At 38.9% G+C, this 62635-nt stretch overlaps 5 protein-coding genes and 1 long non-coding RNA gene across 9 annotated transcripts; 4 read left to right on the top strand and 2 right to left on the bottom strand.

Moving 5' to 3' along the window:
- Positions 1-8219: 8219 nt before the first annotated feature.
- Positions 8220-9393, bottom strand: LOC121762621 (the record flags this gene model as incomplete). Its single annotated transcript, XM_042158576.1, has 1 exon — positions 8220-9393. A coding segment is annotated over exon 1 (1143 nt), but the record flags the coding sequence as incomplete, so codon positions are not given.
- Positions 9394-12680: 3287 nt separating this feature from the next.
- LOC121760767 (transcription initiation factor TFIID subunit 8-like) lies at positions 12681-13469 on the top strand. The gene has a single exon (XM_042156393.1). It carries the CDS (start codon positions 12681-12683, stop codon positions 13467-13469), a length of 789 nt encoding a protein of 262 aa, XP_042012327.1.
- Positions 13470-16446: 2977 nt separating this feature from the next.
- LOC121762654 lies at positions 16447-17611 on the top strand. Its single transcript, XR_006042268.1, has 2 exons — positions 16447-16803; positions 17287-17611. It is a non-coding gene; the product is annotated as an uncharacterized LOC121762654 (long non-coding RNA).
- A 583-nt stretch (positions 17612-18194) lies between these two features.
- LOC121762646 (membrane magnesium transporter-like) lies at positions 18195-27998 on the bottom strand. The gene is made up of 4 exons (XM_042158605.1): positions 27810-27998; positions 27677-27729; positions 27480-27580; positions 18195-18595 (listed from the first exon to the last, which is right to left on the bottom strand). Exons 1-4 carry the CDS (start codon positions 27880-27882, stop codon positions 18505-18507), a joined length of 318 nt encoding a protein of 105 aa, XP_042014539.1. The 5' UTR covers positions 27883-27998; the 3' UTR covers positions 18195-18504.
- Positions 27999-33362: 5364 nt separating this feature from the next.
- LOC121762597 (TSL-kinase interacting protein 1-like) lies at positions 33363-38712 on the top strand. 4 transcript variants are annotated; one of them, XM_042158537.1, is made up of 14 exons: positions 33363-33447; positions 34166-34387; positions 34469-34551; positions 34643-34690; positions 34770-34879; positions 35299-35383; positions 35486-35762; positions 36118-36249; positions 36344-36495; positions 36609-36853; positions 37013-37322; positions 37477-37872; positions 37972-38100; positions 38278-38712. In XM_042158537.1, the coding sequence occupies exons 2-14, from the start codon at positions 34267-34269 to the stop codon at positions 38503-38505; spliced, it is 2316 nt and encodes a 771-aa protein (XP_042014471.1). In that variant the 5' UTR covers positions 33363-33447; positions 34166-34266; the 3' UTR covers positions 38506-38712. The 4 variants fall into 4 exon arrangements, with proteins under 4 accessions (XP_042014471.1, XP_042014470.1, XP_042014469.1 ...); XM_042158536.1 differs by lacking the exon at positions 33363-33447 and adding an exon at positions 33454-33658; XM_042158535.1 differs by lacking the exon at positions 33363-33447 and having other exon boundaries at positions 33454-34387.
- A 12916-nt stretch (positions 38713-51628) lies between these two features.
- LOC121762642 (kirola-like) lies at positions 51629-52650 on the top strand. Its single transcript, XM_042158601.1, has 2 exons — positions 51629-51886; positions 52157-52650. The coding sequence occupies exons 1-2, from the start codon at positions 51700-51702 to the stop codon at positions 52426-52428; spliced, it is 459 nt and encodes a 152-aa protein (XP_042014535.1). The 5' UTR covers positions 51629-51699; the 3' UTR covers positions 52429-52650.
- The last annotated feature ends 9985 nt before the right edge of the window (positions 52651-62635 follow it).

Here is a 62635-nt window from a genome sequence, read left to right as displayed (position 1 = left end):
GCGTTTCGTCCCCAAAAGTAAAACGGCTACGTCTCTATTGATGCAGCACCGCAATCAGTAGAGCTCCGGCGAACTGGATGGAGGAGAGGGCAGAGCTTCGACAGAAAGACAATGCAGAGAGAGGGAGAGAGCTTATGATGATGCAGAAGGCTTGTAATAGTGTGTCCTAATGCAGTGGTATGGCTAGCCTATTTATAGGCCAAGCCACCATGCAGGGTCAACCGAGCCATGAAGGCTCATCATGGCAGATTCGTAACCGACGTCGGTTACGAGCGTGTGGCAGGCGTGTGCCTTTCGCATGTGGAGCGTGTGGATTTCTCACGTGGCAGCCGTGACTGTGCCTCGCTTGACGACGTGTCAAGCCACTTGGATTGCTGACTCGGCGGTGGTCCAAAAAGAATAGTTTGGGCCAAGCCCCAAGCCCCAAGCCCAAGATCCAAGATCCAAGTCCAAGTCCAAGTCCAAGTCCAAGATCGTGCCCGGGCCCATCTTGTGGGCTTTTTCACCCATCTTGATCCACTATAATTATTAAGTAACATAAAGTCACTTAATTTAAACACATTAAAGATGTATTAATCTTCCAATGTGGGATAATTAACACTAGTTAATTATTCCCTAAGCACATGCTCCAAGCTTTAATTAAAAGCTAATTATGCCCAACTTTAATCCACTATTTCTCACTCACCGGAAATCGGATTTGAGAAAGTGAATATACTACATTTATCTACGTAAAATGTAGATCGACACTATATCATTTAATTTCACAAAATTAAATGTCTCGTCACATTTATTCTTTGGTCAAAACCATTGACCGGACATATTTAATCCATGATTTTTACACAATCTTCATCCAATATTTGATTGATGATTTATAGAGTTGTTGTCTTCTGCTCTGTGAATCGAGCTGCAGTGTAGTACTAGTAATCAAGAGACACTTCTTGTGAAGTGATGTGTAGTGCCTCATATCATGTTGCAAAACGAATCAACAAAATTGTTATGAAATGATCCCATGTGAGCTTGGGGTTACGTAGCATAAGAATAGATAAAAACAAAAGAAAGAAAGAATATAGGAGGAGAACGGAAGAGATGAAAAATAAATAAATAAAAGATAACACTCCTAATACGAAGAGGTCACTCCTTCAATAAATGCTACAACAATAAAACTGATATCTAATTGATAAATATAAACAAAAGAATGTAAAACCTTATTTATAAGAATTAATAAAGCAGACTCCTTACTAACTAGTGGAGTAGTATAATAATAATCTAAAGGATAAACAAGAAAGATAACTTCAGAAATTTACAAATTAGATTATGGATGTTTTCTATTAGTGGATGTACAATATTCAAACGTCCTACATCAATGAATTCCTCAACTGACATTGTAGTGGCTAACTTCTTGTGATGAGTTGTTGCCCATGGTAGCAAGTTTTTGCATGATTTGGATAACCTGGAATTGGAGTATGTTAAGCTTTGATATGGAGTACACACAAATAATCACAAAAATAACCACAACAAAATAAAAGGGAAACAAGAATGAAAATTATAACTCAAAAGAGACAACTTCTCTTTGAGTTATAGTACTACAAATCTAGTAGATGGGCTGGCATGACATGAATCATGTCAAACTTCATTAGTATTATTCAAAAAAAAATCAAATAAGAGCCTTGCGGTCTACCAACTGAGCTAGACGGGCTGTTTTATTAAGTTTGCAATACATCACTCAATATAACATTATTCCATTTATAAACAGTAATTCTTGAGAAAACAAAATTACTACTGCCGTCCCATTCATATCAGTAAAGGACAAAAGAGAGCGTTTAGTTCAAGTAAAAACTTTATGTAATAGTATAAATATATTACTATATAGTACTCTATAATAACTTAGGTTTTTTTTGGTTTCTCTTTGTTCAAATTGAACCAAGAAACCAAATATTACTAAATATAACCGAATCAAAATTCAAGAAAAAAATGTGTTACCTTATACTCTATTGAACTCGAATAACCACAAGTCATGGAACCCTACACTTTGGTAAAAAAATTAAAGTGATCACAAAAACATAACAAATCATTGCTACACGTGTGATAAAATGTTGTGTCGGTCCCTTATAAAATTAGGACATTATATATTATTGTGTGTTGTGTCCGGTATAAAATTAGGTATTAAAAAAGAGGATAAATAGAGAAGTAAAGAGAAATAATATCATACTTACAACATACTCCATATCTTTACTTCTTCATAAGAATTTATTCTCCAATGAGAAGAATATTTGAGAAGGTATTATACCTTCTTTATTTTAAAAATATATCTTTACTTCTTTATCATACAACATAGTAAACGGTTAATTATTTTATTTGTTTTTTAAAATTTAACTTATTCTGGAGATGCTCTTAGGGCGTGTTCACTTTCCAAGAATTGGGCAATTCGTGGCACAATTGGGGGAATTATGGTTGTTCACTTTCCAATAATTAATTGGAGGAAGCCTTAGAATTGGGCAGAGGCCTGCCCTGTTCATACGAAATGGGTAAGAATTGAAATCTTAGACAATAGGTAAGATTAGTTTGTGCATTGGGTTCTTCACCAAAAAATGGACTTGATTTTACACATTTGCCCCATATTTCAACCTCATTTCCTTCTCTCTCACTCATCCATCGACTAAAATTAGGGCAAAATCACTTCCGTCTGGGAAGGTCGACAAGGAGACGATTCCAAAAATTAAGCCACCGGCGTAGTTTGACAAAGGCTTCACAACTTCGATCAACGCTTTAGTGGTGCGAAATCGACATTCCCCTCTAAATAGATATCAAATTTTTGATTTTTTTTTATTTAACCCTTGCCTCTGTGTTGCGAAATAGTGCCACGCAATTTCGTTGTAGCTGAAAGGAGCGGTTTAGGTATATGTACATGCAGAATCGTTGTCGATTATTGCATTTCAATCATTTGAATCTGTCATCTGATTTATTCTTCTGTCTGGCATTTTTTTTGTTTGTATGTGTATTTCAATGAACTATGTTACCCAAATTCCGCGGGCAATTGACGTTGTTTTGCGTTCAAGGAGAACCTCAAACCTTTTCAACCAAATTTTTACCTTTTTGCTCCACATCAGATGACAGATCCTTCTTTAAATTACTGTCGGAAGTATATGTTTCTTGAAGACATACTCCACATATATCGCACATAGACAACCATACTTGTTCATAGGTACATGAGCACTCGTTGTTGCTGTTCACGACGTACGCTTCTTGAATGAGCACAAAACTATAGTGTTTTTGGTAGGGCACTAATGCAATTGGAACACATTGATCGGCTCTCCTTCACTTCAGTGATGCATATTGCATTGCTAATTTGCGAATAGACTGTAATACTTTCGGGTGCCTATGCTTTAAAAGAGAGGAGTGTGTTGCCTGTGGGTAAATTCCTTGAAGTCGAGGAACATGTTGCTATAGAACAAAGGGAATAACATATAGTAACATACTTCAACATAGTACTTTATATTTTAACATTCACATATTTCAATATTATTCCTTCTTATGTTATGAATGATTAGACAAAAGAGAATAGAAAATAGTAATACATGACACTAATCCACAATTAATTAGGAATTAGGATAAAAAAACTTATTTAGTTATTGTGAAAAAGTGATATTTGTTCTTTTTTCCGAAAAAAATATGATAATTATCTTTCAAAAAGTGACAATTACATTAAGTCATTAAGAAATGTGACATATTCAAATTGTCTGGTCAGCTATATGGAATTTTAGTATAAAACTATGTGGTTATTACATACAATTATTCAGTTGTTTATCATGAATTTGTTCTTCATTCTTTGAGTTGAAGATCTCTACGAGGCATAAATATAAAAAAATATAAAAATTATTTTTAATATTAAACCTAGCTTAAGTAAAACACAAGATTAAACAAGATTGATGGAAGATGGAATCATGGAAGAGAATTATTGCATTTAAAAAGGAATTAAATATTTTCTGAAGAGAATGTGATAAATCATGCAATAAATTATTTTTATCAATATACTGGAATAAAAGGACATGTAAATATTAAGAGGATCCACAATGGCGCACGTCCGGCCGGCGTGTCGGAGTTCCGCGTGGGACGTCCGCTTCGGACACTGGAGTTCCGCGGCGTTCAATGGCGGACGTCCTGATTATTTTATATTTTTTTATTATTGTGGGAAGATCGTCAGGATGTCCTTGGGGATGTCCGCCGCTGTGCAGTGGAAGTCTTTATGACGTGGCAGTGCAGTGGGAAGTCCTTATGACATGATAGGAGGTGTTTTTGGATGTCCGTGGGGATGTCCGCCGGGGGACATCCGCACCATTGTGGATGCTCTAAATTCTTGTATTAACGGAAACTCAACAATCGTCGGAGGAGCGTGGCCTCCGCCTATAAATACATCCCTCCTGAATCTATTTCTTGGCTTTCTCTCTCCTCTTGATCCCAATTTCCATTTTCAGATTCACAGTAGGGTTTATCACTCCAAATCAAATTCAATTTCCCCCCAAAACTGTCAGCTTCAAAGCTAAAATCCTAGAGTGATGATTCTTTCTCTCTCTCTATCTAGTGTTTTATCTTGAATTCAATCCCGCTCTAAAAAATATTCAAATTTGCACAATTCGAAGACGGCCCTGAAAGTATTATCAATTGTAAGTGCTCGTAACTCAGTTGCACGCTAATGCGTTGATTTAAGCTCACGTATAGATAGATATAGCCACATTCTGGTTTCCTCCTTCTTCAATGTTATCCCACCTTGTGTCTAGGGTTTTTCTTGATTTCTTTTTCCTGGAAACGAGTTCCTGAATTTCTCGTTATTGGTGCGTTGGAGTATCTAAGTTCCGAGTGTTTTGAGGTTTTTGAAGATTAAGAACCCCCTAAATGATTCTTGAATCTGAACATGAGCGATGGAGGTGAAGCTGAAGGCAAGCGAGACGAAAACAATGATTCAAATATGCGATTTGGTGCTGGTGGATATAGTCGAGCAATAGCAAGGGTTGCGATGGCTCGGATATGCGAGGGCATTGGGTTCGAGGGAGTCAACGAGTCTGCTCTTGATTCGCTTGCTGACATTGCGTTTAGGTACGTCTGTGAATTAGGTAAAACGTTGATGATAAAGGTTCCTTGTGAGGGAAACCTTCCATGTGCCCAAGAAATACCCCAAGCGGTGTTTGATTTCAATTTTTTTGTGTTTTTCAAAGATAAAGTAAAGATAAGTTGAGCTAGCCACAAAAACTAAACTCAAAATGGTTTTGGATGGAGAGAAAGAAGGTGAGAAGAAAGTGTAAAGAAGGAGGAATCCTCTTTGAGGACCTATGACCTCCCACAAAGAGATGTGGGCAACCCTAGGCTACTTTCACCCAAAGCAAACACTCCATTGGCTCCACATTCATGACTACACAACCATAAATGCATACCTATACTTGATTTAGCCAAATGAACATAAAACAAGCAACCTACAATGTAGGAATTTGGATAGAAATCTCACATGGGAGATGCTCTCAAAGGAGTCTTCATAATAACATTCATCAAAGTCTGCCCTTAAAGTCTTACAAAAAGGATATTTATAGTTAGGGTTGGAAACCCAAGAAAAGGGCTAAAAACACAAGGAAAATCGGATGTAAAAGTTGAATCGCCCGGCCGGGCGTTTTGGGAAAGTGAAATCGCCCGGTCGGGCGAACTTTCTGGATTCGGCGCTGCTTCTTCAAACGCCCGGTCGGGCGTTCTGGGATGGTGAAATCGCCCGGTCGGGCAAACTTTCTGGACTGTGGACGATGCTCAGCGCACAAACGCCCGGTCGGGCGTTCTGGGATGGTGAAATCGCCCGGTCGGGCGAACTTTCTGGACTGTGGACGATGCTCAGCGCACAAACGCCCGGTCGGGCGTTTTGGAGGTGTGGATTCGCCCGACCGGGCATTCCATCTGCCTCCTCCATTCCCCTCCTAATGAAGTTTGAAACGCCTTCCCGAAGCCTTTGTCTCATTGATCTCGTGACGGGCCTTCCGGGCAGCTTAAGGGGAGTCGTGGTCGGGTCAGCCCGGGCCTTGGACTTCCCGTTTATATCATCCTCTCCCTCTTGAGAAGGATTTGTCCTCAAATCTGGGTCGTCCCCGGGAAGATCAATGATGTAGGCATTGTCGTTCACACGCTCTAGGACCATAAATGGGCCATCCCCTCGCGGGGCAAGCTTGGATTTTGCTTTGTCGGGAAAACGTATTTTCCGAAAGTGTACCCAAACCCAATCTCCGGGGTTGAACAACATTTTCTTTCGCCCTTTGTTCACCCTTTGAGCTACTTGTTCCCCCATCTTGCGGATTCGTTCTTGCACTCGAGTGTGCAAGTCTTGTACAAACTTGGCCTTCTTCATCCCACCTACATCAACCATATAAGACAAAGGCAAATCGGCCGTGGACAAGTCCAACGGGGTGAGTGGATTGAAACCATAGACAACCTCAAAAGGAGATTGTTGGGTGGTGGAATGTATGGTCCTATTATAAGCAAATTCGGCTATAGGCAAACATTCTTCCCAAGAAGTTTTATTTTCAAAAACCAAGGCACGGAGAAGAGTTCCCAATGAGCGGTTTACGACTTCCGTTTGACCATCCGTTTGGGGATGTGCGGTGGTAGAGAAAAGAAGTTTGGTGCCCATCCTACCCCAAAGCGTTTTCCAAAAGAAACTCAAAAATTTGACGTCTCTATCACTTACAATAGTTCTCGGGACCCCATGGATTCTTACAACCTCCTTGAAAAATAAACTAGCAATGAATTTGGCATCACTTGTCTTCCGACATGGAATGAAGTGAGCCATTTTGGAAAACCTATCCACCACCACAAAGATGCTATCATTTTTCCGAGGAGACATTGGGAGACCTAGAACAAAGTCCATGGACAAGTCTACCCAAGGATGTGTAGGAGTAGGCAAAGGGGTGTAAAGACCATAATTGTTAGATTTAGACTTGGCTTGCCTACACTCTAAGCAACTACTACAAAACTTTTCAACATGCTTCTTCATGCAAGGCCAAAAGAAATGCTCACTTAGTATGTCAAAAGTTTTAAGCAACCCAAAATGACCCATTAGGCCCCCTAGGTGAGCCTCCTTAATCAACAAGTTTCTCAAAGAGCATGAAGGTATGCACAACCTATTCTCTCTAAAAAGATAGCCATCCAACTTATAGTATTTATCAAAAGCACCTTTTTCACAAGCTCCGTAAATAGAAGAAAAGTCATGATCATGCTCATAAAGGTCTTTAATAAACTCAAATCCAACATATTTGGAGGCACACATAGTAAGCACACGCTTTCTCAAACACACGGTATCACTCACAAGTAAAGTGCCATCATGCAAGGTCTCAAAAGGCTTCCTAGAAAGAGCATCGGCAACCACATTGTCCTTTCCCTTCTTGTACCTAATGACATAGGGAAAAGTCTCTAGGAAAACACTCCATTTAGCATGCCTTTTATCAAGTTTATGTTGACCTCCTAAGAACTTAATAGACTCATGATCCGTGTGTATCACAAACTCCTTGTGCATCAAGTAGTGTTGCCAATTCTCAAGGCAACGGACTATAGCATACAACTCCTTGTCGTATGTGGGGTAGTTCAATTGGGCTTGATTTAGTTTTTTCCGAGAAGTAAGCTATGGGCTTACCCTCTTGCATGAGAACTCCCCCGATCCCCACACCACTTGCATCACACTCAAGTTCAAAAGTTTTATCAAAATTGGGGAGTGCTAGTAAGGGAGCATGCGTGAGGTCATTTTTCAAAGTACTAAACGCTCTCTCTTGCTCCTCCCCCCACTTAAACTCAACATTTTTTTTGACAAGGTGGTTCAAGGGTGAAGCTTTTGTGGAAAAATCCCTAACAAACCTCCTATAGAAGCTAGCAAGGCCATGAAAGGACCTAACCTCACTCACATTCCTAGGTGTTGGCCATTCCCTAATGGCTTTCACCTTTTCCTCATCTACCCGCACTCCTTCCTTTCCCACAACAAAACCAAGAAACACAACTTCCTCAACACAAAAAGTGCATTTAGGCAACTTGGCATATAAAGTATGCATTCTCAACACTTCAAGCACATTCCTAAGATGACTAGCATGCTCTTCAACACTACGACTATAAATCAAGATATCATCAAAATATACCACCACAAATTTCCCAATAAAAGGACGAAGTACATGATTCATCAAACGCATGAATGTAGAAGGGGCATTAGTCAAACCAAAAGGCATCACAAGCCATTCATATAAGCCAAATTTGGTTTTGAAAGCGGTTTTCCATTCATCTCCCTCTTTCATGCGAATTTGGTGATATCCACTAGCCAAATCAATTTTAGAAAAACATATAGAGCCACAAAGATCCTCTAACATGTCGTCTAACCTAGGTATAGGGTGTCTATATTTGATGGTGATTTTGTTAATTGTCCTACAATCTACACACATCCTCCAACTTCCGTCCTTCTTAGGTACAAGAATGACGGGTACGGCACAAGGAGATAGAGATTCACGAATTAGACCTTTGGCAAGGAGTTCCTCGACTTGCCTTTGTAGCTCTTGTGTCTCCTTGGGGTTCGCCTTGTATGCGGCCCGGTTTGGGAGTGATGATCCCGGCAAAAGGTCAATTTGATGCTCGATCCCCCTCATGGGAGGGAGTTCACTCGGGAGTTCTTCCGGGAATACATCTTCAAATTCCTGCAACACACTTTGGACAATCAAAGGATACGGGTCAAGGTTAGTAGCTAAGCACAAATCCTTACGGACCACGAGGAGAACGGAGGGGTGATTGTTTAGTGCCCACCCAAGGTCGGTTTTACTAGCTATCAAACATTCCTTTCCCCCTCTTGTTTGTGGGTGCTCTCCTTTGGGCGCTTTTATTTTTCTCTCACCACCCCCACTCTCACTTGGCTTTTTTAGCTCACATTCTTCTACTAGCCTTTTTTCCCTATCTCTCTCTCTTTCCTTTTGTAGATGTTGGCTAGCCTCAAACACGGCACTAGGTAGCAATGGCTTCAAACGAACCTTCAACCCGTTGAGCATGTAGAAATACTCATTCGTGAAGCCATTTTTGTAGGCCCTTCTATCAAACTCCCATGGCCTCCCTAGCAAAACATGACATGCCGTCATAGGAATGATATCACATAGGATGTCTTCCTCAACTTCTCCAATCTTCAATGGAACTTTGCATTGAGCCTTCACCCTCAACTCTCCGGAGTCCCCTAACCATTGCAATTTGTAGGGGTTTGGGTGTTTAAGTACCTTCAATCCCAACTTGGCCACCAACCGGTCACACACCACATTTGTACAACTCCCTCCATCTATGATGACCAAGCACGTCTTGGACTTCACCTTACACTTCATATGAAAGATGTTGCACCTTTGCTCCTTATGCTCCTCAAGGTTGGGTTGTACATTGAGCATTTGGAGTACAACCATAGCCCTTAAGGGTGTATCTTCTTCTTCGCCACTAGAAAAAGCTATGTCGGTGTCCGGGCTCACTTCTTTAGTGCCCACACCCTCCCCATCTTCTTCATCTTCCTCACTATACACGCTACCATCTTGCCCGATAACCATTACCCGTTGGTTTGGGCACTCGCGTGCATAATGGCCATACCCCTTGCACTTGAAACATTGAACCTTCTTGTCTTCCATAGGGGCTATAGCTTTAATAGGTTGAGTACCCGGTAGAGCCTTCGCGATCGGCCTCCCTTGGGTGTTTGGATTGGCCATGCTTTCCACCTTCTTGCCGGGAGCACTCCACTTGCTAGTCCCCGTCCCTCCGGTTTGGCTAGACGCCCATTTAGCCCGGCTAGAAACCAACTCCTTACTTTGCCTCTCAAAAGTGTCGGCAAACCCAATCACCTCGTCCAAGGAAATTCCCCTCAATGCCTCCACTTGCACCTTGTGCTTCAAGTTGATGTTAAGGCCATGGATAAATCGATCTTGAGTCGCCTCTTCTCGCTCCTCCACCCCTACCTTGCTCATCAATGATAGGAGTTCATAGTAGTACTCCATTACGCTCTTCGTCCCTTGCTTCAAATCTTGAAACTCCCCTCGAAGTCGGAGGAAATAGGACTTTGGTACAAAGGTAGTCCTCATGAGCTCACACAACTCCGCCCACGAACCCACTTCCCCTCCCCTAACCATCCTTCTCCTCCTCATCGTATCATTCCACCATGTATCCGCATTGCCACGAAACTCGGCTATTGCCACCTTCACCTTATCACCTTCCAAAAAGTTATGGAGTGAGAAAATTTTGCTCATTTGTGACTCCCATTCCAAGTAGGCCTCGGGATCAAACTTGCCGTGGAACTCGGGAAATGTGTGCTTGATAGACTTGGTGGGATCATCATACCGCGGCTCCATCTCCTCCTCATAGTTTCTATATCTTCCATGCCTACCATTCCACCCATGGTGCCCCATGTTTCCATTTCCTCTTCCGCCCATCATGTTCCCGAACCTACCATTCCTATTCCCATTCCGTCCTCCTCCTTGTCCCCCGCGCCCCCCATGATCGTACCAACCATATGGCTCTTCCTCTCCATTACTCCCCTCGGAGGCATCATGATGTGTGTGATTGCTCCTAGGGGTGTTTGACCTTGATAGTCGCACGGCCTTCAAAGCGTTGAGCTCGTCGTGGAGAAAAGTTTGGTTTTCATGGATGGATGCTTGGTTCACCTTGAGTTCCTTCAAATCCCCGAACATAGCATCTTGAGTGACATGCATTGTGGTTTGGCCTTCTTTTAGATCCCTCAAATCCGTCATAATTTTTTCCATCAAGTTTTTCAACTCATCCCCCGCCACACTAAGACTCGTGCTCGCACCCGGTTGCGGATCCCCCATCGTGGTGGATCTAGTACGAGGTGGCATTCACAATGGTACCTACAATAAGAAATAAAAAAAAACTAGGATCTAGTCCTAAGGGTTAGTAAAATCCACACTCACACACACAAGAAGGGGAGATTTTAGTAAGAACTCACTTCCCAATTGGTAATCCCACCCCCAATTCACTCACCAATGTCACTCGGAAAAAGGCTTAGAATATAGTGAGGGCTAGGTTCACTCACTCTCAATATCCAACTTCCAAAATGCAAGCGCTAAGACAAATCAATCAAGGTATACACATAGGCAATATAACCAAGCAAGTAAGGCCAATCAAGCATGTGAAAGTAAGGTTCAATGCCTAAGGAAGCTAACAAACAAACTTAGTTGAGCTGAAAATTTATGTAACTCTTGGCTGATCTTTAGGAAATTTTTTGATATGGCTACCCAACCCCAAAATTGATGAAACTTGGTAGATAACAAGATTAAAGGGTTTAGAAAGAGGGAAAAATATCCCCAATATAGCAGGTTTTCGAGAAGACCCTCGATTTTACGTTTTCCCCAAATCTGTCAAACTAGGGCACAAAACAGGGCAGCAACTTCACACATTAATTTGACCTATCAAATGATAGAATTTTTGGCTAAGATTTTTCAGGACAATAGTTCATATATCAAGGTTCATGCACACCAAAAATCAGCTCAATCCTACAACAATTGACCAATAAACAAGCAAAGGCTAAAACAAAAGAAATAAGGAAAAACAAGGAAAATGAAATTTCATAGAGGTTTAAAATCAAACACTTGGTAGGCACCTAGGCTCTAGATACCAAATGATAAAGGTTCCTTGTGAGGGAAACCTTCCATGTGCCCAAGAAATACCCCAAGCGGTGTTTGATTTCAATTTTTTTGTGTTTTCAAAGATAAAGTAAAGATAAGTTGAGCTAGCCACAAAAACTAAACTCAAAATGGTTTTGGATGGAGAGAAAGAAGGTGAGAAGAAAGTGTAAAGAAGGAGGAATCCTCTTTGAGGACCTATGACCTCCCACAAAGAGATGTGGGCAACCCTAGGCTACTTTCACCCAAAGCAAACACTCCATTGGCTCCACATTCATGACTACACAACCATAAATGCATACCTATACTTGATTTAGCCAAATGAACATAAAACAAGCAACCTACAATGTAGGAATTTGGATAGAAATCTCACATGGGAGATGCTCTCAAAGGAGTCTTCATAATAACATTCATCAAAGTCTGCCCTTAAAGTCTTACAAAAAGGATATTTATAGTTAGGGTTGGAAACCCAAGAAAAGGGCTAAAAACACAAGGAAAATCGGATGTAAAAGTTGAATCGCCCGGCCGGGCGTTTTGGGAAAGTGAAATCGCCCGGTCGGGCGAACTTTCTGGATTCGGCGCTGCTTCTTCAAACGCCCGGTCGGGCGTTCTGGGATGGTGAAATCGCCCGGTCGGGCAAACTTTCTGGACTGTGGACGATGCTCAGCGCACAAACGCCCGGTCGGGCGTTCTGGGATGGTGAAATCGCCCGGTCGGGCGAACTTTCTGGACTGTGGACGATGCTCAGCGCACAAACGCCCGGTCGGGCGTTTTGGAGGTGTGGATTCGCCCGACCGGGCATTCCATCTGCCTCCTCCATTCCCCTCCTAATGAAGTTTGAAACGCCTTCCCGAAGCCTTTGTCTCATTGATCTCGTGACGGGCCTTCCGGGCAGCTTAAGGGGAGTCGTGGTCGGGTCAGCCCGGGCCTTGGACTTCCCGTTTATATCAGTTGAGATTGTATGCGAATTTAGCTGGTAGGACGGGTTGCAACATCTTTGATATCGTTCAAGGGTTGGACGACATGGGCACACGCCAAGGATTTACTGGTGCTTCAGAGCTTCACTCTGAGTGTGTAGCGAGTTCAGGTGCTATTAGAGAGATTAAAGAGTATTTAGAGACGGCTGATGAGGTACCATTTGGTCAACCAGTGCCACATTTTCCTGTGATCAGTGAACGGAGAATGATACCTAGTTTCTTGCAAATGGGGGAGACTCCAGCTTTTAAGTGTGTGCCACCATGGTTGCCAGCATTTCCTGATCCCCACACGTATGTACAGACACCTGTGTGGAATGAGAGGCAATCTGACGCCCGTACTGATAAGATTGAGCTAGCTAGGCAGCATAGGAAGGCAGAAAGGTCTTTGTTAAGCCTACAGCAGCAGCTTATATGTAATGGATCATCAGTGGCTACAACATCTGATGAACCATATAATGAAGAAAATAGGTCAGAAGTTAATAACAATGGGAACCCGATTTCTGAGAATCCTTTGGATGCTGGGGAAATAGTCATGTCAGAGATTAGCATTCCCCCAAAACTTTCTAGTCAAGCTCACACAGAAAAAAAAGTTTCTTTGTTGGAGACATTTGCTCCGGCCATTGAGGCAATGAAGGATGGGCTTGATTCTGGAAGTGATGGTGAGAATACAATTCAAGAAAAGATGGCTCCTGTATTTTTAGAGCTCAAGGGGGAAAAGAAATTATTCGGTGAGCCATTGGATTTGAGGATTCGGAACAAGGCTGTGGGAAGAGCAGCTTTGTGGTTTGGTCATAATGGCGAAAAGGGTGACAAAAAGAGGAGGGTTGAGTTTTGATGCGAATCAAATTGTACATTTTATTCCCATAACTTTAAATGATTTATATAGTTTGATGCTTGCAAAAGTATGTTTTATGGTGTAGGAAGAGGAATGAATGGTGAAACAGAACAAGGAATGAAGCCAGGATGGTGAAAAAGGTTGACAGAATGCGCAGAAGGCTCTAGAAATTATGCACCCGGCCGGGTGTATTTTATGCCTAATAATTCCACCCGGCCGGGTGAAATATATAATGCATGCGGAGTCCAGAACGTTTCACCCGGCCGGGTGATTTTGTGGAGTTAATATTCCACCCGGCCGGGTGATTTTCAGTTTCAAAATCCACCCGGCTGGGTCTGTTCGATTCTAACTGCAAGAGCAGTTTTGTGACGGTTTTTGGACGGGAATGAGAAAAGAAAACAGAATTGGGAACGTTGTGCACGGTGGTGGCATAGAAAAATCAAAGGGGGGAAATGAAAGAAGAAGAAGAAGAAGAAGAAGAAGAAGAAGAAGAAGAAGAAGAAGAAGAAGAAGAAGAAGAAGAAGAAGAAGAAGAAGAAGAAGAAGAAGGGAGGAGGACCCCGGAATCCAACCTTCATCATCTCGGAGACGGACTACCATCGACTACCGGAGAACACCATTTATCTTTCGGTTTTTTCTTCCTTAGCATGAGTGGCTAGTTTGTCTTCATTGCTCCTAACACTAGTAGAATGAATTGATTGTAGAGATTCTATATTTAATCATTCGCTTTGGTTTTCGTCTATGGTTCGGATTTTATTTATGCTATGTTTTGATGCATCAAATGTAGTATATTAATTGCCTCTTTCTAATGTCTCTTTAACTTGGAAATTGGATGAAAACTTAGATGAAAAACTTGTTAATTTTATCTTGTTCAGAGATAAATGTACAAGTGAATATTGATGTAAAAAAAAGTCTTCAAAGTTGAATTAATACTTACTACACATCCGTAGGAGTTTAGTTTGATGGGAAGATGTTTATGTGTTAGTGTTCAGCTAACCATAATATTTGTTAGTCTTGAGAAGTTAGTCTAGTATTTACCGCGCTTCCGCAGGAATATTAGTCTAATGAGTATGTACTTTTGGCTATGTGTTCAGCTAGTACTAGTACTATAATTCTTTAAGTATATTCAGTACTTTTAGAGTGTAAAATTGATACATCGTTCTCAATAGCATATGGACTTGAATATAGAATCAATACAATAGTGATTCATCGAATGTTGTTAGGAGCAATGTTCTTTCTCTCTTGTGTTTCTCTATTTTCGTACTTTAGTTTTTAAATTGTTTATAAATCTTGTCAATTCTTGTTAAATAACCAAACGTCTCCCTGTGGTTCGACACTCGAAGTACTACACACGAAGCTGTAATCTTGCAGTGAAGTGGTAATATTTGGGTAAATTAATTGAACTTGAGTGCAAAACTATCTTGTTTTAATAGACCTAAAATAACACATCAAGTTTATACTGCAGCAATCCTTGGAAAACCAGCAGGAGCTTCCTCAGTAGTAAATGTGTAGTTTCTTGAATGACAATGATTGGCTAATGTTCAAGAAAATAGCAGTTGATTAGGTTTGTCAAACTCAAACATACAGTAGTTTGTGATTTTCTATTTGGTGGTAATCCATTTAGGAACGGAACCCAGATTAAGACATATTCGAGATATTTCAGGTCCCTTCCAAATTTCTCGTCATTGACATTATTTTTTCATGAATTTGATTGTATCATTTTATTCATTCTCTGTGTCTCCATTTATCTCTCTCTGTGCACACACACATCTACATATGCATATACATTTACAGTTACATTGTATTTGGTAGCACATTTACATCTCCATTTATCTCTCTCCAAAACATTAGTTAGTGCTATAGATTTACTCAAAGGCTAAGTGCTGAGAGCTTGGATTGTATGGAGTTTTGCCTTTTTGTTGCGTAGAATACCTGTATTTGTTTCTTCTGGTAAGGCATACAATGAACTACTAATATTTAAACTCTACATTTGAGTACTCTAAACAATAAATATTACTACTACATCCGTCTTTGAAATATAGAAACTTTTGAAACGGCATGAGTTTTAATACACAATTGGTAAAATAAGAAATAAGCATTGGTGAAGTAAGAGAGAGGGGGAGAAAAATGAGTAAGTAAGAGAGATGAAGAGAAAAGGTAGTGAAAATAGAGTTAGTGGATTGTGAGGTCCACTTCCTAAAATAGAAAATTTAGAATTTTCTATTTTAAGGGGCGGTTCAAAATGGAAATAGTTTATATTTTTAAGAGACGAGGTAGTGTTTGATAACATTCATTTCAAGTTTCAACAAGCAACACATGGCAACTTAAAAAGCATATTTTGTCATGATATGGACATTCTATTTAACTGAGTAGGTACCAGGTACATTACCAATTTTACGTAACTCCTACAGTAGGATTATTACCATGTGAATGGTGCTTTTCAGTGCAATCATATCATGATTTGTTTGGAACTTTGAGTTAGATGTCATTCTGTTGTGCCATATCTGTAAACTTCTATGGCACTCTTAGATGACGTTTCCCCATTCTCTATATGTAAGATGATATGGTCATCTGGGCAGGCTAGATTTATTTTGTTTATTTCCATTTGAAATATTTATGCTTTCTGGTCTCCCTCTGTTTTGCATTCTGTTTCTTCGATTTGGCGCTTGTGAGGATTAATATGTGGTCTGTTCTCCTTTTGGGAGTTTGGTGGCCTTGTTCTTGAGGATTACACTCGAAGCTGCTTTTGGAATTTCACAACATTGAGTTTGTTGATAAAAAAACGCTAATATTGTGAACTCCGAGAGTTAAAAGCTATAGTAAATTTTCTCAAGACAACAACTGATTGATTATCAAGTCCTGGAATTATGTACTTTGTTTAATCAGGCAACAACACTGCTAATCCAGTAACCCATATGTTTGTTCTTATTTGTGAACTTCAGGTTTCTCATTGGTTTCTCATTTCTTTGTTAGTCAATGTAACTGTATATTACGTATGCTGGATGCTTTAAAGCAAATGAATTGTGGTGATAAAGTGTGTCTAAGTTACAGTACACGATAAATATGCAATTGCATGATCATGATATTATCTTCAGACATGAGATAACATTTGTAGCAGCTCACTTGCTTCACAAGGTAAAGTTAATACACCCTTTTGTTCAAATCCAAATTCTCTTTCTGCCGCTTCCAGCAACCTGACAAAAGGAGGATATGAAAGCAAGTGCAACCCCACCAGGAACTTCTTCGACTCACCATTGCCACAAGTCACGACTGAGAAATGACCGCTCTTGGTGCCACAACTAGTCATCCAAGACCTTATGTCCCTACTGATGAGGTAACAACTCAAATACTTGGGCACTTTCTTTATGAAATATTTGACCCTCGCAATTAAGATATTATTTCTGCACCCGAGCCTCGAATATTTTCCCTTCTCATTCTTGCTCCTCTGCATTCTTGGCTTTTTACTAGTTGATAGGCTGACTGTTTGGTTTCAAACCCTTGCATGATTTATCAAAGGAACTTTGGTAGGAAATATATACTTGGAAGTTGAGTAGGTATGGATGTATGGGTACCAGCAACTCTTAATATTATTATTATTATCATTGTTTCCTTTAAAGAGGTTGCTAGAACCAAGCTCGTGCTTTTGAAAGAAACAAGATGGGTATGTATGTTGCCAGTGGAAGAGACATGTTTGTGTTGATCAAGTTTTGGTTTCACATCAACAGAAATTCCTTATCTATTTAATTGCCCAAATATCAGGAGCAGCTCTACTGTTCTAACATTGACAGGATTCACTTATGCTCTTTTTCTTCTTCAGCATGCATTCAGCTGCAGACGTATTTAAAAAATGATTGGTGAGAGATAAAACAATCACGAGGGCCCTATTGGCGGGGGCTGAAAGGAACGGGGCGAGGAGGAGGAGGAGACAGCCATGTCGATGTGGTGCTCTCGAGAGAATGTTCGTGGACTTCCTTCGACATGAAGCATTTAAGAAGTGAAGGAACACTGACTTTGAACTACAAGCCAAAAGGGTGCATGAATGTAGCATGAGTGATGTCGCAATTGCGTTTATGGCAATGGCTAACTGCCAACCTGGCCCTCTTTATGACGAGTTATGGCAACTGTTTGCAATCTCCTTTCCATTTTTTATTTTAATTTTAATTTTAATTTTAATTTTTGCTTTTTCTCCTTTGAGTCTGATTTGTTAATCGGTATTTAGGCTAATTTCAGAATGCGTTTTTAGGTGGTTGGCATCTTGTAATTGGTTGCACAAGGCACAAATGTACTGATTAGTGCAAGGTTAAGTTGAGCAACTTAATTTGTGATGTGAAATTGACTAATCGAGACAAATTAGAAATAAAACTTAAATACTTAATAAAAATGAAGATGGATTAATTTTGATGGATGAACTATACTGACAAAAGTGAACTATTTTTCAGACGGATGAAGTATCATACATTAAAATGACTTAATTATGGTAAAAAAACACCTATAAATAGAAAAATAACTCAATTATGATGGAATACTTGTCCCACCTGTAATACACAAATTCCCATAGTACATTGCTGTTGATAATATCATTTAAACAAATTCCCGATGACTAAAATAACCTTGTTATATTTCAATAAAGTACAGAGTATTAGTAAACATACAATAAATCAGTAGTGAGTAAATACTTTTTCATCAAAGAGTTTTTAGATTTTGGCATCGATAATGCAATCTATGTAATGTAACCAAAAAATTACTTTATTCATCTTCTGTGAAGAAAATTTCTGTAAGATAGAATCTGCTCAAGGCTCAAGCTATCTATAAAACATAAGACAAACAAATGCCATAAAAGAATGAGACCAGCACACGCCCCTAAAAAAGATTCTAACTTTGCACTTGACTACTACTAGCAAACAAACATCCTTGTTTCATCTCACCAAGATGAAACCAATACCTTCTTGTTTCAATAAAAGTAACATCTGTTTTTGGTTATTTTTGATCCCTAGATCTCACTAATGAACCAAATGCAATGGTGCCTCTAATATGATTACTTTATCTTCATATCGATACCCAAAGAAAAAGCTTTTCCACGATGATTGAAGATCATGAAATCCAGATTGAAAGGCAAGGCAACTACCCTGCTTGGACAGGGAAAGAAGTCAAAGAACGGTGTGTTAGTAGGCTCAAGCATGTTCAGATTCAAAAAGGGAAGTTTCCTGTAATAAAATCTCATGAAGGACTAGTTAATGCATGAAAGATAAAGCTTTTCATCTTTCATAACTCAAGTAAATAAAAAGAAAATTAATGGAATGATATTCGTTGACATACTCTTACCCTGTTATGCATATGTTCCTTCTAATTACCATTTGGACATATAAAGGTCAAAAGATAGCAAAGCTATGGGACAGTTTCCTCCATAAAGCACATCCAACCTTCAATTCTATCACTTTCTATCTCCAGCCCACAGGCAAAATGTAGGTTTTCTAAATGGGTGCATTACACACTTCCCATGCATTAAGCCTCTTTTGGTGTATACTACTAACATCTTAGTGGAGAGCACATAGATGGGGAATGAAATACTTTGATTGGACATGACGTCTTCATCTATATTTATGTTCATTCACAGAGTCAGACATGATATGCTTACATGAAGAGTCTGAAATACTATTCTTAAGGAGCTATATCCTACCAATCTCCATCAATACATCTCTAGTCTTGTGACAAACTATCAGTGACAAATGCTGGGGAAAATCGGGTTTATGGGGGAGTTCACACTAAAGATTACGTAAATGTACCCATTTTGTTATCTATTCCATAAATGGGAAAAACGCCAACCACATTGGCGTTTCTATTTATAAATACGCCAACACCATTGGCGTTTTATTATCGCGTCGTATTTTAGGTGTATTTTCACAAAATACAGCCATTTAAAAACGCCAACTTAATTGGCGTGTTTTAGGATAAAACGCCAATATAGCTGGCGTGTTTACTTATTAAAACGCCATTGAAGTTGGCGTATTTACTATAGAAACGCCAATAAGGATGGCGTGTTAAACTTAAAAACGCCATTTCGGTCGGCGTGTTTCTGTTGAGCCATATACTTATCAGATCTCCCCCAACATCGCGACCCTAAACACTTTCCCTCCCCAAAACGTGAAAACCCTTCCCAAGGCAGAAAAACCTTTCTCTCGGGTCGACCCGGTGGTGGATTTAAGCGTGGATATTTTGAATTTGGCTAATTCTTCCAAACATTAGTCCTTCTAATCGGTTAGTATATCAAATTTTAGACTCATTCTTCTAAACATTAGTCTTCCAATATTTGATTGATTGTTGTGATAATATATATTGTAGTGTAATTAATATAATAGTTTGACCAATTGTTATGGGCACACTAATATTTTGATGGATTATTATGATAGTATATATTTTAATAGAAATATTTTGATGGATTGTTGTGACCTAATTTTGTTACCAATATTTAATGGATTGTTATGATAATATATATTGTAGTGTATTTAATAGAATTATTTTGTCAAGTGTTTGGCTGACTCTACATAATGATGAATGTAAAAATAATACATATTTATTTGTGTTTTACATTATTGCAGATAGTATGACGTGGTGTGTCAATTTATATTGGGGTGGAAAGATAATTCCCGGAGCAGTTATTTCGTATGATCCTCCTTTTGCTAAAGGATTCATTATGTTGGATGAAACAATTTCGTACGATGAGCTTGTGGAAAAAATTTGTGAAAGGATGGGGATAAGCATATATGAAAACAATATTCAAATAATATGGAAACGTACTATATGCTTTGGATCCGGAGTCACGTTTATAGGTGTTCAACTAGAAGAAGTATGCATGCAACTAATGTTTAGTGAGAATATGGTTATTGGAGGTGTAATTGAATTATATGTTGAGTATTCGGCAATTACTCAACATCATAGTCATCATGTCATAAGTTATGATGCTGGTACATCTACGAGAGCCCAAGAACCATATTTTGCTGCAACACAAGATTTTGATGTTGGTACGTCTACGAGAGCCCAAGAACCATATTTTGCTGCAACACAAGATTTTGATGTTGGTACGTCTACAAGAGCCCAAGAACCATATTTAGCTGCAACACAAGATTTTGAAGCTGGAGGCGTGCATTTAGGGGAACGTGACAATTGTGATGTGGTTGAGGACATAATAGGTCCTGATAAAGCCGACTTTCTTGATCCACAATCACCTTATTATTCTGAAGATTCCGACACGGTTAGTACAGACTCAGATGGTGATCCGTCGGATGATGAACAATTTGTTGCTTCAAGACCATCCATTCCACTTGGAGAAACAGCAGTTGGAGAAACATCAGTTGGTGGAAGGGCAGTTGGAGGAAGAGTAGTTCCACAGTTCCCACAGCCTGGAATCAACTACTTTCGCACCTTACCAGGTCCATATGATAGTTTTGATCCCAAAAACTTTGAGCGTGATGATCCCAGTGTGCATTATTGGAGTGAAAAAGATCCTACCAATGTCGGTTTGCATACTAAATTTAGAACGAAGTTGGAATTGAAGGCAGCTGTGACTCATTGGCATTTGGAAAAAATCCGACAATATACAGTTGTTGAAAGTAAAGGAAAGAGATGGCATGCAGTTTGTAAGTGGCCACAAGGAAATCCGAAAGATACGTCCTTACCTAAATGTTTGTGGGAGTGCCGAGCAACACTGAGGAAGCATGATGAACACTGGCAAATTAGAGTGTTCAGCACTGCTCATACTTGCATGGGGGATTGTAACTATAATGGCCACGCTAATCTTTCGTCGGGTATGATAGCGTTGAGTGTTCGCCATTAGATAGAAAACGATCCTTGCTACAAGGTAAAAGCAATTGTGGCGGATATTGAAAATAGATTTCATGTCAAAGTTAGTTACAAGAAAGCATGGTATGCTCGGAGGACAGCGATTGAGCTTGTATACGGTGGATGGGAGTGGTCGTTCAAAGTTTTACCAGCTTATTTGAATGAAGTGCAAAGACAAAATCCTGGCACAATTGTGGAATGGATGCACGATGACATATTAAGCAATGGTATGAACAAGGTATTCAAGTACGTATTCTGGGCTTTTGGACCAGCTGTGGAGGCTTTTCAACTATGCAAACCAGTTTTAACGGTTGATGGAACTCATCTACGTGGACAATGTCGAGGTAAAATTCTTATTGCCGTTGGATTTGATGCTAATAAGAAATGTTTGCCTGTTGCATATGCCATTGTTGATGAGGAAACCAAAGAAAGTTGGAATTGGTTTATGGAACGCATTAGACTTCATGTAGCAAAGCATGAAATATGTGTCATATCTGATAGGCATGTGGGAATCATAGATGCAATGAATTCTCTCATATGGAAAGAAGAACCCAATGTGGGTCATCACAGATTTTGCTTGGTACATGTTAGAAAGAATGTTTTGCAGAATCACAAAGGTATCATGGTCAAAAGACTTGTTTGGAAAATTGGTATTGCTACCAAGAAGCGCAAGTTTAAGATCAGACGTCGTTTACTTCGAAACGTCAACAACGAGGCTTTGCAGTACCTTGATGCCGTGGAGTTAGAAAAATGGAATCTGGCGTATGACAAACACAAAAGATGGGGTGAGGTTTCCACTAATATGGTGGAATCTTACAACAATGTGTTGAGAGGCGCAAGACAACTCCCAATTAAAGCTTGCATTGATATGATATTCTGGAGGACAATAGAATGGTTCAATGACCGGTCAATTGCATCAACACAGTGTGCCACACCACTTACCCCGTGGGCGCATGAAAAGGTGTGCAAAAATGATGCAAAAGGTCAATTACATAATGTGAGAGCACCGAACACAATTGCAGGGCATTATGTGGTTCGAACAAAGCGTCGAATTGGTGGAAAGGGCGCTAATAAGTGGAAGGTAAAGTACTTGGAGTCGCACTGCAAATGTCAAAAGTGGCAGATGTGGAGACTTCCATGTTCACATGCAGCGGCAGTTGCTCGTTTTAGAAATGACAACATGCTGTCGCTTGTTGATCCCGTATACCGCACAAGTGTTTGGGTACACCAATATTCTACGGTGTTCAATCCACCCAGACACCAAGATTATTGGGTCGTGCCTGAATGGACTTTGCAATGTTCACGAGCTCAGTTAATGCCTAAAAGTCGCGGTCGATACCGTACTACTAGGATTCCTAATCAGATGGATGTCCGTGAAGCTGATCAGCCACGAGCCCGACGCCGATGTAAACATTGCCGTCAACCAGGTCACGACAGGCGCAACTGCCCGAATGCTGATAATCAGTTGGTAGATGATGCCGCTGACGATTTTATGCCTCCACCTCCACCAAGGATGGATACTCAGTTGATAGATGATGCCGCTGACGATTCTTTGTCTCCACCTCCACCAAGATATGCAGTTCGAGGTCGTCATTCTGTCAGTCACACTGATGATGTCGATCACGATTTTATGCCTCCACCTCCACCAAGATCTGCAGTTCGAGGTCGTCATTCTGTCAGCCACACTGATGATGTCGATCACGATTTTATGCCTCCACCTCCACCAAGATCTGCAGTTCGAGGTCGTCATTCTGTCAGCCACACTGGTGGTACAGGCGAACACATCGGTCTCAGTGATGTCCCACATTCTCCACCTCGGTCTTCTGTGCGAGACGAATATTTTGGGGTTGATTTAGAGAATGTCGTTGTGCGAGAGACTCCTCCGTCTAGACTCTCAACCGCCAGAATCGGGAAGGGGATCCGTAGCTTTTTTACGCGGAAAAGGCGAGACAATTGAACGTATGCATTGTGTAATATTGGATTTCTGTATTTAGCAAGATTTGGACTAATGTATAGGGTAATATTTGTATGTACTTATATATTGAATAATGATGAAATGATTAAAAACGCTAACAGCGGCAGCGTTTTTTATAGAAAACGCCGATGTGAGTGGCGTGTTTAAAGAGACGCCAACTTAATTGGCGTCTTTTCACTTTAAAACGCCAACGGGAATGGCGTGTTATTGCTGAAACACGCCAAAGGGACTGGCGTGTTTGTTCAGAATGTCCGCTTTCGGCGTAGAAAAAACGAGCAAAATAAAAACTATCTTAAAAACGCCAATGTCATTGGCGTTTTTAAATAACACGCCAACCTGAATGGCGTGTTTATTAAAAACGCCAACGGGAATGGCGTGTTTGTTCAGAATGTCCGCATTCGTTGTAGAAAAAACGGGCAAAATAAAAACTAACTTAAAAACGCCATTCCTGTTGGCGTTTTTAATGAACACGCCAACTGGATTGGCGTGTTCGTTCAGAACCGTCGTGAAAAAAAACTAGCAAAATTTCTTCTAACTTATAAACGCCAATAACATTGGCGTTTTTCACAAAGACTTACATTACCAAATTTTCACAAAACGCCAATATCTCTTTATTTGCCTGTTTTCATTTTCATTTCTACTAGGAAATAATAATTCAGACATCCAAAGACTTAATCATAAAGACTTAAAATCAATGAGTTCAAATCAAATGAAAAAACATCAATATCAAATTACACTAATATCAAGAGTTCAAATTAGTTCAATCGTCACGACTTTTCCGCATAAACAGACGTCGTATCCCCTTCCCAATATTGGATGTAGATCTAGGGATCCTTGAGGGAGGAGTATCTTGAACAACAGCGTTCTCAAGATCCTCCTGCACAGACGACCGCGGTGGAGAAGCGGGGACATCACTGAGGCCAATATCTTCTCCGGTACCACCGGTATGGCTAATAGAATGACGGCCTCGAAGTGCAGAGCTCGGTGGAGGTGGTTCCTCAAAATCGTCATCGGAGTTGTGTACGAACTGAGATGACGACTCTCCGCGGACGGTTTTCTGCTTGGTTCGTCGTTTTGCCTTTTGCCTTATGGGTACGTCCACGTCCATTGCAGAGCGCTGCGAATGAGGGTAGTCCATCAGCTGAGGCTCCCCGGATATCTGCAGTCCTTCTTCAACCATCCTCGAAATGGTTTCCATATCCGGACAGAAATGTCCTGTCGCACCTCGGCCACTTAGAAAGTGGCGTATTTTGTGAAGCGTCTCCACCTACAATTTTTCAAAGTTAAGTACATATCATAATATGAATTTAAATAAGTAATCAGGGTTTAGTTAAGTATAAATAATGTACCGTAAAGTTATGAGAAGATGCCGTTTCGTGGAATCCCTCTTCAGCATGCACGCCGGGTTTGGTTAAATACACCACAGTGATCTGGCGAAACCAATTCATATATTCTTCCGTTGCAACAGGTTTAGTACTGTCCTCCAGATCAGTCCATATCGTAAAGTGCCTGTTGTCCCACTCCTGTATATAATTGGCGTGCCATTGAACCCAATTTCGACCAGATTTTCCACGGCGATCCTGTTTCAAAAAATCAGAACCGTGGAACCGGGGGAGATCCGGGATATACGGTTGGACAATCCCGAATTGGCGCAACACTCGGTGTGGCAGGTGTGGCTCAGCCAGATTCCAACAAATAAGCGTTGTTATTGACATCCATATAGGACGACCGGCATCACAACTTTCCGGCAACTCCCGGTGGAGATAAGGCCTCCAAATAAACTACATGTGATACAAATTTTTCAAAATAATTTCCATAAAAACAAAAAACAAAAAACCAAAAACATTTTATAAATATATGAAGTACCTGATTAGGATGCATCATGGAGAACTGATCTCGGAAATTTTCAATACAATGTCCGGGTGCTTTTACATATGACGCCGGGCCATTCCATCTAAAAAATTTAAATTATGAGCGAAGAACACAAAAATTGATGAACATTAAGTTTCAAAAATGAATAAATGAACAACTTACGCGCTTGCACATGGTAGATAGTCTGTATGCACGGGATCTAGCATCCTCGGTCTAATATTTGGGATTCTCTCCCAAGCCCAAAGTTGTAATAGAGTTAAGGCTCCCCCTACATCCGTCCTCTTAGCAACGGCCGCTTCACACAAATTGTGGTACAAGCAAGCAAGCGTCGCCCCACCCCAGCTATATGTAGAACACCGTTCTATATCCATGAAAAAGTGTAGGTAGAAGAACGGAATTTTATTTCCGGAGGCGTTGGGGATCATCAGACCACCAAGTAATAGCAGACAATATATACGAGCCCGCTGAGTATATATGTACTGTTCGTGGTCACCAGACAGCTCAATCCTCAATTGGCGCGATAAGCTCGTCTGCTTAAAAGCCATTTCCTTCAACTCGGATGCGTCCGGTATGAATCCTAGAAAATCCAAACACCTGTCCATCCAATGTCCCGCTTCCGTCGGGGGATGTAAGCTGTCAGAGCCTCTCCATCAACTTTCAGGCCCCATAAGACCTCGACGTCTTCCAGTGTCACAGTCGCTTCACCGACTGGAAAGTGAAACGTGTGAGTCTCTGGCCTCCAACGTTCAATCAGAGCTGTGATAAGATGGTGGTCAATGTCTTTTGGTTTACCACACCTTAATATACCCCCAAACCCCATCTGGTCCATTATTGCCAAGACATATTGATGGATGGGAACATCCCAAATTATTCCTTCATATCGTCGGCAGCGTACATATTCGGATGGAACTCCTGCCCATATATTGTTAGAGACGTGTTGTCTCTGAAAATATAATACAGATGGATCCGCAGGACCACATGCAAGCCGACGACGAAAGGTTGAAGATGATGCCATAATTTACCTACATAATCCAAATTCAACAATAACCAACCATAACATTTAATCCAAATTCATAATCCAAATTCAACAATAACCAACCATAAACCATTTCAATAATTAGATACAATTTAATCCAATATCACAAAATTGAACACCAACATCAAATAATTCACTTACACAACATTGCACATTCAAAATCATAAACCAATTCACCTACACAAAATTAACAATTTCAATTAACAATTCGCCCAACCTACCAATTTCAATTTTGCCTAACCTAACATTTTCAATTTGTCCAATTTCAATTTGACAAACCTAACAATATAAACAAATTTAACAATCTAAACTAATCAACATACATCAACCAAAACCCACATAAACCAAAACAATTTGCCCAATTTTTTAGCTATAACAACCCTAGGGTTTAGGTTTATAATCAAATTTATACACAAATTAACTTAAACCCAAACAATTCAACATAATAATCAACAATAATATCATTCAACCAATCTAAAATGCATAATATTTCTACTCAATTCACAACCCATTACAAACCCTAGCTATCCACCAATTACTCTAATAATGTAAAAGGTAAGCATACTAACCGAATAAAATAGATGAATTTGGGGGAGAATAGCACCGATTGATGAATGTAGGCCGAAATCACGGAGAGGAGGCGCGACGCTGGAGAAATCGCGAAGGGTGTGTATGGTGAGATTTTCGCGATTTGGGGGAGGAACGCCTGCTATATGACCCTGAGTAAACACGCCACTCAGGTTGGCGTTTCTAATGATTTAGTAAATACGCCAATCGTGTTGGCGTCTTTTAGGAAAACGCCAATATGTTCGTCGTTTCAACAACGATAACACGCCAATTACAAATGCGTTTTTTTATTTATACACGCCAACCAAGTTGGCGTTTTTTATCGTAATTGCAATCGGAGAGAATACGCCCAAAATACGACACAAGTATAAAACGCCAACTACGTTGGCGTATTTACCTGAAAACACGCCATTACTATTGGCGTTTTTACTTAAAGACACGCCAATGTGGTTGGCGTTTTTCCCATTTATGGAATAGATAACAAAATGGGTACATTTACGTAATCTTTAGTGTAAACACCCACATAAACCCGATTTTCCCCAAATGCTGTACGTCTACTATTTTCTCAGCCCAACCAAACACCCCAATACCTCACACATTGCATCAACAGACCAAGTGCAATTCAACCTAATCCCAAAATTATAGTACTACTATAAATCATCACATACATTATTCTTCAGATGCAACACCAGCAACAAAAAAAAATATCAATGGGAAAAGAAACCTGTTCTCGTCAGATTGAGGGAGAATCGACAAGAACTTGCCGGGAACAGTTAAAGCAGCCCACAAACAGAAAAACAATCCTGCAACCAACTCCACAACTACCTGTAAATTAATCGAAATTACAAACCTAATTAGTGGCAATAAACGAATTATATGCATATAAATACGCATATGGTGAGGTGTAATAGAGGAAATTACAGTGATCGGTGGCCCCGTGAACTGCTCTTCAGTAATCTTGAGCAAAGATCTATCTGAAAAAATAGATCAAAAAAATCAGAAAGAGTATTCAGATTTATTGAAAGCAAAGATTTTGAGCGACTTGAATACGCACACTGAATAGTGGAGTAGGCAGCGTGTGCGAGAATCAGAACTCCGACGACGCCGACGGCGTGAGAAAAGCCCATCTTTTTCCTAAGAATCTCTCCAAATACTACTTGTGATCCAATCAAAACGATTCTCTATTTTTTGGGGTAATCATCAAAAACACTATATTTAGATAAATTTTGGTTAGTGTGAAATTTTCAGGTTAATCGGTTTTATGAATATTTATTATTTTGTGACTATAGATGATTAAAAAAATCTTTATTAGGGATACAAAGGCGATATGCTTATAAAATAACTAATTTTAAAATTGCAATATATTATAATCTCGTGCTACCACTTAGCACGAAATATGCAATATTATAAACACTAAAATAATCCATAAGTATGCATTTATGAAAGTTGCAGATGGATTTCCGCAGATTACATTTTAGTTATACGCAAATTGCATTTTTTATTGTTGAGTGTTGCATTTTAGACATAAACTATTTAATTGCATTATATATATATAGACGAATTGCATTTATATATAGTGTATTTGCATCGTAGATATTTTTTGTTTATAATGCAGAAACTAACAATATATAATTCAATCTGCGAATAACTAAAATGCAATCTACGGAAATCAATTTACAGCTTCACAAATGTATATTGTGTTGAGTGTTTATAATATTGCATGTTTCGTGCCGCTTAGCAGCACGAGATTGGAAGTACGTTGTGACTCTAATTAAGGATGCGCCCTAGTGCTCCCTTATAAATGCATATTGTTCGTTGCAACCACATCGTATTAGCACATTAAATTATTTTCATACAAGGGCACAATCTTTGTTGATTTGTGGTTATATTAATAAATGAAAAATTTATTAATGGACGGATGAAAATGTCAAAATGAAAAGTTTATTAGGCCAGCCATAGGCTAGCCACAAACTCCTCCTGCCACATCATCAGCACTAAAAACTCCTTCTGTCACATCATCAGGACAACAATCAGACAAACAATAGACTAGCAATAGGCTAGCCACAATAAACAAAATTATAAAAAATAAATAATTAACAATCACACAAAATATGAAATTAAATTTACGACACAGATACGGGAAAATTCAATAATAATATTTAAATTAAAAAAAGTACATTAATTAAAAAAATTACATTAATTAAAAAAAATCTAACGACGTGCAGTCCTCCGCGCCCACAACTCTTCAATTAAATCCTTTTGGTGTCAAATATGAGCATCCACTTGGCGCATGTCGGCATGTGCCTTGAGGCGGCCGACTTCATCGTGAGGTACCCCCCTTCGTACGTTGGGGGCGGCCACGCCGTGGCTTGGGCCGGCTTCATTAGCATCGTCATTGGCCCAACTAGTCAGTTGTAAACCTTCATCTTCGACAATCATGTTGTACAGGATAATACAGACGTACATTATATCAGCAATGCAGTCGACATGCCACAAACGCGTTGGACCCCTAATTGCCGCCCATCGAGACTGGAGCACACCAAATGCGCGCTCCACGTCCTTGCGCGCCGACTCCTGCCGTTCAGCAAAGTAGGTCTTCCTCTCATCTGATGCGCATCTGATCGTCTTCACAAAGACGGGCCACCTAGGGTATATCTCATCCGCCAAGTAGTAGCCCATATCATGCTGGTTCCCGTTGGCGATAAAACTGATGACCGGACCGACACCCTGGCACTGCTCGTTGAAAAGGGGCGACGAGTTGAGGTCGTTAAGGTCGTTGTTCGACCCGGCTACCCCAAAATATGCATGTCAATCCACAGCCGGTAATCAGCTACTGCCTCGAGGATCATCGTGGGATTCTTTCCCTTGTAGCCGGTCGTGTAGAACCCTTTTCCAGGCAGCGGGGCAGTTCTTCCACTCCCAATGCATACAATCTATGCTGCCCAACTTCCCGGGGAGCCCATGCTTCTCCCCGTGCATCTGCATTAGATCCTGACACTCTTCAGGGGTAGGGCTTCGAAGATACTGATCACGGAATATTTCAATGACGCCCTGACAGAAATACTTCAGACAAACCAGGGCAGTCGTCTCACCGATGTGGAGGTACTCGTCCCACATGTCTGCCGCGCCTCCGTAGGCCAACTGCCTGATTGCCGCAGTGCACTTTTGTATAGGTGTGTGGCCAGGTCTGCCAGCCGCATCGTACTTGAACCGAAAACACAAATATCGACGCTCCAAAGCATCAACGATACGCATAAACACTGCCCTACGCATCCTAAAACGCCGCCTGAAAAGAGGCGCCCCAAACCGCGGCTCCTCCGCAAAGTAGTCTTCATATAGCCGCTGATGTGCAGCTACGTGATCCCAATCAATCACTGCTCGTCGGTGGACAACGGGTGGAGGTCGAGGTATCGCTGGCTGCAAGGCCCTTTGTATCAACCGGTTTATCTCACGGGACGTATAGGCCTCCAACTCTTCATTCATTTGTCGTTCGTACTCCTCATCATCACCACCACTACCACCACTACTACCATCCGCGTCACTCATTTCACGTTGTTGCTCTTGTACAGAAATTAAGATGGAGAGAAAACTCGTTAAAACAAGTTGTGCGAATGAAAATGACGTGCAAATTGCGTATATATAGTGTTTCGAAAATATTTTTTTTAAAAAAAAATTGAGCTGGCCGATCGCTCGCCGATCGGGAGCCTGCAATGGCGGCCAGCCGACCGGCGAGCTGATCGGCCAGCACCCGAAAATCGGCGTCGGGTCGCCAATTTTTTGCCGAAATGGCGCTCGCCGGTTTCAATGGTTCGGCGAGCGGACCGGCCAGCGCCGGGAATCAGCTAGTATGTCCGCTCGCCGCCATTGGAGATGCTCTTATTGAACAAATGGACCAGGGAGTATCAATTAGTGTTTTTTTTTTCTCCACCGACTTCTTTTAGCATGTGACAGTTTTATGAGAAGGCATGTGCCATTAAAAGAACAATTTATACAAATACTAGTACTAAATAATTGCTTTATAAACCTCTCTAAGTCAATAACCTAAATTTGTTGCACTGTGAGTCACATGCCATTAATATTTCAAGTTTCAACTTATGATATGGTTATTATATATAGTTTCACTGCGAATGTTGAATGAAAAGCAATAATATATAGCATTTGAGGTATTTTGTACATTACATATTTCAAATATTTTTATTAAAATACCTCCAAACTATTTAGTTGTTTCATACTCCATCTTACACGATATTATGTTGAAATGTACGTCCTTTATGATTTTAGATACCAAAATTACTACATGAAAAATGCAAAGTGCAAAGTTGAGATCACAAAACAATAAAGTTGGTGACTATTTATGCAATTTACTAATAAACAGGAGTAGTACAAATTTCTTTTTAGCCGAAATTTGAGCGTCTCATAAATTACAAATACTACCACTTATTAATTTCAACTACTTGTTAGAATTAAAAAATATTTATAATCCGTATTTATTTACCCTGCGCAATTAGAATAATTCGATATGATAGTAAGAAATTTATCACTCGACGTACAAAATTAGCAGTGAGATTCATTATTGTAGATAATTATTTTTGAAGAAATGAGCAATATTGTGGAGCCTATCTCTTTGACAATAGTAATACTACTCCCCGTTTTTTAAAAATAGCAACTATTTCCATTTTAACTCATTCTTTAAAAATAGAAATTTTATAATCTTTTTATTTTAGGATATGCCCCCATAATCCAGTAACTCTGCTTTCATTACTTTTTCTCTTCCTCTCTCTTACTTTACTCATTTTTATTTTCTTCTATCTTACTTTACCAATTTTTCTCATTTACTTTTCCAATTGTGCATTAAAACTCGTGTCGTTTCAAATGTTTTTATTTTTTGAGTACGGAGGGAGTATAAAACATTCTATTTGAGTTCAAACGATTTAATCTGGGAAAAAGATCCAGTAATAGTAATAGTCGTACATAGCCTTATTTATATGTAGACAATGAAAATTTAAAGTGACGGAGTAAATCAACTCACTATTGTTTTCAAATGATTTTAGGAGTTGAAACCGTACGTAATTTTGAAATGAACACCAATTTGTATTTCAACTTTTGGGAATTATTTTACCCAACCATTCTTCTATTTTATTTTATACTGTCCTAGTATATTTAGTTAATTTGATTTTAAATTGCATTCTGTAATTTGATTTATATCACTAGTTTCAGAATTTACCAATTACTATTATTGGTTTCTGGATTACGAGATAAACACTAGCATGCCGTAATACAAACCAAAAGAAAGAATACAGAAAAATAAGCTAAAATGAAAATTACAATAATCGAAACAATAATCGTAAATATGTAATTAGCTGAGTCGATGAGTCATCTTTCTACAAGACGAGATACGCCCCATTAATTTCTTGGATTGGCGTGTCATCCCCAAAGATAAAACGACTTCGACTCTGGTGAAACAACACTGCTATCAATAGAGCTCCGGCGAACTGGATGAAGGCGAGGCCTGAGCTTCGACAGAAGAACAATGCACAAAAGAGAGAGGGAGCTTATGAATGGCAGATGCTACTTTGAGTGTAGTTTAGAGATGCATTGAATGACTAGCCTATTTATAGGCTTAGTCCACTGTAGGGGTCAACACAGCCTTGATGGCTGTAACCGTCAGGTGTTACAAGGCGTTACAGGAGCTGCAAAGGCTGATCTCGGACGGACGTATCGAGACATGCTGTTCGTCTAGGTTCGCTTACAATGTGGGCTTTATCAAGTGTCAGCCACGTTGGTTTCACTGCGTCATACTGGCAAGCTGTCATCCCACTTGACTCGCTGACGTGGAAGTGTTGTTGGTCTGCCTCGGGTCAAGCCCAACGACCAGGCCCAAAGACCAATTGCCAAGTCCAAGTTCAAGTCCAAGTCCAAGTCCAAGTCCAAGGACACGTGGCTCGAGGCTCGCGACGGCGCGTGCGTGGGCTCTACTACCCATCTTAGTCCACTATAATTATTACATGTAATAACTCTTCTTATTAAATACGGAGTACTAGTTTAATAAGGTTATCACTATGTGAGATAATTAACTTTCTTCATTAATCTTATCTCATAGCTTATTTAATTAGCTCGCAATTTTACCCAACTCTAATCCATTATTTCTCACTCATTGAGAATTGGATTTGAGAAATGAATATATCACGATCATCTACTCCGAACGTAGATCGACGTTATATCATTTAATTTCACAAAATTAAATATCTTGTTAAATTTATTCTTGGTCAAAACTCTTTGACCGGGCGTAGGATTCCAACAACTACTTTGCGAATTATTTACTTTATCATCCTACAACAATTGTGTAAAAAACATAAATATGAATACTCTGATTATTTTATTAAGGCACATTATTTTTATGATATCAATATTAATTTTGTAAGATAATGAAATGAAAAAGAAGAATAAAAAGTGAAATCGGTATGCCACATACCAAAAATAAGGCCATAATATGAAAATAAAAATTTGATAGTAATATTTATTGCATCACATATTATTGTCAATGGTTATTAACCATGAGTTAATAAATATTCCATCAAAGAGGTGGTGTGTATATATCTTGTTTTAATTTCTTTTTACTATTTTTTCTTCCCAAGTTCAAAGGCTTCTCCTATTATTTTAATCTTTAACTGCAGTTCAACTCCTTCATCTCGGTTTTCATTTTCCCTTTAATTTTTATTTTTCTTTATCCTTTTTGGTCTTTGTTGCTATGCAATCTCCCATGATTCTTTGTGCTTTTTTCTTTTCTTGTTTTATGCACATTGGAAGCAGTATGAATTTTGGTTTCTGAGGTTTTTGTGATTTTGGGTGATAGATCTTAGGGTTTCTTTATTGATTCTATTTTAGGTTTTTAGAATTGAATTGGTGAGTAGAGTATGTTTGCAGTAATGCGCTGACTTGAATTGAAGTTCGAATTCTGTTTTTTCGATGCTATGTGATTTGAATTTTGCTTCTTGAAACTTGTTTTAACTGATTGATTGTTTGGATGTAATGTGGAAACCCTATATGCTCCTTCTGTATCATGAATATACTTGAGTTCAATCTTTGTTGATGTTCAATTCTTGATTCAACTGCTATTGGGTTACCAATTTTGATGTGGGTGTTATTGGATTTGCTGTCAGCATTTAAAAGATCAATTTCTTTGTAATTCGAGTTGGTTCATGTTTGTGAGCTAGGTTTGAGTAGTTAATTATGCTTTGCATTGAAAGAATTTTGAATTTTGAGGTGGATTTATGTGGATTCTGGGTTTGTGGGATTTCTGATTGCATATATTATTTGATATTTTGACAAGTTATACATGTCTAGATTGCTCACGGTTTTTCCTATCTGCACCATTAGCAATTTTAATTGTCATTTCCTTCTTTCAACCAGGCACTTTCCTCTGCGACCAGCGTTATTAAAAGTATCATACTAGACTCGCAATCTGAAGATGCTTGAAGGATTAGCATTTGTGTGATGAGAAAAATATTAAAATGGTGACAACGGCTTCATTGGACTGTGAACTTTGTCTTTGTCCTGATAATCTTGGAAATAAGGATGGGAATTCTGGCATGCCATCATCCTCACAGGAGCAAGCTGGTCCGCAGATGCCTGGTACTGTTTAATCATTTTTTCAGCTTATTAGATACATAATCAAAGGAAAATGCCTATACTGATTGACTTTTGTTGGTATAGTGAAAAAACTGACAAGACAATGGGCTGCTTGGACCCGTCAAGAAGAAGAAAGCTTTTTTGCTGCATTACGTCAAGTTGGCAAGGCAAATAAACGATACCTACCTAAATTGATTTGGAAATAAATGTTTTTGTCCAGTTGATGTATTCTGACAATGGAAATGCTTTTTCTTGCAGAATTTTGAGAAAATCACTTCACGTGTCCAGAGCAAAAACAAGGATCAGGTGACTTAGTGGAAATACATCTTGACTGTTACTCATATCATATCCACCTTTTCATCTCATTTTGATTGATGGCCTTCAGGTCAGGCATTACTACTATCGACTTGTCAGGCGCATGAACAAGTTGCTAGGCCCAGAACTTTGCCTTGACGCCAAAGACTCAAAAGACACTAACACTGCAATGCTTCGATGGTAAATATGAATTTTTTGTTGTCTATTTTCCGCATTATGTGCATACAAATACCAACAGGTTTTGGAGGACTTCTCTTTATTGTGTCAATTTTCATTCACAATAAGTTAATTTACATGTTTAGTTAAATGTGTAATAGGAAGTAGTTTTCCTGATTGTCGACCGATTTTTGGTTCTCTGCATGATACTTAATGTTTCATATCCTGAATGATGTAACAAAGCTTATTACAAGTGCTTTAGTTCTGCTGGATGAACAAACTGCAGATGCTATTTCTGTTACATGAAATCCTCGAGCTGTTTTTGCACCCCCTCCCTTGACACATGGCTGAGCTTTATTTGGTTTTTATTTACTATCTCTCTTTTCTGGTTGTGTCACCCATCTCTCTCTCTCTCAATTCCAAACTGCCCACTTTGGTTGCAGGTGGTCATTGTTGGAAAAATACAGCTGTAAAGCTTCTAAGCTTCATCTAAAACCTAGAAGATTTAAGATATTTGTGGAGACTCTGGTTAGTTTAAGACTGTTGATCCTTCTTTGTTTATGAAATAAATTGTGGAATGTGGATATGTTTTGACTAATAATTTTGATTGATCAAAACTTTACCATGCAGGAGAACCAACTTTTGAGGGACCGGAAAAAGAATACTAAAAAACGACTGTCTACTGGAGAAAATAACACTTCTGTACCAAACATCACAAATCTGGTCAGAGCATCCGGGCATGACAACCGTGCTGTAAAAGTGGTTCTTCTTGACAGCCAGAACATTGCGAAAGTTGGAACTGGAAAGGGGTCTTTGTTTAAGCGCCATGCCAATATAGGAATGAGCCGGACCAACTGCAAAGGAGACCAAGCTGCTGTGAAGACAGTGAAACATCGGCGGAAAAATGGTAACTTGACATATTTATTGGTTCCAAGTTTCAACAATGGTATCTGCATTTTAGATCTCTTAATTTTCTACTGTTCATCATTCCAATTGTGCGATTATTTGCTTTTACACGCCTCTGTAACTTGGCTTATTTTCTGTTCCTAGAATTATACATTTTGAAGTTTGCATGATAAGATATCAGTTTCCTGTTTAATAAGCTCAGTGCAATGCTTGGATCTTGTTGTGTACATGCAGCTTTTTGATGTGAGATTTCTGGACAGAGAATTGCCCATGGGCCTGATGTCTTAGTTTTTGCCTTAACTTTAGTTGTTCCAATTTGTTAACTGCATATGTACTTTGCAAAATCTGTTCTGCAGGCCTTGCATCAGTTGCTGCATATAAAAGATGGGAGAAAGCTGCCATTGCTGGAGTTTCATTGGTGGCCGATGCTGCTGAACAATTGGAACGGGTGGATACTGATAAAGAGACTGAATATCAGGAAACACCAGGTTGTGTAGTCTTTTTCCTGAATTTAGTAATATAAGGGTGTGAATTATAAGAAATTACCTAATTGAAATTGCCTATCTGATTATGTATTTTCAGGTCAGGGTAATGCTCAACTTGTTGGGGAAATGGCACGCTCTCTACAAACATCTGCAAGAAGCACGCTCAATGAAGACAACAGTCAGAACCCTGCAAAACTTAAGCTCCAGTTGTTTCCAATTGATGAACTTACTCAAAAAGACTTGGAGAGGGTAAAGTTAAAAGGCATCTGCTTCTTGATACTGCTGTTCATTTTGAATAGTGTCAACAAAGGTTCCAAGCAATTAGATGACTAAGAAAGTCCAAACTATATTTAATTTTGCAGAATCATCATAACCCTTATCTGGAGCTTACTTTGAGTACACGGAAGAAAATATCATCTGTGGTGGAACATCTCAATCGCAAATGGGGAAGCTCAAGGTTGTTAGACGTAGATCAAGAGCTAATGCTTTTTCCTTACTGGGCACAGAAAGAAAACCTAGTGGGGTATCAGAAGTGGAGTAAGGAATCTACTCTGTGTGCAACTGATGTATATTACCTAATTGGAAGCCCTCCAGTATTCCGCCTCAGGTATTCTTTATCCCTTTCTCCCTCTGAGGAATTGTGGTAGCTTTAGAAAAACTGTGCATGATCCATTTGATTTGATTTGATTTGTCATTTGAGCATTCTGCTTGAGGAACTGTACTAGCCGAATGGACATAGTGTAACAGATTTTGTTTGCTGTGCAAGATATGGCTGGTTTTCAAAAGCCGAGATTGAATCTGCAACTGCTCAAGCACTTTCCTATGCTAAAATTGATGAGGCAAGAAAGCAGAATGCTGAAACTAAGAATCTAATCAGTTCGTCTGATTACCAGACTGCCTCTGTTGAACCAATTATCACTCTGACTCCCTCCGAATCTACTCCAACCATAACAGTTGCGTGTGATATCCCTGTATCCAGTGTTAATAATTCAAGATACTCGGATAGCACTGCAGTTGCATTATCACCTAGAAATGCAAGTGGAGATTTGATACATACTAGGCAAGTTGAGAGCACGGTATGTCTGCATGTTATGCTTTCTTGCTCGTGATTTGGATGCTTATACTAGGAGTGAAGTCTTGCAAATTTTTAACTATCTGTATTCTGCCTGTTCATACTGTAAGTAAACTATGACGCTGAATTAATGATTCTGGAATCTATTTTTATCGCAGAAGGATATTCCCATGTCTGCTGGGGAATGGGCTGACAGTCTTGTGAACATAAGTATGGGAGAGCTGCTATCTGAGTCAACTCCAAACACAGATGCTAACTGCAGTGACTTTCCAGGATCTCTAGGTTTAAATTGTCAGCAGATTCCATTCAGTTGCGACTCTTTTGATGCTGCAATTGCTGCTCACATTTTTAAACATCAAACCAAAGTCCACCAGCACGGCCTTGCATCTCATGCACCTTCCATCTTTGATTCTGAAGAAACACGTGATGCCTTTTCTTTCCAGAAAACTAGTGCTTTCTTTCGTGAAAACCACAATGCAAGTGTGACTGGTTTCAAAGACACCTGTAAACAACCTACTATAATCAGACCTTCTGTATCTCGCAGTGAAGTTGAGGTTTGATTTTGAACCACCGTTCCATCAGGCTAACTGTACACAATAATAGCACTAACCTGTTCAAAATGGTTCGTGGTAACACAATTGCTCATCCTGCAGGAATTGCCTGGAGCAGAGATGGTGACTAACAACAACTGCACTTGTGAAGACCTTGTGGACGAATGTGAATCTGATTATCCTATAGAAAACTCCACTAAGGATTTCTCTGGGCTCACAGATATATATTGGGTAAGCTTTTTATGATATTTTGCCATGTTATTTCTCAGTTTAGTCTCAATGGCCATCCACTTTTCTTATTTTATTTTGTATTTTCTACTCTCTTATTATCTTCTAATAAGTTGGGTTTAGAGAGGATCCCAGTTAGTTTTACTATGATGTCTAATTGAAGATGTGTCCATGCTACAGCCCGACTCTTTAGGAGCGTTAGACTTGGACATACCCTCGTGTAGATACCAAAGCAACGATCTAATTCTTAGCGATAGCCTCGGTGGTTTGAACCGCCTGATAGCTAACAGTCTGGACGCATTCCAGAGCTGCTCTTTCTTTGGCTCGGAGAAGAAAGAAGCTGCACCCAAAGCAGAAACTAACCAAAACGCTTCCTTCTCGGATCTCAAAATCGGCAGTAAAGTTTAGAACTATGTCAGAGACGAAAAGAAAAACATAACAACTGTAATCTAAAGCTTCTTGTGTTGTTAGGTTATATGCCGCTGTATAGAAATCTCATAATATCTGCAGAATTCAAGACTCAGTGGCATGTTGCTTGGTGCTTCTTTGTTATTGTACAAAAACGAAACATAAAATTTGGTATATATTTTTATATGCACTGACGATATTTTGTTATTCATTTGCTTCATCATCGAAGTTTATGATAATTTTGTCAATGGATCGAAAATCCACAAATTAACATATTGAGAAAGAGAGTTTATGTGATCCGAGTTTTCTTTAATAACTATGCGATCCGATTTTCTCTTGCCATTTAGAAAAAAAATGACAAAGAAAATCAAAAATTGAGTTTATGCTTACGCTCGACTCATTCCATTAATTTACCTGCATTAGCCCTAGTCTAGATATCTCTTGGAATCAGTGGCGGACGCAAGATTCCAACACTTGGGGGTCCAAATTATTGTTGTATCATTACTAGTGAACAAAATAAACTATGAGAATCGAACAAATAAAATAATATGAAAAATATCATATTTATGGGGCATAACTTTATGATCTTATCATCAATATTAACACAAATGAAAAAAATAAATAAAATTACACAAAATCGCTAGTTAAAAAAACAAAAAAAACATAGATTACTAGTACCTGCTAATGAATTAACTATAAAAATGAGAGAAATGAATTAACTATCAAAATTAGATAAATAAATTAAGTATTCTAAAATTGAATAATCTAACTATGATAAAATCTAGTAGGAGAAATACAAAATATATACTCCCTATAAATAAATTACTAGTACTACAAAACTAATGAGAAATATACGATAATCCATGAAAGTGTTGTAGTTGTGCAAAAATACAAAATTTTAAAATTGAACCCTACATCTCAAGGTTAAATAGTGGATATCTAACCAACTACTCTAGAGACAGTAGTTATTTAATTATCGTATAAAGGTATAATATATAGTAAAGAGAGAAATTAATGTTTGGGGGTTCGAGGGGACCCCATGCCCCTTGGTAGGTCCGCCCCTGCTTGGAATGGTTGCGTCGCGGGCGCATGGTGGTGGTTACTTGTGGCATTGGACCGATTCGTATCATTTACCTTCTTAAAATTAATAAAAATTTATCTTATTGGTTTTCAAAAAAATTTATTGTTTTCGTATAATTGTTAAAAGTATTAATTATTCTCCCAACCTTTTGTTACTGACATGATGAACTATGGTTTGATTAATAGTTTTATAAGTTTCTTTGTGTTCAATTCTTGTCTTTGATGTGTTATTACATTTGTTATTGTAGAGACGTTTATAGTAATATAATAAAATCTATATTTCTAATGTTGTATGTATGTAGCAATTAGGTTAATAATTATGAAAACTAAGAAGTTAGATGAAAACTTAGACGACAAATTTATGATTCTTGCTTATTTCAACTATAGGAATTGTGAATGGTGACTAATGTTGTATTTAGCTATTAGGTTACTCATTTGTAGGATTATTATACTAATGATTATTATTTTCTTGCTATGTGTTTACCTAACAGTTTAAGGTGAATCAAATTGAAAAACTGAAAAACCTAACCAAATTTGAAATTTGAAATTTCAGTCTGTGAATAATGTGTGTATTTTTGTAAAATTTGTGCAGTGTGTGTATTTTGTGTATAGTATATGTAGTATGTTTATTTTGTATATAGCGTGTGTGAGAGTGTGCAATGTGTGGAGTATGTTTTTTTGTATAGTGTGCGTATTTTGTATATAGTGTGTGCAATGTGGGTATATTGTGTATAATGTGTGTAGTGTGTGTATATTGTGTGCAGTGTGTATTTTTATAATGTGTGGAGTGGGTCATTTTTGTAAAATGTGTGTAGTGTGTGTATTTTGTGTATAGTGCGTGTGCAGTGCGTGTAATGTTTGTAGCATGTGTATTTGTGTATAGCGTCTGAAGAGTGTGCAGTGTGTGTATAGTATGTGTATTTTTATGTAAAGTGTGTGTGAGTGTGTATTTTGTGTACAGTGTGTGTGCACAAAATTTTCGAATTCTATTTCATTTTACTAAACATAGGAATTGGAATTGAATTGAACATTCCAATTCAATTCCATAGAATTCCAATTCCAATTCCAATTCAAATTCAAATTATGTATAAGAAATGGAGCCTAAGGAAATTTGAGTAGCCCTCGTAGTGATATGCTAGGTCCGCACCCGGAGACAAGATAACATTTCGGATGGGGCCATTTTGCCAACGACGTTTATTTTGTGGTTTAAGGATCTGTCCCTACCCACAAAGTAAAAGTAAAAGTAAAAGTAAAAGTAAAAGTAAAGGTAAAAGTAAATATAAATGTTTTATCACCACACTTTTTTGACTTTGAAATTGCCTCATGTTTTACGTGACACAGAAACTCATAACACCAGATATATAATCGCCCACTTTATTGAGAGCTAATATTTTTATTTTTCCTTTTAAACTATAGTATTTTCTTTGATGAACACATATGTACTAGATGTTCAAAACCAGACCCTTACCTGTGTATCACTTTTAATTTTTAAGAATATATTTGGTTTATCACTTTTAATTTTTAAGAATATATTTGGTTTATCACTTTCAGATTTTAAGAATATATTAGATGCTATATATAGAATATGGAAAGCTATTATATATATAGGGATGTAATGTAATAAACAACTTTTTAGAAACGAAGTGTATTAATATGGAAAGCTAATTATATGGAGTGTATTAAAAAGACAAAAAACTGTCTTGAAACAAAATAAAATTCTGGTTAGGAAATCCTAGAAACTCAAAAGACTATTGTTTTCTATGGCTAAAATTTTATCCTCTTTCTTCTTCACCCTTGATCGAATTGTTTTTGGTGGGGTCTTTGGGGATGACTAATGGCATGCTCTAAGTCATTGAGGTGATGCTAAACAAAACATGACACCACTACTAGCTGATGAACGAAAATTATGGCTGAGATCTTTTCGTGTTCAAAATTTGTTAATAGGATGCACATTTTATAAAGTAGACATTTTAGAGTGACATTAGTTATAATGCACAATTAATAAAGTAGGACATACATATAAGAAAAATGATTAAAGTACTGTTAATAGAATATGTGGGAAAAAGTTACCAAAAGTTAAAGTGTCTCCTTTTATTATGAGCCGTGCCAAAATAACAAAAATAGTCTATTTTTATAGAAGGCATGATCTATAATTTTTTAAAACAAAAAATCGCAGACTTAAACAATTAATGCTATGTATAGCAAAATCAATATCAAATTAAGTCAAGGCTTCATAAAGTTGATTATAAAAAAATCGACCAGAAAAAAAGTCGTTTGTCTTTCAGATATTGTTTAATCGCTAGCTTTTCGAACTCAATCCAATCAATAACAAATTACTACTATATGTTTATATCTTATAGAGTAGTACAATTTATTTAGAGAGTAATAAATTTTAGTTTATTACAAAATAGAATATGATCAAATACAAACTCTAAATATTGTACAAATTTTAAACTTTGATCTGGATCGTTAGAAAATATCAACAGATGATAAAATAGTAGCAACAAAAAATGTCAACATAATGTCAACAGTTGATGCTGTGTTGAAATTGTGTTGACATCAAAATCTTGAAATTTTACACTGTGTTTACATTGTGTTAATACTATGGTGGAAAGTTTGAAGTTTATACAATATATGAGTTTACATTTTATCACTACCCATTACAAAATACTCTCTGTTTATATATTATAAATATACGATCATTAGAATAAAGAGTGAACTGGAAGTGGGGTTTGAGAATTTCTCTCACTAGAATCTTTCTCTAGCTTCTCTCTAGAAAAAATTCTAGCGCCTCACTCTTTCTCTAGATTTTTCTTCATTTTCGGCCTTTCTCTCTCAAATCTCCACCGATTATTCACTTCACCCTCTCGCTAGCTATCCATAGAATATCATTACAAGTGGTGGAGTTGAATTTTTCAAAGAGTCGGAGGATTTGTGAAGTTCCGGCAGAACTGCCAAAGGGGTTCTCTCGGAGTTTTTTTTCCAGTTTCACCATTCTACACCTTTAATTTCAACTGACGAGCTGAATCTAAGGTCGGATAGTTATTCACCCCGCAGACCTACCTCCTTTGGGGGGGGGGGCGACGGCTCTCTGCGCATCGCCGGAGTTCCCAAGCGCTGCCTCAACCAACAGTTAGTGACCATCGAATCCCATATCTCGGGAGGGCTGCAAGGTCGACACTGTTCAACGGACAAGAAGATCTCTTGATTTCGGTCTGCTCTACACAAAGATAAGTCTCGATTTATCCATCTTTGTGATTTACTAGAGCGTTCTGTGTTATCTTCGTTGGTTGAGTTTGTGTGAAGTACAAGATTCTTGTAACTTTAAAGCTTCAAATCTTATTTTAAGTGCATGTCTCGCTGTGTTCTTAGCCGAATTAAAGGAGTCCTTAGTTTCGTTTGTGACGAGATACTTTTGAACTAGGACACGTATCCGTGTTTTGGCTGAGTTTCCATTTAGTGCAGATTCTTTAGACGTTTCTGTGACCTCCCTCCGGCCCCGGCCACCAACTCCGGCCAGAAAGAGACGTTGAAGAAGATACTTGGCTGTCTGTGGCAGAGATCCAGCCTTTGTTTTGTCTGTTTGGGGCAGAGAGCAGTTGGAATTTTCTGCTGACTTGTGCAGAGAGTAGTTGGATTTTTCTTCTGACTTGTCCAGAGAGCAGTTGGATTTTCTGCTGACTTGTGCAGAGAGCAGTTGGATTTTCTGCTGACTTGTGCAGACACTTTGGAACCTTGTGCTGCACCTTCAACCACCCTAGTACCAGTCAGAGAAAGTACCCTGACCATTCCTAATTTGGAAGGAGCAATTAAGGCTTGCTGCAAAAGGGGCCTGAGTCAACAAAATATAGCCAGAGTCAACCCTGCTCTGCTATCGTAATCAAACCACCCCACAAACTCCTAACGTGGCGTAGGTACGTGGCACTGCACCACGTAGCACCTACATGGATACAGCCAGCAACATTTCTACCCCATCTTTGAACAGTATGTTCCAAGTCGGCTTGGACGAAATTAGCGAAAATATGGTCGGAGGTGTGGTGCCCGAGACACCCCTCAATTCGGCCAGCTGCTCAGCGCACAAGATCTATGATGTGCAAGAGATAAACTCAACGGCAACACCACACGTTATTGCTCACCCAGCTTACTTGGCTTGGCTTAAGCGAGCAAAACAGTTTGAGATCGACCCGATCTACCAAAAGGAGGATCTCGAGCTCATCAAATTCAGAAGTGTCGATCAAAAAGCAGAATTCCTTGCTCTAAAGGAAACTGATATCACCCCTGTCCACCAAGGATGGGGACACTGCCTTCTTGGTCGGTTCGCTGGCCGCTTCCTCGGGAAGGAAGCAGTGTATGGGCTCATGAAACGGTGGCCGTACAAGGCTAGAATTACGTTCCATAGTCGAGGATGGATGTTTTTCCAGTTCGGAAATGAGGAGGACATGGAGAAGACAAGGCAAAAAGGACCATTCGACGTTTTTGGCACACAACTTGTCCTCCAAACAATGCCTGATAAATTCGACCCCGACATGGAGCCTGAAGTCCGAGTCCCTGTATGGCTCAAGCTCGTAGACCTTCCAGTGGAGCTATGGAATCTAACAGCGGTTAGCAAAATCGCATCATACCTCGGGACACCACTCACTACGGACTTCCGTACTCTCAGAAGAGAATCATTGGACGGACCACGCATCCAAGTTATTATGAACACGGCTCAAAGACCCCGGGACGCAATCAGCATCAAGATGCCATCCGGGGAGTTCCTAGAACTGAAGATCCAATACGAATTCCTTCCGAACTATTGCCCAACATGTAAAAACTTCGGCCACCTTGAAGAGAATTGTGGGCAAGGGAAAGAGGATTGGCAAATGGTTGGGAAAAGAGGGACAAACCAAGGGTCCAAGTCTCGGGGCCGGTCAAAAAGTGCAACAAGAGTCCCAAACGCCCAACCATATGCTCCACCATTCCAAAGGCGAGAACCAATTCAATTCCAACCATGCCCTAGCCATGGACCATGGTCCCGACCTAGAAACCAGTGGAAGCAAAAGGGAGCCAACACACCAAGATCTCAGCAGCACCAAGCTGACAAGGGCAAATCAGTTTTAGGGAACTTCACCAATGAGCCTAACATGTTCGATGCCCTCACAACCGAAAATGAAACGGATCACCTTGCTATACCTCCTCCCGCTACTCTCAATGACTGCGTCAATGTCCTTCTCCATCTTGCAGTGAAGGAAGCTAATGAGAAAAGAGGAAGAAACAAAAACCGAGACCCCAGACTTGCGGCAAGAGTAGCTACACCAACAGCGGAAGGGCCATCAACAACCAAAGACACGCCTACCTTTCAAGGCCAAACTCAGGAGCAAAATGATCCGTTAAATGGGGCCGTGGCACAAGACAACCCAGTAGAGGGCGACAAGCCAAATGTGAATGAGAATCCGAACCCGCCTAGTAACAAAGAGGCAGAAGCATCCGAGATTGTGGTTGAAGCCGAAACTGTGAATCACATTTAAGCAGCAGAAGCATCAACTAGATAGGGACGGGCATCAAAGAAGAAGGGTGAAGTCAAGCGGTCGAAAAGCCGATCCAAATCACGAACCAAGGAGGAGACCATCCCTGCAAACTGTCAGGATGGCGATGAACATGACCCGGGCCCTGTCCAATGAAAGTCGCAACTTGGAATGTAAGGGGAATGCAACAGCTCCCCCGTCAAGCTGCAATCTTCGATTTTGTGAGAAAACACAAAATTGATGTTATTGGGTTGTTGGAGACGAAACTCAAACACAAGAACTACACTTACTTAATGAAGAATAAGTTCAAGGATTGGAGGAACGCCGACAATTTTGACCATAGCGACAGAGGCAGAATTTTGCTATTTTGGAACCCAAGCTGAGTGGAGTTGGAACTAATTCATGTGGATGTGCAGACCATCCATACCAAAATCAGGTGCTTGGTTTCCGATAACTCTTTCAATTTTACTTTGGTTTACGGCAATCACACCATCTCAGATCGACGTCCCCTTTGGGATTCATTGATTGAATTTTTCCTACAGGATGAACCAGCTCTTGTGAGTGGGGACTTCAATAACGTTATGGCAGAAGATGAAAGAGTGGGAGGCAATGCCCCAACCGAGTACGAAGTCAAGAACATGGTTGATACTTGTGCCCTACTTGGTCTTGAAGATGTTATGTCAACGGGTTGTCTGTTCACGTGCTCAGAAGGGGGCATTTTGAGCAAGATTGATCGTGCAATGGTCAACGAAGCATGGTACGCAAGCGGCTACATGGCAACAACCGAGTACCTTCCACCAGGGGCATACACTGACCACTCCCCAGTGATCACCACTCTGTTCGGTAACATTAGCTCATACCCCAAACCGTTCAAGTTCTTCAATTTTTGGCTCAAGCATGATAACTTTAATGAGCTCATGGAGGAAAGTGGCCTGCAAGTGTTGTTGGAATGGCACAGTACAAGTTGGCTGAACGATGCAGACTATTCAAATCTCACCTTAGAGCCTTCAATTTCCAAGAGTTCAATGATCTATCGAACAGAACAAAAGTAGCTGCAGAAATACTTGAAGAGCTACAAAAAAGGGCAGATTGGGACATCTCAAATATGGAACTGAGGGAGCAAATTCGGGGCTAGAGGAAAATTTCAGCCTATCTTGCTGATTCAGAACGAGCATACTTCGAGCAAAAAGCAAAGCTTAAGTACTCACTACTGAGTGACCGGGGTACATCTTTCTTCCACTCCCTTGTCAATAGGAATAACACAAGGAATTATATTGCCTGCTTGCATCGGAATGATGGGTCAATTATCAAGGATCAAGCGGAGATAATCAAGGACTTTGTGGAGTATTTCACCAATCTTTTGGGAACTAAGAAGGGTACTGAACCCATTAATCAAGATGTTATCAGCGATGGGCCAACGGTGAGCGATGCAGACAGCAGGGATCTGATCAAAGAAGTATCGGACGAAGAGATCAAAGAGGCCCTCTTTGATATTGGCAATGAAAAGGCTCCCGGACCCGACGGCTATTCATCTGCATTTTTCAAGAAACAATGGAGCAGAATCGGTCACGAAATTGTTGCGGCAGTGAAGGAGTTTTTTTCAACAGGCCGACTACTTGGGAACCTGTATACAACAGTGGTGAGCCTGATTCCCAAAACGACGATCAATCCAAAAGTCGGAGATTATAGGCCCATCTCATGCTGCAACGTTATCTATAAAGTCATTACTAAGATCCTTTCAAAAAGGATGCTCCCACTGGCCACCAAGATTGTTAACGCAGCCCAATCAGCCTTTATTCCAGGGAGGAACATCATGGATAACATCCACTTAGCTCAAGAGGTGATGCGTGGCTATACTAACAAGAAGAACTCTCCCAGATGTACCATCAAAATCGACCTCCGCAAGGCATATGACACCGTTGACTGGGAATTCATCCGAGCAGTCCTTACAGGTTTAAACTTCCACCCGAAGTTCACCTATTGGGTGATGCAATATGTCACCACACCACGGTTCTCAATTGCCATCAACGGTAGCCCACATGGTTTCTTTGCCGGCAGGAGAGACATCCGCCAAGGTGATCCCATGTCGCCCACTATCTTCATTTTTTGCATGGAATATCTCTCCCAGTTGCTTGTGACACGCACCGCCAACACCAACTTCAACTACCATGCAAAATGTTTTAGAGAGAAGATCACGCACCATGCTTTTGCGGACGACCTTATGCTTTTCTGCAGGGGCGATTTGATGTCTATGGAGATCCTGAGCGACACGATGAATGAGTTCATGAAATGCCCAGGTCTGGAGATCAATCGAGACAAGTCCCAACTCTTCACTTGTGGCATTCCTCCAACCCGACAATTAGAGGACATCAAAGGAGTCTTTGGGATTCCAATTGGAAGCCTTCCAGTCAAATATTTGGGTGCCCCTCTCGAATCAAAGAAGCTGAATATCATGCACTATTCCCATCTGATTGAAAAGATTGCCTCGATCACGAACAAGTGGACAGGTAAGAATCTCACGTATGCAGGTAAAGCTGAACTCGTTCGCTCGGTTCTACAGGGCGTTGAGTGTTATTGGCTTCAAATCTTCCCACTACCATCAAATGTGATTGACCGCATTACCTCAATTTGCCGTCAATTCATCTGAAACACAAAATATCCACCGGTGGCATGGAAGGATCTTTGCCTACCAAAGGACGAATGCGGGTTGGGTTTCCGAAACTTAGGGGCATGGAACAAAGCCCTCCTTGGACGCAATCTATGGAACATCCACATCAAAAAGGACTCCCTATGGATCAAGTGGATTCACAGTGAGTTCCTTCGAAACAAGGCATTGTGGGAGTGGACAGCAAAGCCAAGAGATTCACCTTTGCTCAAGAGAATTTTGGAGATTCGGGACAGTCTACTCATCAATCATCCACACGAAGAAGTCGTGGCCCTCTTGGCCCAGTAGTACAATGCAAAGGGATCAACTGAGGCATATGATTGGTTCAGGCCAAAAGGCGAGCGCAAGTTATGGCCGCGATTTGTGTGGAAAGACTTCGTACCACCGAAGTTCTCTTTCACGACTTGGCAAGCGATCAAAGGCCGACTAAGCACGAGGGACAAACTGGGTTACTTGAACATTGATCAACAATGCCCTATATGCTCCTTACAACTCGAATCAGCGGACCACCTCTTCTTCAAATGCCACAAGACAAAAGAGGTATGGAATGATATTAAGGGATGGGTGGGCATGAGTAGATTATTGAGCTCCATCCCAATGGTAATTAAGTGGATGACAAAGGAGAGACACGGAACAACAATTATGCGCAAGGCAAGGAGACTAGCCCTTATGGCGACAGTGAGTCTTATTTGGAAGGCTCGCAATGCCCTCGTCCATGATGGGACAACTTTCGAACCAAGACACATTGTTTTTGAAGTCAAGAAGACCACTTATGCCACATTGTACTCCATGTACCCGGAAGAGCTTGTCCAGTGACACCTTGGAACGTGAGGGGCCAACAGGAAATTGCAAGGTTTTCATTCCTCTTGTATTACGTTCCTCTCATTGTTTTTGTACCCCAGCTCATTGTTGCATGATGGAATATAAAATGGCACCAAGGGATTTCCCTTGGCTCGGTGTGTTCGCCACTGCCTATGTGGGGTTACCGCAAGGTAGGATGGCTACTTGTGTATACTTATGGGACCTTCCCGACTTTTCCCTCCGTTTTTGACACCCACTTTCCAATCTTATTGGGGCCACATCATTTAATGGTCGTAGTTCATCGACCAAGAAGAAGGCTCGATTGCTAGCCATGTACACGTGCCTTAGCCCACACAAAGATAGCCCTCCTGACCATTTGGCCGTGTATTGCCCCCATCTTTCCTTTTTTATGTCGCTATGCCCGTGGTTGGGTGCTTGGCTCCACCCTTGGGGCCCCACCTTTTCCTTTTCTCGGTCTCCCTATATAAGATTGTTCCCAGTTTTCCGTCCCGACCAGTATGACAATCATTTTCCCACGATAAACTTGAGTTCCTCCGAACCGCCTCAGATTCGCTTTCCCGAGCATGGCTCGAACCATGGGACATGCTGGGCTTATTTTTCACCAAAGGCTCAAGCAACGCACACACTGGTTCGTGAATGGCCCGAACATATCCCCACCCTACGCTTGACCCGAGCCTCTGGACACCCTGCTACAATTTCTCCGAGCCATCTCTGAGCCACCCCAGCAAAATTGAACACCTCTCAAACCCTGGCAGTCGGGTTGGCGTTGCTTTGTATGGTTAACAATTGTACTCAAGATCAAGGCTTGTGAGCCTCTTACTTGTATCAAGCGTCCCACAAACCCCTTTCCCCACTTAGGGTACTCTTTTTCCTCTTGGGGATTTTTCCCATTTGGGTTTTGCCCCAAGAGGTTTTAACGAGGCCCGCCCTCCACCGTTGGAGGGTCTTTGTTGCAGTTTCGGGATAGACCCGGACTATCCCACATAGGTATGCCTATGTTGATGTGTAATCTTTACATGGCAAGGACGTTTGTCTAAGCCATTAGGCTGGGTAGGATCCTCTTCTAAACCTCAAGGTCTTTTTGTTGTTGTAATCGGCTTAGTACAAGCCCTTGGGAATACCCAAGTTCGTGTATATTTCGTTACTTCCCCCTCCCCAGCTCGCTAGCCTAGGCTAGTTGGCTGTACCCCTAGGTGTGCAAAAGGACCAAAAACATGATTATCTACATTGTCCTAAGTACTAATGGTGCTACTAACATTTAACAAATACCGTGAAAGTGCAAATGCAATTGTCGAGAGACCATTTATATTGTAGTTCATTGTAGAATAAAAAAAAAGATAAAGTTTTGTCATTCAGACCTGTTCAACGACCTTTAAAATTGAAATATTAAATTATAAATTTTTTATTTTTTTTAATTATCTCATCCATGTACAATATGTCATTTTTTAATGATATTCGAAATGACGTACTATATTTAATATAATATATAAACTTAATTTTTGTAATAACCAAAAAATTGTTACTCTTTAATTAAACTAGTATCACACTCGTGCGATGCACGATTCATTTTATTTTATTCACTCTAGCTTAAAATAATTAATTAAATAATATTTGAAATACAGTAATACAAACATGCATGTTGATTAGTAGAACATTGTTGGATCTCTATTATAAATAACATCATACATTTAATATACTATAATTTTATGAAAATTATAATTAAATTATGTTGATGAAATTAATATTATAAATATATTTACTAAAATTATCTCGTAAATGTTGATTAAATCTATTAGATATCTTATACTCCTATAAAAACTGCAAACACACATCAACAACGTATAATTAAGAATTTATATATATAGTTCATTAGTGAAACAACGTCGTCAACTTTCAAGAGAACGCAATCTCTCAATTATCTTCTCTTTCACTTCGTCTCTTGCCATTGAAGTTGCTTGGAGCACCATCCTACTATTTTAAACTTTACTTGCCTATCTTTTAAGTCAATAAGCAAACCTTCTTCCTTTTTCACGTCAATTTTTCGACGATAAACTCTATGAAGCTGTGACTTAATTCGATATTCATTTTGCTATACATAGAATTAATTGTTTAAGCTTGCGATTTATTAGTTTATGAAATTTACTCTCCGGTGCCATAAAAATAGACAAATTTTTCTATTTTGATCCATTTCATAATAAAAATAGACACTTCAATTTATGGTAATATTTTCCTCTAAAATGATATAGGCCATATGCTCCACTGTCCACCAAAAATTAGTCTTATTTTCTATTTCTGTTCATCTAGCAAAATTAGTCCTATACTAAAAATAAAAATAAATACTCCCTCCATCCCGGCTAAGATGACACATTTCTTGGCCGGCACGAGATTTTAAGAGTTATTGGTTAAACTTTAAAGTGTTTAATTTGAGAGAGAAAGAGCGTGTGTAAGTATTAAAATAGAGAGAAAAAAAGATGAATATTTTAATAGGAGTGAGAAAAAATGGTTGAGTGTATTAATTGGAGAGAGAAAGTTTTTAAAAAATGAAATTTGTCATCTTAGTTGGGACAAACTAAAAAGTAAAACGTGACATCTTAAATGGGACGGAGAGAATAGTTATTTTTAATTTATTAGTTACTTTTTATATTTATCTCTCTTATTTTATTTATATATTCTCTTTTTATTTCTTTTACTCTCCTAATTTAATCTTTTTCTCTTTTATAATTTTATTATTTCGCATGATATCTGATTATTTTTGGAGGATAGAGGAGAGAGGAGATTAAAATATTTGAAAAATGACGGCATATCCTATCTGTGCCATCATTTAGCTCTGGGCGGAGCAAAATGATTAATAATTATTAAAAAAAGGACGCATGATTAACTGGAAAATAATTAAAATAAACTTTACAAGGGACGCATAAGCTTTATACAGAGTCCGATTACAAAAAATAATATTTTTATATAAAAAAAAGGAAAAAAATTTAGAAACTTAGACTAAAATATTAGAATTGGGATAATCACGTGAGCCTCGCCTATATAAAGGGAAGATTGCAAAGAATATCTGTGTAGCCTTCTCTTCACTTGCAATTATATCTAGATAATATATTCGTATATATTTACCTTGAGATGGGATTACATGGGAAATTGGTTGCAGCAATAGAATTCAAAGCCGGTGGAGATGTATTCCACGAACTTTTAAGGCACAAACCACATCAGATTTCCACAATTACCCCTGAATTAATAAAAGGATGTGATCTTCATGAGGGTGAATTTGGTCATGTTGGTTCTATCATTTGCTGGGATTATATCCTTGGTATGTATTCATGTGTCTCTTCCACATCATCATTATAATTACTAGATATTACTACAATTCTATGTAGTACTACATCTTTTATTTGATTATAAAGTGCGTACTAAATTTCAGATAAATTGACCTAATTTTGTTATTATTTTTAGTCCCATGTCAACTTATAAGTAAAGGATTATGTACCATTTCACACCTATAAAAAGATACAATTATTTGACCCTAATGAATCCTAATACTGATAAAAATAAAAACGTTGTGGTTGTGTGCAATATGCAGATGGAAAAGTGAAGAAAGCAAAACAAGTGATCCAGTTAATTGATGAAGAGAAAAAACTGATCCAATTTAAGGTGATTGAAGGGGACTTGTTGGAGCTTTACAAAGATTTCGTTATGACAAGTCACATAGAGACAAAGGATGGCATTGATTTGGTGACAAGCACATTCGAATACGAGATGGTAAATGAGGATGTGGAGCATCCCTTTTCAACTCTCTCATTGGTCGTTGACGTCATCAAAGCTGTTGAAACTCACCACCTTGCCCAACCTTGAATCATTTCCAACTCTACAAAGAAGATGTCATATTTTAAGGTGTGCTGGTTTGCTTGTCCATCGTTGACTCAATAAGAGTGTTTCTATCCAGTGTGTTTGATTGTGTGTGTGAGAAACCCACTTTGTTGTGTATATTTAAAATTTCAAGCTATTGTATTTGTGGCACTTCGCTTTTCTGATACAATGTGAGTGGAGTTTGCACGATCTACCATGTGCGATGCACGATCACGATCCAATTTACTTTCCGGGTACTATGCATAATACAATATGTTTTAGACAACTTTTGACGTAACAATATCTAGTGTTAACCTTGTGCGATGCACAATCTAATTTACTTAAGGAGTACTAATATTTATTATCAATTAATATGTTAAAATAAGAAACAATATGATAACATATATTTTAAGTGATAAAAAATAATCAATAGTTCATCCATTTAATAAGATCGTTGATGATGAAACTATCTCGTCAGATATTTAATGGAGAGAAAGTAGTATTAGGTATGAGCCACTTAGCTCATTCTGAGGCAAAGTAAGCAAGGATTGTTAGGTTTGGTATACGGAAAAACATGTTTCGAGCACGGATAGAATCTTCCTTGTATACAAAAACTTTACAATACACTTTTAACTCGATTCAGTATTATTCGAGTAGTTTCGCACGAATAGAATCAATATTATTATTATTACATTGTTTGCTTGTGCATTTGTAAGATGTTTTATAAGCATTTAAATGTATAAGAAGCAAACAAAGCCAAAGTCATTTGCTTAATAGACTGGTTGTGGGCGACGTCCACTTTAAGGTAACTACAGTCGGCTCTATGCAATGCTTTGTAAAAGAGAAAGAAGAATTTCACAACCCAGATAGACTTTGGCTACCTATCGTGAAAGGTTGCAATGTCAATACGATTATTTCTAAGCCTTATTGAAATAAGATGACATTGGTGTGGTATAGCACTGAATGGATCTAAGCCTTATTGAGGTACGATGTAACGTTACAAAAACTAAAAATTTGAAATTAGTATTTTAGAATGTAAAAAATTAAAATTAGAAATAAAATGTGTAAATACAATTAGTATTAGTATATTATATAACAATTTTAATTTATCGATTATTATTGTGATGTAAGCAAAGAAAAATAATATTACTATTTTATAAAGACACAAAGAAAATATTAAATATATAATATTAAGTAGATGAGTTAAGAACATATAATTTATTTCATTAATAATTATTACGGTTTCACTAATGATTATTACTATTTCATGATTATTTTACTTACTTTAATGATTCATTCATTCTAATAAAATAAATTAATATTAAAAATTTATCCTTTTTTCTCAACTTATTATCAGTTACTACTATTTCTTGATTCATTCTAATAAAATATTAATATTAAAAATTTATCCTTATTTCTCAACTTATTATCAGTTACTACTATTTCTTGATTCATTCTAATAAAATAGTTTGATTAAAAATTTATTCTTGATGTTTCTCAACTTATTATCAGTGGAGTACTATTTCTGGATTCTCGGGGCATTACATTTCTAAGAACATCTCCAAGGGAAAAAAGGTAAATTGAGAAGGTATATTTCTAGACTCAGTGGCATGTTGCTCGGTGCTTCTTTGTTATTGTACAAAAGCAAAACTTAAAATTTGGTATATATTTTTATATGCACTGACGATATTTTTATATCATTTATGAAATCCACAAATTAAGATATAGAGAGAGTTAATGATTTCACACAGTGGCTTGTGAGAAAATTGAAAGGAAATGTAGTAGAATTAGATTAATATGGATTAAGTAATTATAGTTGAGCTACAATTATATTAGTTCATAAGTCCAATAATCATGAAGCCCTAGTGACTCTTCATCTATTTAATGATTATTTATTCTCCATTGTGACTTATGAGAAATAGCGTAACAATAGAGAGAAAATACGTAAAGCTTTTAGAGGGAATTCCTAGCTTTCTTCTACATAGCAATTGTACCGGGATAGTTCCTGCATCGGATTGGATTGCACGTGGACCTCGATAGTAGTGGATTCAACTTGCAGGATTCAGTCAATCGAAGAAAACAACACAACAAGTAAGATTTAATTCTGTTGTGTTTTACAAGCTCAACTTGCAATATTATTATGAATCTAGATATGTTATTCTTGTATGCTATTTCCGCTGCGCTCATTAGATGATTACAAGAATTCCTTACAGTGGTATGAGAGCCCGGAGCTTGATTCATAATTTGTTTTGTAATTTGATTATATGTGGACGATATCAAAAATCAAACTTTTATAATTGGTTTATTAGTTTCGACGGAAACTGAAATAAGATTTCAAACTTCAACGTTTCGAAAATTGTTTGAAAATGGGAATCAGATTTCCACAATTTGTGATGTTGGAGAACTAAGTTTTATTTTTCATTGCAAACTTTTTTTTATCAGAAACTAGTTTTCAAACTTCTTTTGACATGTTTGGTTCTTTGAAACTGGAATTGGATTCCAAGCAAAATTTGAGAATTGAAAATTTGTTCAATTTTTGAAATTAAAGTTGAGAGTAAGAATGGTTTTGGAATCTAAATTTAACGGAACGATGGAAAATTGAAATTGGATTTCAACTAAAAGATTATGATTTTTCAACCATATTTGCAATTGGATTTCGAAAATTGAAATTGGATTCCAACCAATTTTAAAATTAAATTTGAGGATAAGATTGGTTCTGGAAACAAATCACGGTCATGTTGAATGAGTCTTATTGAACAAGTTGAGTATAGCAGAGGTGATCGGTGCTTGGTACTGGAGGGGATGCTAGTGGTTCGGCGCTGTTGCGGCTTAAATCCAGCCAAAACATTCATCCCAGCACAACCGTGCTATACTTTGCTCGACATCTTGGAGATGACGATCGTTGCCGGGAAGAGCTGCTTCTGGAGATGATGTGACCGACGAGAAGGAGAAAAGGAAGTCGGCGCAAAAGCTACTGCCTCAAACCCTAACGGGTTTCAGGACTGGATCGGGTTATACCCGATTCGGGCAGCAGGTTTAAGCCCACCGTGAGGATGTATGTGCTAGTGCTATGACTGTGCAAGTAGCTGCACTACTCTTATTTGATTCATTTAATTGGTTTGTGAAATTTTATTCAACTTGAATGAATATGTATCTCGTTAGTTTAGAACTGACGGTAATTGTACATATTATATTAATTTGGGCTTAATATAGATCAGAGAGTTAATATATTAATTAGATTAATAGATTGTGATTCATCGTTAATTTTTTTGAAATAATATTATTGTATATCTAATATTGATTTTGAATTAATCATGTACAATTATTATAATATATATTATTATTTAAATTCATTAATTCGAATACTGAATACTAATAATAATAAATATATTGTTAATATTAATTTGGAATTAATATTTAATATAAGATTATGTTAATTTAGAATTAATACATAAATTATTTAAGTCCGCATTTAATTAGAGAATAAAATTTGATTTTATTCATGGAGCATCATTTGATATTATATGTGATAAGCATGCTATTTGTTTTTTATGCTTATTTATTTAACTATAGTAGTTAGAGACCGTTTTATTGTCTGGGTAGGCAGCGCCCAATATGTGAAGTCCGTGTTATACTATGTTTGGGTAGGCGGCGCCCAATATGTGTAGTCCGTGTTATACTATGTCTGGGTACGCGGCGCCCAGTAATTGTTTAAGATTTTAATATTAGATATTAAATGGACAATTAGTATCACAAAATTATTTCCCACAAAATAAAAGTCTTGTTTTGGAACAAACGCGTCGTCCATCACAATTGTTTGATGTTCCTAGCTTTTTGACCAAGAGTTTTTCTCCCTCACGTTTACTCTAAATCCACAAGGTTTAGGTTCATTCATAGATGCATGGTTGGCATTGTATGATGGTGTTGACTTGCTTAAATTATTTTGTGTAGCCCTCGCAACCAAAATAATTTATGGACGTAAATTAATTAGATTAATAAACAAAGACTTGTAAAATTGTTGTTGCAATTGGCTTGGAGGCCTACGTAGTGATATTATTGTAGTCATCAGCCCTCGCAGAGGCTACAATTATATAGACTTGGATCTTGGGCCACTAAAATTTATATTTGATATAAATTCATATTTTATGTTTGGGGCATAATAATATATGTTCAAATTAGTGGGAGCTAATCAATAGAATAAACCTTTGTTTGATTAGTGATGCGAATGTGATCTTTGTTTGCTTTTCTAATTTACTTTTCATTTTATTTTTCTGTTCAGATAATATGTCAAACTTATCTTATGAGTGTATGATGGAAACAAACAAATTGACTGGGTTAAATTTCACGGAGTGGCAGAGACACTGCCCAACACTCAAGGCACAAGGTGCAATGAGTGGGAGCTCAACTATGTTTGTCATTGAGATAAATATGTCTATGAATAACTCACAATCTTGGGTATTGGATACTGCTTGTGGTTCACACATTTGTAATAATGTGAAAGGTCTAACAAACAGCAGGAAAGTGAGGCATGGAGAAGTAGACCTATGTGTTGGAAATGGAGCGAGAGTTGCTGCCGAACGCGTGAGAACTTATAGATTAGATCTTCCCGTAGGACATAGACTAGATTTACATAATTGTTATTTTGTTTCAGTTATTTCAAAGAATATTATTTCCATTCCGATGTTGGACATCGAAGGTTTTTCCTTCCATTTTGCAAACAGGAAATGCTCGTTTTCTAATAATAGATTGTTTTATGGAAATGCCTCTTTAGAGAATGGATTAATTATATATGCTTGAATGCAAACGGAATATTCTCAATGTGCAAAATAAAATACTTAAGCTATGTAATACGGATAATGCTATTTATCTTTGGCATTGTAGACTTGGTCATATCGGGTTGTGATCAATTGAGATTTTTTAGCCTAATTGAGAATTGAGATGCATAATCAGCCACTCATTTTTAATAAATGAGTGGTCTAGAATTTGCCACATGGAAAATATTTTTAGATTAATTAATTGTGAAAGGGCAGAATGGTAATTTTCCACCCACCGCCGCTGCCACCATGGGCTGAAAACCGAGGATCTCCACCAGCTACGTCGGATTGAGCGCGAAGATCTACACCGCCGCCGTCACCTCCGCTGCCGATCCGGCCAATCGAGCGAAGGATTTCCTCCTCCTGAACTCAGTTTTTCCGCTGATCACGTGCCTCGCGGCGGCGCCGCTCACTCGGGAGTCCGACGCCAGAAAATCGAGAAGGCTGGTGGCTGGATTCGTGACACTGTTCTTGATCACGGTGATTACAGGAGGATTCGCGGTGGCTACGAGCTTGATTCCCAGGGCGATTCTGCCTACGACGGTCCTCGGCGGGATAGAGGCGCTGCTGGTGATACCGGCGGCAGAGGAGATTACGGAGGCGGTGCAACACAAGTGTTTAATCGAGATGGTGCAGGAAGAGAAGAGCCTAAGGCGCGGATCAGGATTGGTTGATAAGGATGGGGAAGGTTGGGGAAGCGAGGAGTAGATTGAGATTGAGATTGAGATTGAGAAGAGGCTAAAGAGGAGGCTAAATAGGAGGCTCAAAACTCAGGTGCTTGTTTTGCAGAAATTGGTCGATTTTTACGGATCGTTGTCGTAGGAGATTCGATTGTAACAGTGGTAAAGATGGAATTTTGCTTTTGTTATAGTGTTTGAGCTTTTTGCAAAGCTTAATTGTTGATTCGAGTATGGATTTGGAGGTATTAGGCTTTGCATTATCAATTGTGTTAGATGTGAGCTGATTTGAGAGATTGATTTTCCAAAATTTGCTTTTGTTATAGGATTTGAACTTTTTGCAAGCTTAATTATTGATTCGTTTATGGAATTGGAAGTATTAGGGTTTGGATTATCAATTGTGTTGGATGTGAGCTGGATTGGAGAATCAAGCTTAATCATAATGCACTCTAGGTGTTTGGTGATATTCCCCACTTGGGAATTAGTTGCTAAGAGTTAGATTCAAGATTTAGCTATCTCTATTTTCTATTATCAACTACGTACATATAATGTCAACTACATATATAATCTATGTCAACTATATATACAATTCATGTCAACTACATACATATAATGTCAACTATGTGTACAATCCATGTCAAATAATATAGGTCGTTGATATGAAAATATTTGTTGTTGACATTAATTGTTTGTAAAATGTTGTTGTTGACATAATAGTTGACATAAATAACGTTTGCTGTTTACATCGCGCAAAAATGACTATTATGCCCCCTAGTTGACATAATGTCTCCGTAGTTGACATCGCTCGAAAATTATGAATGAGTGGATGAAAACGCATCTTAATTCTCAATTAGGCCCAAAAATCTCAATCTAACAGGACCCTAGTCATATCAATGAGAAAATGATAGCGAGATTGAGAAAGTTAGACTATATAAATTCATTTGATTTTGAATCATATGGTGCTTGTGAATTATGTCTCAAAGGAAAGATGACTAATAAGCCACTTTCTAGGAAATGGGTGTGTGCTAATGATGTGCTAGAGTTGATCCACACAGATGTGTGCGGACCATTTCCAACTCAAGCAAAAGGTGGTTATTCGTACTTCATTACTTTCACTGATGATTTGACAAGGTATGGATATGTTAATCTTATGAAACACAAATCTGAGGCCTTTGAGAAATTTAAAGAGTTTAAGTGTGAAGTTGAGAAACAACTTGGGAAAAATATCAAATCTATTCGACCAGATCGAGGAGGGGAATTGATAAGGCCTATTTCATGCATCGGTTTAGAGGGTAAAATGTAGGCTACTTGATCAGTTTCACGCGGAAATCGAGTGTTAATTGTGCATGAATGCCGCTTGACCAAGGACAGCTATGCCAAACTGATCAAGTTGTCGCAGAAGGAGAAAAAGGCCCAAAACAGTGTGGGTTGATCAAGTTGATGTACAAGCAGTTAGCCGGGGACCGATGCGAAACAGAAAGAGGACACGTACAACCGATGCGCTGGAAAGCGATCATCAATCGGTTATCAAGGACCACGGCAAAACAGAAAAGGGGACACGTATAAGTTGACTCGACGGATAAGACACGGAATTCCAGCAAGGACGAAGATTCTCTGCCAAAGTTGTTATCACAGCTGGAAGTTTGTTATGAAGAGTCTATAAATAGATGACGCATCGCCATAGAAAAGAGTTTAGTTTCCGGCCCTTTAGTTCCTTCCTTTTTAGCTTATGTTTCGAGAGTTAGCAATGATTAGTTAGAGAGTAAGAATGAGTGCGACAGAAGGGAGCGAGACAGAGAAACCCAGATCTGTTTGGCACCGTTTCATTTCCGACCGAAGACCTTTGGATTTACCGCTTTCTTACAATTAAGTTCTAGTTACTTAGTTAAATTCCGTGTTTGTTACGTAGTTGAAAAATCATTCTTGTTTGTTTTCTGCACTTTTCAAGTTCTGTTCTGAATATTGTTTTGAATTAAAGTTATTTGTTTTCGGAAATTTTGTCGACTGTTCTAGCTTAGTTTCAGTTTTAAATTCCCAAATCCATTGTTTGAACTTGCATAATGTTGAATGACAAAGTATTTCGTAGATTCGTAGCAAGCTTAGGTAGTTAAGTCATTTATTTCAGTTTGTCGCTTACCTGATTAGTTCATTTTTTTTTCCAGCATGATATGTCACTTGATAAAGTAGATAGGTTACATTCTGCCTAGCTTAATCCAGTAGTTTAAAAACTCATAACTTAAAGCGTGGCCGCAGCCAAATCCCTGTTCACTAAACACACACTCAACGCACCAGCTTCTCTGTGGGATCGACCCCGTACTTGTCGCTTACTGTTGCATGTTAGGGAGTTATAAATAATTTTGAAAGAGAGAGAGACGCCTTGATCAAGTCGCAACGACATTTGGAAACTGATCCACCCGATCGGTTATCTTTCCATATAACTTGATCGGTCTCTTCTGCCCCCCTTTCCAGGAATACTTGAGGCGAGAATTTCTTGATTACTTGAAATCATATGGAATTCAGTCAAACTGGACACCTCCTGGTACACCATAAATGAATAGATTATCTGAAATGAGAAACCGAACATTATTAGATACGGTTCGATCCATGATGAGTTTAGCTAGTCTCTCTTTATTTCTCTGGGGTCATGCTTTATTGACTGCTATTTACATTATGAATAGAGTTCCATCTAAAACTGTTGAGAAAACACCATATGAGTTATGGTATGGTAAAAAGCATTGTCTTAACTATATGCGGACCTGTGGTTGTCCAGCTTTTGTTAAGAAACAAATGACTGATAAGTTGAAATCTAAAAGTGAGAAGTGTTACTTTGTGGGATATCCTAAACAAACTAGAGGATAGGAATTCTACTGCCCTGGAGATCACAAGGTGATAATCTCTAGGAATGTGACGTTTCTTAAAGACAGTTATGTCTTAAAGGAACAAGGTCACAACAATGTAGATCTTGAAGAAATTCAAGAACCGCAAGATAACATTGACGATGAGGTATTGTCAAATGGTTTGAACAATAACTCAATGTGAGTTTTTGATGATCTATTGGGATGAGAAATTACTATTAGAGGAGACCTTAGAGGGACTTTCAGAATGAACAGCCCGATGATACAATAGTTGCATCACCTCTACCTCAAGAAGATCATAGCGATATTCCTGAACCTACTTACATTCAGAATGAACAGCCCGAGCCAGAAGAAAACCAACTCAATAGGCATAGAAGGATTCGTCGTCCACCCGAGAGACTAAATCTAATGGTTGAGAACCAAGATGATGAAGTTGATTTAGATGATGATGAGCCTAAGACCTATGCCGAGGCGATGTCAGACACCGATCGAGAGAAGTGGCTTGAAGCCTTGATATCTGAAATGGACTCGATGTACTTCAACTTAGTCTGGGAATTAGTTGACTTGCCAGATGGGGTTTACCCTATAGACTGCAAATTGATCTTCAAAAAGAAGAGAGATGCAGATGGCAAAGTACAAACTTACAAGGCTAGGTTAGTGGCAAAGGGTTATAGTCAACACGAAGGCATTGACTATGATGAAACCTTTTCGCCAGTTGTTATGATCAAGTCCATTAGTAATGTGAATCTTAAGGATTCAAGACACATATGTTTGCCCCGGACTTGCTCTTGTAAATATTTATATAACCCAAACAAACCCAACAAGAAATGAAACAATAAAAATGGTGGAAAATGGAGAAGGTGAAGGTGTTATGATTTAGATAGATGCTTGGAACCTATGGACCTTCTACAAAACAATGAAGACAACCCAAGACAACTTTCACCAAAGCAAGAATATAATGGCTCCACAAAACTAGCAACACAAGAACTAGAATTGCATACCTTAACATTCAATCTAAGCCCGGCAATAGATTAAAATGCAACCACAAGGGATTTTGATAAATCTTCAAAGATGAAGAGGAATGCTCACAATGGAGTCTTTGGTAGGTTTACAAAATGTTCAAAGCTCCATAGAAAAAACCCTAACATGTCTATTTATACTATGAGAGAAAAGGAGCAAAATAAAATAAATCTTGGTCAAAAAGTCACATCCCGGACAAAACGCCCGACCGGGCGTTTCCCTAGGCTCATTTCGCCCGACCGCGCGAAGTTTCTGGAAAAAAGCTAATCTTTCGACAAATACGCCCGACCGGGCGTTTTGCATGAGGAAAAACGCCCGCCCGCGCGTTTCGTTCAGCATTGCGCGGCTTTCTTAAAACGATCATAACTTCCTCATCCGGGCTCCGATTGAGGCATGCAAGATATCCACGTGACGCTCTTTCGACGATGAAGACATTGATGGTCTGAGGAATATATTTGGATTTTATCTTCATAGTGAAATTCCAGTTTGAATCAGACCTCTGAATCTGGCTTGGCTCCTTGCCATGCCTCCACCTTATTCTCGGACCTCAATCAACCCATGGCCCGCGATGTCTTGGTAATTCATGATGTTGAATATCTAGATTCACATCATCCTCTCCTTCTTTGTGAAAGGATTTGTCCTCAAATCCGGTTCTTTGATTTTTCTTTGGGGCACCTGGATTCACATCATCCCCTCCTTTTGAAGGATTTGTCCTCAAATCCCAATCAAGTATACCTTGGGAAATGGCTGATTCATCTTGGCATTGCTTCCATGAGCTTATTACCTGTAGGAAGTTACTCGGTACATCCACGACTCGGGGTTCACATTCTAATCCTCTCAATTCTTG

This window comes from Salvia splendens, chromosome 13 (genome assembly GCF_004379255.2).
Source record: "Salvia splendens isolate huo1 chromosome 13, SspV2, whole genome shotgun sequence".
NCBI lineage: Eukaryota > Viridiplantae > Streptophyta > Magnoliopsida > Lamiales > Lamiaceae > Salvia > Salvia splendens.
The sequence above is the reverse complement of the archived record's forward strand: the minus strand, read 5'-3'. Positions and strand labels throughout refer to the sequence as shown.

Bases quoted from the DNA above. Each gene is read 5' to 3' on its own strand.
- LOC121760767 (XM_042156393.1), top strand. From the start codon at position 12,681: ATGGGCACACGCCAAGGATTTACTGGTGCTTCAGAGCTTCACTCTGAG.
- LOC121762642 (XM_042158601.1), top strand. From the start codon at position 51,700: ATGGGATTACATGGGAAATTGGTTGCAGCAATAGAATTCAAAGCCGGT. The intron at 51,887-52,156 runs GTATGTATTCAT...TGCAATATGCAG, and splicing joins TTGCTGGGATTATATCCTTG to ATGGAAAAGTGAAGAAAGCA.
- LOC121762646 (XM_042158605.1), bottom strand. From the start codon at position 27,882: ATGGGCTTTTCTCACGCCGTCGGCGTCGTCGGAGTTCTGATTCTCGCA. The intron at 27,581-27,676 runs GTAATTTCCTCT...ATTAATTTACAG, and splicing joins TCACGGGGCCACCGATCACT to GTAGTTGTGGAGTTGGTTGC. The intron at 18,596-27,479 runs GTTTCTTTTCCC...CTGTCCAAGCAG, and splicing joins CCTCAATCTGACGAGAACAG to GGTAGTTGCCTTGCCTTTCA.
- LOC121762597 (XM_042158537.1), top strand. From the start codon at position 34,267: ATGGTGACAACGGCTTCATTGGACTGTGAACTTTGTCTTTGTCCTGAT. The intron at 34,552-34,642 runs GCAAATAAACGA...TTTTTCTTGCAG, and splicing joins CATTACGTCAAGTTGGCAAG to AATTTTGAGAAAATCACTTC. The intron at 36,250-36,343 runs GTTGTGTAGTCT...ATGTATTTTCAG, and splicing joins TGAATATCAGGAAACACCAG to GTCAGGGTAATGCTCAACTT.